Below are 72089 nucleotides of genomic sequence, written 5' to 3'. Positions count from 1 at the left end.
CTTTGTCCTTATGCTCCAAAGCAGTCCTGATTGTCATGAGTCAACCTCTTCATTTTTGGACTGTCTTCCTCCTCTTTGAGGCTCAAAACTAGTCCATTAGGCCAAACTGAGGATGGGAGTATGGATGGACAGAGGCTACGTCATGATGACAACCGATGGCAGTATTACCATATTCTCATATCCGTGGGTCCTTTGCTTAATTTTTTAATTCTTTGTGTGTGTATGTGTGTGTATATATATATATATATGGAAAATTGAGCAAGCCGATACATAAGAGGATGGTGCTATCTAACTCCACACTCTACATTCTAGACCTATTATCCAGTTTCAAACCTGGACCGGTTAGGATACCATGCTACATCTCTTACAGAAAGCTACATCAGGGGATGCTGTTTCAGTGACTAAACTGTTTTTGTGCTCAATCATGATTTGATTGAAATTCTATACTGTGAAAAAAGAGGACTATTTTAACTATTGAATATAATCTTTTAAAGAGTAAAATAAGTATTGATGGCCCATTTTCCCATCTTTTGCAAAGAGGTTATGTTAGTGATTAACAAACACAATCTTCAGGTACTGAAAAGAGAACAGTATATTAGCAAAAGAAGTGGCATTCTTTAGAGAAAGGTAATGAAGCTCTAGTTGCTATGACTAACTTCTCTCCAACATAAATTATGTAATTTGATATTTCCATAAAAGTTTTTCTTTAAAAAATTAAAAACCAAGTTTTGCTGCTATATTGAGATGAATCATTAATTATAAATTTTAGCATTTCACCTTTTCTTTTGCTAATATACAGCGAACATCTGATGATCATTGCTAAATCTCAGGAAAACAAATTGAGTTTAGGGAAGTGCAATTTATGAAATTATCATCAATTCATTAAAATTTAAGCTGGCTGGGAGGATTTTTTTTCTCTGAGATTAAATTATGGCAAATAAAACTGGTTATTTTGCACATCAGTAGGCCTTTATCTTGTTTCCTTTCTCTGTTTATTGAGTCTAGATTCTGAAATTCTATATAAATTCTTTTTAAAATCTGCTGCCATCTACTTGTTCAGTTACAAGTTCTTGAGTTTTATACAGCACCCTCCTTTTCTTCTAGTGATTATGAAATTACAATTAATTTGCATATAGATACTTTTCAAGACAAGGAGCAGAAATTAGCCTATGGTTACTGCATCCTCCTATCATGCAGAGAACACGAATTTTGAAATCTGACAGTGATGAGTTTGAATTTTGGATTTGCCACTTGTTTGCTGTATAACCCCCCCAGCACCTCATTTCCTTTAGGCGTAAAATGGCAAACAGTCTACCTACCTCAAAAGGAAAAAAAAAATTATTTTGGAAAAATTAAAAAGAAGTCTTGACTCAGCATCACCTCTAAAGTAGAAAAATAAAATATTTTGCTCTGTTTTCTTCTTGAAGACACACTCACTTTTCCAAGCCACCCAACTGCCATTTGGAAAATGATTTCTTCCCATTATCAGAAGAGCTATTGACCATTAAAATTTGAGGCGCTTGGGCTTATTACAGAAGCAGCAGCTCTAAGAGTTAGGAGATGGGGCGTAAATGCTCCATATTTGCATGGATTGAACAGTTGGCCAGTTTATGGATGTTCTTAAGGAGCTCATCCTGAACTTGGGATTTTGATGGTTAGGATCTGAACATTACCTTTTCTAAGCATTTGATGTGTTGCTGAGTTCATGCAGCTGGTTACTGGATATACTTGCTGTATGCGTTTTAAATTATCAGAAGTGCACTAACTGTATGTGTGTGTGTCTCCAAGGCATGCATGTGGTTGTTTTTGAATGCAATATTTACTGTTTTTTCTCTTTGTCCCAAAGAGAACACTGTCATATTTCATGTGGTCTTTGAAAGTAAATAAAAGTGCTTAAAAGCTTTATTCATAAGAGCGTACATTGCAAAACTATTTAAAATAGTATTTAAAAATTAATTAGTGAAGGATACTTAGCTAAATTACTCTCTACCTTTATGACAGGAAATGAAAATATGTTTAAAATTTTGTGTATGTTGTAAGAACAAATACAAATTAAAATGTTTGTACTTTGCTCCATGTTGCAAAAGTGCCTCCTGTCATAAAGATAGGAGAAGTTCGTTTCTCCTTTGGATAAAGCCCATTAGCTAACAGATGGTCACCTCAATTGCCAGGTAAAGTTGGGAGGAACTATTTGTGACAAATGGTGCTGTCGAGTAGTCTTATTTGAGGACTAGTTGTTATTTATTTTGAAAACATGTATGTGATGGGTTGTATCTGCTTGGCTGTATAAAAGGGTGAGATGTCTTTCTGTCCTTGCAATCCCTAGGCAGATTGCTTGTAATGAAGATTACATTTTGGTGTAATGCTTATTCAATAAAAAAAAGTGTCTTCTTTCTCTTCTGTCTTTCTGGAGAGGATTTTTGGGTTGGGAGAAGATTTCGTTCTTAATTATATTTCCCTAACAAATGTCAAGGCCTCAGTAATGTAGAAAATATGTATGAAACGGTAAGTAAAAAATCCATACAAAACTATATATACATGTATATTTCAATATATAGCACACACATTTTCTATATATATAAAAAGACTAGAAAGGTGTACACACATTTTTAAAAAGATCGTATCATGGGTGATTTTTATTTTTATCTCTTTGTAATTGTTTTCAATATTTTTCTGTAATTGCATGCAGTACCTCTAAGGCTAGGAAATAAATTATTTTAAAAAAAAAAATAGACTTGAGCTGTTTAAATGATATACTAGAACTTGAGGGTAATCACCAAATTAGTGAGAATAAATTGCAACTCTATTTTTTCTTCTAAACATTGGGCATGTTTCAGAAAGTTGTTATTCATATGTTGTGGAGGAGGACTTGTCTTCAGAACTGAGGAAAAGAAGTTGTCAGTGGGAAGCGCCAGTAAGCCATAGACAAATGGTCTCATCTGTTGGTTTACCATGTAAAAGAGACATCTTCCATACACCCTGGCAAAGGAGAATGGAAGACAAAAGGTGTAAGGAAGTAGGCAGAAAACGTCTCTCGGCTATTAGGTGTCATGTTACCTCAGCCTTCTCTAGTTCAGCTTCTCTCCTAGTGACCACATCTAAATTTAAAATGATGGATGATTAAAAATAGGGGACTCATATGACTGTGTCAATGACAGCAATGAGTTAAAAGCAGAAAAGAGAACACGGATTCTGGCACAAGAGAAAATCCAGTAGCAATTCTCCACAGGCAGCAAATAATTTGTTTGAGTGCATAATTAATAGATTTGTCAGAAAGTACTTAGATTGTGAAATATTGCGTGTAGCCCTCTTTCCAGATGGATTAAGATGAATGGGTCCTCCAGCAGCGTATGAAACCTCATTGCTCAGCGGCTGGAGAATTGCTGCATCGAGAGTTGTTTGAGTCTCTGCCTCTTTGCACTCTTCTTTCTCTTTCCCTGGCTGCAGGGGGAGAAATGAATAGAATGCTTGTAATTCCGATATTGAATGGTGTCCTTTACCTAAAGGGCATCCAGGCAGACAAAATTAAATCAGATGCTCAATGGGGAAACTTTCCACTAAGCAGGAATTTAAAATAGGGAAATGTATTAACATGTTGAAAAATGGTTAAATTGAGACGATTTATGGATCAGAGGTGTGACTTTTCAGCAACAAGCCACAGAGGTATTTCATGTGCAATTGCCTGCACATTGAGAGGTGACACATGCCTTCTTTACCTGTGGAAATATCCGTGTAATACATACCTGGGGGACTCATATAAATTGGCTGGCTTAAAACAGTAGGATGAGAATCCAGATTCTATTTCTTTTTAGACTACAGTTGATGTGATGGAATTACCTGTCAGTGTTTTCCATCTGAAAATTCTTCCTAAGGATGAGGATTAAGGGCCTTAGTGAGCGGAGGAAGAGCACAGTGAGACCCGGGCAATGCCCTCCATTATTTTGGGTGCCCAGGACAGTTAAACTAAGAGTAAATGAAATTGTTTCATTTTCCAAGTTTTCCTTTATGGTAAAAATTATGCTGTGTTTTAAGGAAAATGGATGATTTTTAAAAATTTTTTGGTTTCATTTTTCTCTTTTACTAAATGTAGAGATGAGATGGAAACAAGACTCAGCATCTCTCCAGGGACCCGATGCCACGCTCTCACATACTCTTTAGTCCTTCCTCATGAGCAGGTACTTAGCAGAGCCAAGGTCAAAGCTACTTCTGGCCTCAAGGGGAGGGGGTTTTTAAAAATGGTTGGTCATTAGTGGCTTGTACAGATTATTTGCCAGGGCAAGCAACTGTGAATGGTACTAGTAAGCACTTAATAAATAGTTGCTGTTATTTTATCTTCCAGTAGATAACATTCGCCTATCCCCATAAACCAAAGCAGTGGAACCTCGACAGGGCCAACCTTCATCAAGTTTTATTCATTCCATCGACATTTATCAAAGGTCCATTTTATTGTTTTTCACAATGAGATTCAAAGTCTGTCTGAATCTCCAGATCACTTTGAGGTATTTAAAAATATAGATTTTAATTTCCTATTCTAAACAACTGAATCAGAGTCTTTGGGTGGCCTGAGAATCAGCATTTACCAGGTTTGTCTGGGAGTACTTTTATATACTAAGAGCTTAGAATCTTTGGTTGGATGCTGGGTGGAATGCTTTATTCTGTCAGCCATTACTGAGCCACTCCTTAGAATTTGAACCAGGAGATCTCTGATAAAAGGAAAGGAGAGGGATTGAGATGGTTTTAGGATTTAGAGAGACTTTTCAGTTATGCGTAGTTTGCTACTTTAATTTTTATTTATTTACTCATTTACTTATTTTTTCCTGTTTCAACAAATATTTATTGAGAACCTGTTCTGTATCAGATAATTGGTAAATTCTGGGGACGTGAAGGAAATATAGCATGATGTTCCTTTCACCCTTTGCTCTGGAATCCGTCCAGTTACAAGTTCTCTGAGCCTCAGAAAGCATACTTGGATCTCAGATCTCATGGGGTTCCTGTCTCAGGACTCCTGCTTCCTGTCCTACTTGTTTTATAAACTTCTCCACATTGATCTTCTGAAGCTCCTGATCCTCAGCTTTGCTGTAGGTTTTTACTTCTTTTTTTCATTTTGATTGCTCCAGAATCTCAGAGGCTGGGGAGTTGGGAATTGACAGGAGGGAGGAGAAGAAATTATATAATATTATCAGAAAGCTCAATAAATGAAACCAAACCAAACGTTCATGTAAGAAAATTTGTTTTAGGTCAGAGATACCTCAATAACTTGGGATAAGTTTTAAGAGCAAGTTAGTATTAAAATTAAAAATGGACACCTGCGGTATTTTGAGCTCTCTTCAATGTAAGGAAAAATGCAGGAACTTACTTCATGGTAAATTAGAGTTGTTAAATATTACCATTTTCTGTTTTCTCATACTTTGCTGGTTAGAATCAGGTGGAACTCTGGATTTATTCAAATAAATATAACCATGATGCTGAAATCCTAAAAGTCTAGTCAAATAACTTACCTTGACACAAGTGTTTCTGATAGATGAAATAAAAATATTCTGGAAATAGAAGAATTGTGGGCATTAGATGACCTTTTTAAGTCACTTTGGGAGAAAAATTAAATGGCAAATGAATTCTAATTCTTATCTCTCTCAATATATCACAGAAAACTATATGGAAATATATTCCCATGGTAAGCTAGAGGGAATGGCTTAATGATTTAAAACATCAGGTTTGCAATGATTAGAAACCATGGAACAGTCGGTTTGAATATCAAAACACCTAGCTTAATCTTCCTTCCTTCCAAAACATGTCAGTAGAATATCTAATTCAGGCTGTGTGTGTGTATGTTTTAAATGAAGTGATACCTTGAAAGATCAAAACCTAAGGATTTTTAGAAAAGCAAAAGTTTCATAGCATTATTTATTTTCTTTAGAAACAATTGGTCTCACCATATCCTTTTATGATTTCTGTAAAGCACTTGACAAAGCTGGGAAAATTTGTTGTTTATTTCTCCATTCCAGGAAGGGAAGCTTAGACTTCTTTGCATAATGTTACAGTGTCCATTTTTAATTAACCTCAAGGAATCTTGAGAATATGCCATCAGCCTAAAGGGTTTGCGTGCTGCCTAAGCCCACTGCACATGATAAAATCATATATTCTCAGTCTAGGGAAAGAGATGCTGAGTGTGACAGTTCCTCTTAAAAACATCAAGGTTTTGAAAGACCTTGAAAAAAATCAATAATCATCCAGTGGTATATTGAATGCCTGTGCAGCAAATGTAATTTTTGGATATAACTATTGCCAAAAAGTCTTAAAATATAACTAATTTAGGTGTAAATTGTGTCAAATAAGCATGACTGGGTGCTAGAGAAGATACGGATGCACAGCTATGCTTTCTCCTGATCAGAAATCCATTTTCTCCTTCGACCTGTTAAGTTTGGTGTTTTACTCAGTATAAAAATCCTACCATTTAAAAAAATCAGAATATGTCAATTTAAGAGCCTAGTATCATCAGGAACACTTATGAAAGTACTCCCTGTAACTCCAGGCAAACAAGTGTCAGTCAAAACCAGGCAGGAGACGTTGATCTTATTTTAGCAAAGCAAACTGCCTAAACTATATAGTCCAAGTAATCCTTAGAAATATAGAGAAAAGAATAGTGCACTCAGTTTTATCATTTGCATTTTGGGATGAAGTTTTACTCCTCAGGAACCTAAATTTCAGTGCCAAGAATAAGTCACTCTGCCCCACTGATTCTGATGATAATAAATCTTAGCATCCATGTCCGCAGTTAACAAAGGCAGCTTTTTTTTTTTTTTTTTCCCAAAGGCAGCTTTTTAAATGGGATTGAAAGGAATCCAAAATAAACTTCTGTTAACTCTTCAAACAAATGATACCTTCTCTAGCCATATCACCTTCAGTGTGACAGCAGCTTAGTTTCAGAAGAAATCTTCGGAGGAGAGCCCTAGATATGCTTTTTAAAAAAAAAGATGAATTTTATTCTAATAATAAAAGTGAAATATTCTTACTGAAGAAAAAATAGAAAAAGTTAGATGTAGAAAGAAGTATACAACAAAAGTCTGCAATTCCTTCACCTGGGAACAACCACTAATAACATTTTGGTGTACATCCTTTTACCCAAGGACATCTTTCTTAAAATTGTGGATTATTTCTAACTTGCAAAACACTATACATAATAACACCAAAAACACTATGTATTCACAACTCGGATTTACCAAACATGAACAGTTTGCCATAACCGTTTCAGATATTATTTTTAATTTCAAAATTTCAACTCTATTATTGAAACAAACTACACCCCTCTTATTGCCATCACTCTCCTCGGAGATGTAGCCACTGCCTTGAGGTTTGTGTGTATAATTTTACCACAGACACATGTATCTATGACCAAACAATATAGAGTTCTGATTTGCATGTATTTACATTTTACATAAATATATTGTACATGTTTCTGCATCTTTTTTTCACTCAACATTGTTTCCCATATTCATCTGTTCAATCAGGTAATACAGTTTATTCATTTAAACTGTTTTAAACTATTACACTGTATAAATACTACTCACTTAGCCATTCCCCTACTAATGAGTACTTAGGTTGTTTCTTTTACTTTTTTAATATATTTTAAAGAATGTTTTAATGCACATTGTTGTGCAAACATGCACACACTGCCTAAATTTAATAATACCAAATTGTTCTCAGTAGTGGTTATAAAAATACATAATTCTTCTGGCTGTGGAAGCTGTGGTTCATTCTCTACATCTTTGTCAGAGGTGGTATATTCAGATTTTATTTATTTCCTTATGGCTATCTGCAGTGATATGTTACCTTATTGTTATTGTAATTTTTGTGTCTCAGACTACTAGTGAGGTCAAGTGTCTCTTCATAAATATAATGACCGTTTTTATTTCCTCTTTTATTGCCTGTCCGTCCATATCCTTGCAGTTTTCTTCTACAGTAGTCTTTGATTTCTATATTGATTTCAATGTACATATAAATCAATTAATTTTGACAATTTTATGCCTTGAAAATATCTCCCAGTCTTCTATTGATTTTTAAGCTTGACATATAGTGTCTTTTTCGTGCATTAAAAATAATATCAAATTTATAAATAATTTATGATTTGCACTTTTTATGTCTTAAATCCAGCTCTGTCCCATTGTTGTAAAGATTTTCTCCAATATTTTCTTCCAAGAATTTAAAAGTTGTACTTTTTCTTTTCACACTGATTAATATATTTTGAACTTATTCCTTTATTTGTTGTGAGGTAGAGACTTACGTTTTACCATATATATTATATATTTATATATATATATAGACATTAGCCTAAAACCACTTGGTGATTAGACTATTACTGTATGTATGTTTCTAAGCCAGCAAATTTTGCTATAAATACATACTTAATTACCAGATACATGGAGTTTTCATTATTTTAAATAGGTCATGATTTCAATTGTGAATTCTGTAACACATTAACTACTTGAAAGTATTCTTTAATTTCTAAGTTTTTTGTTAACCCTCCAATTCTTTCTGTTAATTTCTAATTTATAACATGATCATCAAATAACCTGTTCTGTAAGACAGTTTTTTAGTATTGTTAAGACTCCCTTTGTTGCATAGTTCATACTCAGTTTTTTAGGAATGATTTTTGTATGCTTAAGAAGAATGAAACTGCTTTCAATGATGTGTAAGTTTCTGTACATGCGTATTAAATCAAGCTTAACATTTTATAAAAATTTCATCCTATCAACCAAATCATACTCTTACTGAGAACAGTTATCTCCTAGAAACTAATAGAAGTAGCAGATAACAAAATTAGTAATAGTATAGATTTTTTGAGTGTCAGTATAACAGACCTGATCCTATGGATGTATCTAAAATCCTCTAACTGACCTTTAGATTCATTCTCATCAAGACATAAGTGACATTCACAAAATGGGTTCATATACAAGGCCAAAACGAAGATATTGTGTATTCTGAGTAGCAGATTCCGTACAATTTTAGACGTGATGCAGAAGTTCAGTAGTTACAGGAGGGAGGAGAATAACATGGAATAAATATTGTGCCTTTGCAATGAGAAGGGAAGGCTGTTGCTTCCTCCCATAAGGCTTGGTCTAATCAAGTGGGAGATTGGGAGGAGATAAGCAGTTAGGGTCGCTTACAAAATTAAATCTCTCCAAATGACACCTGGGTTAGGGATAGAGCAGGCTATGGAACTGGAAAGGGAAGGCGGAAGATTTCAGTAGCCATGTTGCTCCCTGGATATTCTCAAACCAGTAGAGAGGAGAGAGAAGTCCACAGAGCAGAGGCAGGGAAGATCAACAAAAAGGAGACTTAGGTAGGCACATCTCCTGTTCAGGGACAGCTATTCACTAATCTGTGGCTGAGAGGGTACAGATATGCCAAAATTAGAACTACATCTTGTGTTGCCCTTAGTTTGATTCATAGTTAAGTTGCCATTATCACTGGTTCCTCCTGGAACCTCGTTTATGAATCATACATTAACTCCATTCTTTCTATGCTTAATAAAGCATGCCAAAGAAAATATTTTTCACCTTTACCTATAACAGTGCTCATTTTACAATTACATCTTCCTACTTAATACATAACACATTTCTTAATATCTATAGTTTTATATATGAAACTGAGAACCAAGTAGGAGAGCCTGAGCCTCTCAGAAGGGATTTCCTGTAATATTACTAGTTCTACAATGATGTTATATATATTTTTTGAAAACATAATCATATGAATTTTATTGCCTCAAGATCAACTGCTATGCTTTTAATGACATTAATATTTTTTCTGGGAATAAAAATTATTCTGATCTCATACATGTATGGTCCAATATTAATGATTGGACCAAAACTCCTACATAAACACATTTTTTTTCCCTTTAACTCTCCATTTCCCTATATTTCATGGTACTGGAGGATCATTTGTAACAAGCAGTTAATAGGAAGACAAATTCTATGAAAATGTGATACCAGATGATAATACTTAAAGATCAAGTAAGCAATGGATGGTAATTATGTTACAGATGAAAACAGATGATTTTAGCATGCTACAATGATGTTATATTGATTGCCATTGTTGATTTTTTCAGTCAAAAATATTTATTGAGTAATAACTGTCATCCAGCAATAAATAAGATAATTGAGAAGAGTTGTACTTATGTTCAAGGACTTTACAAAATAGTTGTGAAATTTTACTTTGTAAAATAATAAAACCAACAATTGAAAAAGCATAACTTAAAAAATTAAATGACGGTAACATAAATAAACATTAAATGATGATGCTGAGTATAGCTCAAATTCAGAGATTCAGTGTTGACTAGATGGTAGAAGGGAAGTGAGGAACTCTCCAAGTTTAATCATGCAATATCATTCCTGGTGGGGACTGAGATTCATTTAATACCTCCTTGGGCTGATAGCTGCAACTGATAGAAATGTTAAATGGAAGTACCAAATATTTATTCTTCACAATATAAAAATAAGATGACAATGTGTGATCGACCTACTTTGTGTATGCATGCATTTGTCTTTGTTTTCAAACATTTGTGGTCAAAATGATTAAAACATTAACAGCATTAAAAATTATATTTTCTCTTCATTTTAGTATAATACTCTTAAGGCTATAATGAAATATATACAAACTTATCTACACAGAACCTTTTTTTTGAAAATAGTATTATAATATTATTCTGCATATGAAACTCAGCTTTTTTTTTAAAACTCAACCTGCCCTTCTGTCATGGAACAAGACATCTCTGAATACTAGAAAGGCACAGTTAAATGACTGATGGCCACAAATTAGTAAAAATTCTTTTGGCTCATTTTTTTAGACGTGAATCAGAAAGCTAAATTCAGTTCTTGGAGTCTAGTGCTAAGGTCAGGAAAAATGAAACTTAAACAGGGGAGCATGTGCGGTGTAATCTTAATGTTGATTGCTGGGGTGGGAAAAAAAAAAACCCTGAACATTAAAAGACATTTAAAATTCACTCAACATTTGGAAGGTACAGAGTCCAAAAGGCAATCATTTAGGGAAAAAGAAGCAGCTGTTTTGTTGATTTTTGATGGTATGTTTTTTGTGTCCCTCTTAGTTTAGGATTATGACATCTTCATGGTGAATTGTTCCTTTAATGATTATGAAACATTTTATTTTTCCCCTAATATGACTTTTGCCTTAAATTCTTGTTCATCATTTTCCATCCGTTATATTCTATCTTTGTTATTATGCCTAAGGTGGGTATCTTGATATTTATATTCAAGGCAAGTATAGATTTATCCACAGATTTATCAGGTTCTGTGTACCTATTACTTCTTTCATCCCACATCTTCCTTAAAGGTTTAATTTCCTCTTTCTATTGTATATGTTATAGTGATTATCAGTGATTAATAGGTTTTTTCAGTCATTTTTTTCCTGAAAATGGTTTTATTTTGCCCTTACTCTTGAATGATAGTTTATCTAGTTATAGGCTTTTGGGTTTGTGTTTCTTTCCTCTTAGTTCTTTGGAGATATGAACCTCCTGTCTCATGGCTTCTGAGTTTGATTTGAGATATCTTTTGTCTCCAGTTGTCCTTCAATTGTAGGTAATTTGTCTTTTCTCATTGACAGTATTTGAGATGTTTGTCTTCTGTGATATTCTGAATGCAAAATATGATATATATGACCTGGAATGATTTTTTTTCTATCAGTTATTCTTGGGAATTCAATTCAAAGTTTTACATTTTTGTTAATTTCATTATTTCTTAATATATTAAATGTATTAACGTATTTTCTCATCCAAATTTTCCTGTTTTCTCTTTTTGGAGATGCCATTTAGATTATTTTGAACCTTCTAATTTAATACTCCATGCCCGTTAACAACTTCAGTATATATTTTCCATCTTGTCTTTCTCAGCTGCATTCTAGGTGATTTCCTTAAATCTGCCCCAAAGCCCACTAATTATATCCCTTGTTTAACCCTTTTATAAATCTTCTAAAATTTCTATTTATACCTTTCCAAATCTGCTCATTATTTTTTTTAAGAGTATTGTTTTGTTTCATTATGGCTTTTAGATTTCTTTTAATCCTTTTAGTAACTTTAAATATATTACTATTACTGTCTTGTTATTTCTTGTACTTTGAGTGTTAACTTCAGTTTCTTGTATTTGAGGACTCTCCTTTATGGATTTGTTTGTTTTGTGTTTTGTTTGTAACCTTTTATTGTAGAGTCAGCTTCAGCTGGGGTTATCTTCTCTCTACAAGTCCTGTGTACCATTAGCAGTAGATGAATACCTACATGGCTTTGTGTTGTTCCCTTCTGCTGGGGACAAAAGATAAACCAAAGTGTATCTTTGGTTTTAGACCACACTTTCCAGGTTATATACATTTGTATTCCACATATGAGCATGACAAAGGTTTGAGGGAAATACCCTTCACCTTCCTCTACCCACCCAGAGCCCAGAGCAGTCACCAAGTTTCTTTCCTGTTTCTATGGGACTGTATACAGCTCTTTAATCCTCGTCATATTGGGGATTTTTAGAGTCCTAGCTTTATGAAGCATCCAAGTTTCATCTCCATGGTCTGAATAGACCTGCAGCTGTGTACATGTGCCTACCATACTTTCATGAGCATTAAAGCCTTAGCTCCCTATTGCAGGAGCTACACAGGGGTACTCTTCTGGGTTTATTAGCATCAGCTAGAGCTGATTACACTGGCTTTGAGTTCCCTCTTTATTTTAGCATCTGGGAATTTTCCTTTTTTATTTTTCATTACATTTTAATCTTGATTAGATTACCTATCTTTGGCATATATTTTTATCCCTCCTTCCTAAGTGTAGCAGAGGAGGTGGTCTATATTAAAATATTCCTCCACTTTGTTGGCAATACTATACCATTGTTTTCTATTCAGTTTTCCCCATAGTTGAAATCATATTTTGTATGCAACTAAGGCCTTGGTTTTCCACTTAATATTATAATAGTAAGATTTTGTATGTCATTACAAACTATGAATACAGCTTAATTGGTTACCCAATATTTCCTTGCATGCATGTACTATAAGTTATTAACCATTTTAGTATGTTTTGACATTTAGATTGTTTATAAGTTATGTACTCCCATAAATAAATCTACAGTGAACATTTTTGTGCTCCCATTTTTTTCCAGATTATTTCCTGAGGATTTCGTAGAGAACTAAATCTTCTAAACATTTTATAGCAATTTTTAAAAGTAGTATTGATGGGGTGGTTCAGGCATGTGTTTATATAAATATGCTTAAATTGCAACTTTTAAAATCACTAAAATTTCAACTAACATGAAGAGGGTAGTCTGGATAAATATCCACAGAAGATAACCAGAAGACGTAATTAGCTCTAAACCATTATTTCCCAGCAGGTGGCTGTTTCTACCTTGAATACCTCTAGTGACAGTCATTATGCAACCTTTCTTGGCAGCTTGTTCCATTACTTAATTTTCTAATATTACTGTTATAAAGATTTTCATAATATTTAATCTAAATTACCCCAAGCTTTCATTTGAGCTATAAATGTGTATCTGTGCCCTCTCTCACCCACACGTTTAATAATTAACAGCTAATTGGTATCTATGTAAAAATGTGTAGCTCAGAGTCAAAAAAAAAAAAAAAAAAAAGATCATGTGTTCAAACTTCTTCACATAAAGAAATGAAAGCTTCAAGAACTAAAACAGAAAATGGAGCTCAAAAATAGTATCAGAGAATCTCAAAGAGAAATAAATTATCTCACTGCCCAGCTACAGGCCAAAGCTGGCCCAAAGATCAATAGTAGTTACAAAACATTAAGTCTTCTGCCTTCCGGGAAGCAACTGAAATCTCTACCAGCAATTAAATAGCCCAAAGCAAGAATGTGAACCAATTGATCAAAGTTATAGGAAGGCAGATTTTGGCTTAGTGTAAGACAAACATTCCAGAAGTTGAAGCTTTACAAGCACATAATGAGGTGGTGAATTCTTAGAGTTTAAGGTCCTCCTGCAGAAGTTGGATTGTTTCTTATCAGCATGTTATAGAGGAGACTTTCACATCAGTGGCCTTCAAACATTTTTTAGAATCATTTCTTCAGAGAAAAACTTATGGGGAAAACTCTTTATATAAAACAGAACTGCTCTCGCTGAAGCATGAGCTAATTTTATCCATATGGCTGCCTTCTTATATACCCCAGCTGGATGCTAAGGCAACATAGAACACAGTTTTTTTTAAATTGAAATATAGTTGATGTACACTATTATATAAGTTACTTGGGTAGAGAATTAAACCAGGTGACCTCCAGAGTTTCTCCATGAGCTGAGATGCTGTGAAATCTATTTCTGTCTCTTTCTCTTGTGTGTGTGTGCGCACGCTCTTTGGAGTGGAGTGAGGGATCTTTGTGGTGAAAACCTCATCATATTTTGGAAATCATAATCTGTATTATCTGGGATTTGTGGTTTCAGGGGTTGACTCAAAATGACAATAAGACCAATGGCATGAGCTTTATTCCTGCATGAACTAACCAACTTTACCATATTCCATGTTCAGTATTCTTGTCCCCTAGCTGTGATAAGAGGCATTTAAAGAAAAATATTTTAGAGACTATTTACCTTTAGTAGAAAATTCATCCACACAGTACAGCAGTCACCACATACAGATGTAAATGAACTAAAAGTTAATTCTATATCCAACCCCATTGTGAGCTATCTAGTTCTCCCCCATAGTCAACCACTCCTACCAGTTTCTTATACATACTGTTGACCCTTGAACAATGAGGGAGGTCAGGGGCACTGACCCTTCACACAGTTGCAAATGCCCCTATAATTCATAGTCAGCCCTACATACCCTGTGCGGTCAGTCAGTCCCTCCGTATCTGTGCTTCTGCATCCATGGATTCAATCAACCGTGGATCATGTAGTACTGTAGTATTTACTATGAAAAAACAAAACAAAACTGCACATAAATGGAGCCATCAATTCAAACCCATTGTCCAAGAGTCAACTGTATACTTACATAGGTGTTCTGTGCCTTAGCAAACATATATACATTTTCTTATTTTCATATAATCACTATACACATTGTTTTGTCATAGAATTGTGAAATTAGCATTCTTCAGTGAATTGTCACTGAGGACACCATGATCTCAACAACAGCTCTCTAGTCAGCACATTGCACAGAAACATGAAATCGTGAGATGTTCAAAATAGTGATTGTTTAATCATCCTTAGAGCAGAGCCCCCAGCTGATCCACGATGGACGTGTAGAATGAATGATAAATCATTGTTTTAGAAGCTACTGAGATTTGGGGATTATTATTATAGCATAATCTAGTATATCTTGACTGTACTGTGTCTCTAAAATCACCCTACCCGTGAAGGAAGTTACCAAAAATTAAAATCACCAGTTATACAACTTTTCTTAAAATTCCAGTGAATTTATTTCAGTAAAGCTTTCCAATGAGCAGAAAGGAAAGATAGATAAGACCCTCCTTATTCCATCAACTGAAAATACAATATACTGGCTTCTACAATTTTAATGTGATCTCTGATTAACAATAAATAATGGGCAAATTAAATATTCTTTTCTCTGAATGGATTGTATCAAAATTTGTACCAAGAATGATAATTTTTTTGGCTTGGCTTTTGGGTTTATCTCTTTCAACTCTCAAATTTTAAAGAAATAGGCTACTAACTCCTTAATAAGAGACAAGTATTTCTATATTTCTATTGCAATTTGAGAATTTTATAAAAGCTTTTGCTATGACTAAATTGAGGCTGTTGAAGAGGGTATTCAAGATAGCTCTTATCAAGAAGTTTCTCTCTGTGAGCTCTGCTCATTTCAGCTGAGGGTTCCCAGTTGTCTCCTTCTGCAAGCCTCAGGCCAGTTACACTTGGGGGTTTATGGGTCCTTCAGAGAAAATAGATAAGAACTTGGATATGATAATCCTTTGTTTCAGTTCCTAAAGTGCTGTCTCTTTACCATTGTCTCAGTTACGTTCTTCCAAACATTTCTGGGTTTTTTTTCCTTCATTATCTAATACCGTTTTGATGTTCCCATTTGTTTGTACCAAAGATTTCTGAAATCTGTACATTCAACTAGGTAAAGCCTTAATACAGTGATTTCTGCCCCGCCTCCCCCAACCAAACCTTGATTGAAAGTGACATGTCCTCCTGCAGAGCCCCAGAAGATACTCTGTACTCTGTCTCCCCTTGTGGGGTCATTTCATTGTAAGATAAATTCTGATTCTGAAATTGAAACATAGAAACATCTGAAATTGAAACGCAGAGCTTAATATGAAAAAACATGTTGGGCTAAAAAAAGCTAGCAAGAATTTTGGATAGAGAAGGAATTCTATGTAAGCCAGTATAGAAAGAAGAGAATGAAGCAGACTCAGAAAGAAAAACAGAGATGAGAGAGGTAGAGGGGGAGGAGGAGAGAGCAATGGGAGACCACGCAAACAAGGAAAATGAAAGGACAGATGTTTCAACTGAATGTAGGGAAAACAGGAAAGATGTAGAAGAAAGCCAAGAAAGCAACCTCTGTCTAACCAGACATTTGAAACTTTGGGTAAGGGATAAAGGGTTCTCTGAAAAGGACATAAATGATACCAGAAACTAATTTTGTGTGCTTTGTAGTTCTGTCTACTAAGAAGAGTGGTTGAGAGTTTAAATACTTGAAGTATTTTTATAACACGGTGATTCCTTCACTTCTTAGGTGTGTTGATATTTTTGGTACCCTCAATCACTTGGAGAAAAATACAAAAAGGAATGAAGTGTCAAATAAGAGATTTTGATGAAATAATAGGAAGCATGACTAGAGGAGACACCCACAGGGTAGCGAGTGGTCACAGCAGGCACTTTGGCACCATGCTAGCACTGCGGTGTCCGTGACTCCAAGGATGTTGTGAGGATGAAGCAGAATCACAACTGTGAACGCACAGGGCCTATTGTGTAGTAAGAGCTCAATATCTTTTCCCAAAGAGGCCAGTCATCATGTGAAGCCAGAAGAACGGTGCAGGGACAAACAGAAACTTCATCAGGCTTGGTCACGTAACAAGCTAATCAACTCTGTAAGCAGTTCCTGCATCTGAAACATTTGGGGGAAGAGCTGCATTATTGTACAGCAAAGGGAAACTTATATTTAGTGATGTCTGCCAATGCTACTTGGCATTTCAATCCTCAAACATTTCCACCAGTTAGATACTATCCCTATTGCATAGTATATATGTAAATATACTGTATATATAGAAATATACACTAGGCTTCAGAGAGTTTAGGTAACTTCCCCAAGATCTCTTCCAGTAAATTTCCAGATGGACCTGATTTAAAGCCAGGTCTGTGTCTGAAGTTCAAACCACTTTTTATCACACTGTTCTTCCATTTTATGTGGAATTACGGTAACAGTCACAGAATTATCAAAAGAAGCAATATTTTGTTCCATGTATTTACTAAGTCACTGGTGAGGAATTATATTTTCATCCCAAAGTTTGTATCCTGAAATACTTTCATAAGCTCTATAGAACTTTTGGAAAATTTGTATCAAGTGTAGAATGGTAATGGCCCCTGGGTTTGCATAAACCTACTTCTTTCAGATCAATATGTTTTTTATGGAGATAGTTTTTTTTCTTTTTAACTATCAAATTTTGCTTCTGATCTAACATTTGTAAGAATTGCTTTTTGATTAGAAGCTGTCTGCCTTGAACATTTCCACACAGGTTTTAGAAAAACATAGACAAAAACATTTATAAAGCAGACTTCTACAAGGGAAGTCTACACTGAGATACCCTGTTTCAGCAGCCTGAATCCAGCTCCTTCTCCATCCCCACCAAAGTGTTGAAGGCCTGGCTTCACCACATTTTAGACCTGTGCAGTTTATGATGTGATTTAACTCCATAGTCTCAGAGATAGCTAGATCTTAAAGGGACTTGAGAGGAGTTATTCTCATCTAAACACATGGAAAGTAGACTCAGAGATGAACGTTCTTGCCCAAGGCTAGGCAGCTAGTTAATCATAGAACAAAATGAACTATATTGTATTACTGTATACATTTGTAGAATTTCCTTTCCCTCACCAGAAAAAGTGAAAATACAAAGAGAGAGGGGGAGAGATGTTCTGAACTACAATTCTCATGAAGTAATTTAACTCTGGTATGGTCAATTACTGCTACTGTATTTCCATTTTGAGGGAGGGGGCTAAGGATTCAGTGACTCAGGGTGAGCAAAGGCATGCTTTCAAAATGCCACCACGTGTTCACAAGGTGCTGATGACTCAGGAAGGCCTTCTTCTGGGGGTCTCTGAACCACAGGCTGGTGCTGACAAGAGTCCACGAGAGTGAAACCAAATATTCAGGTCAAGACATGCAAAAATCTGAATTCACAAACAAAATGAAGGGATCCACTATGTATTTTCCTTTAGATTATGTGTTCTTCTAGTAAGTTCAAAATGGTACAAATGAACCTATTTACAAAACAGAAATAGAGTCACAGATGTAGAAAAAAAAACTTATGGTTACCAAGTGGGGAAGGGGTGGGGAGGGATAAATTGGGAGATTAGGATTGACATATACACACTACTATACATAAAATTTATAACTAATAAGAATCTATTGTATAGCACAGGGAACTCTACTCAATACTCTGTAATGACCTATGTGGGAAAAGAATCTAAAGAAAGAGTGAATATATGTACGTGTATAACTGATTCACTTTGCTGTACACCGGAAACTAAGAAAACATTGTAAATCAACTATACTCCAATAAGAATTAATTTTTTAAAATGTGATTTTTTTTTTTTAGGTATTTCCCTCAGTTTTTAGAAATAGCACTGTTTTTAAAGTGTCACTCATTCCGTGAGTATATACTGCCTTGAACATAGGGATGATTGTAGTGGAAGGGGCACAAGGCTGAGAGTCAGAAGCCCTGGGTTCCGATAGTAGGTGTATCCACTTACTACCCTGGGCCAATCTCTTTACTTCATGAGGACCTCTGCTCTCTCTGCGTTTAAAATTGACATGGGATATGAGGCATGATTCTTAGTTTGTTAAGAAGAGAAAACAAAACAAGAGAAAACAAAAACGGGTATTTGTTTATTTGTCATATACCTAAATCTCCAGGGGGCAGTGATGGCTTACACATGGCAGAACCCAGGAGCTCTTTCTCTTGGGTTGGACACGATTCTCCGGAAGGTGTTTTCCAGCAGCTCCAGGCTCAATTCCATCCTCTCAGCAATCCTAATGGATGAAGCTACCTCTAACTTCACAGCTCTCATAAAAGCCCTGAGCTGAGTCTTTTGGACTCTGATCTGCTTTGAGTCATACACTCTTTTTCTAAACAGTTACCGTGGCCAGATAGATTGAATAAAATAAACTAGCCAGGTAGCTTTGCTACTGTAGCCAGGGATAAGGTCAGTTCTTCCTGAATCACAGACAGTGGGGGAATTGTGGTGCCTTCAGGCAGCTCAGGGACCCAAAGAGGCGAAAATAAATCCTGGAAAAGCAAGCCAACAGATTTCCATCTTAAATGACTAATCATTTTCTTAAAAGGCCTTCGTGTTTTACTATCGGTGAACTTAACATAAGGTGAGATTTTAAAAAAAAATACAATATATGAGATAAATTAAAGTAGAGCTGCTCTGTTTAAAGCTGGAGAGGGTGCTGGAAACTTTTCTGCTGAACTAGTCTTCCTTCTTCTCCTGTGGTAGGACTTAAAGGAGGAGACTTTGAAGGCCACCAGACCAGATGATCTCTTAGGAGACTTTGAAGTAACATATTCTGTTATTACATCTCTTCTTGACTCAGTCACAAGCTCCTGAGCTCAAGTCTTTGCCCTTGAGCTCTCATTTGCTCTTGTCCTCTGGTCTGAGTATGCACTCATAAAAGTCTAAGCTGTTTTGATGGGGATATACCCGTTCTTCCACTATCTCAGCCTCTAAATACTTTCCCCAGTCTACTCTGCTGATTTTGGTTCTTCAGTACCCAGAGTGCTTATAAAGCTGTAAGATAGATGGAATTGCACCCTCATCCCCCAAAGACAGGCATTGCTCATTGCTGCGGAGGTAAATGCTACTTACCAGTTTGCTCTACAGAGGTGATTTTTTTTCCCCTCCAAATGGTAAAGACATTAAATCTGTTGGCCTAGATGCTCCATTCCATTTTAGCACAATGTGGAGAGAAGACTAGGGAGAGTTTTAGTCAGATCTGGCCCTTGAGATAGCAATAAAAGTCAGCTGCCTAAACATTAAACGGCCTTGTGAAACTCTGGCTGCAAACCTCCACCAAACTCGTGCAGTGATTTCCTTCTCCCATCTCAGAACTCGGATTCAGTACTGCCGTTGTGCTACTAATAATGCCTATTTTTAGTGGTGCTGGGGTCTTGATTTTTTCCAAACCTTTTGGGATATTTTAATATTTAACCAGCATAAACCACTTGTTCTCCTTCAGTATATTCTAGAAAGCGAAGCTCTGATTTAGTTCTGTATGAGCTATAGGCTATAAACATTTCACACTGCAGTGCATTGTGAAAAAGGAAAGAAAAGTGCATCCAGATAACTCCCATAGTACTATTAGCTTTTTGTTTGCCAGAATTCCATATAGGAGCACATGCTTTTATGTATTATTATGCATTCTAACACAGCATAAACAAATCACATCGTCATTCTTCTGAGTCTGAACTGTGAAAGGAAAAGAATTTTGTTTCTGTATATAATACAGACCCTTTCCTCAGACATGCTCTCAGAAAACAGAAGTATGGCATATCTGTGTGATACCTTGTGCTACATATGTGTGGTACCAGATATTGAGAAGAAAAATAAGCTGTTTTTTTTTAACCTTCAAGAGTTCATACTCTAGTAGAGGAGGGAAAAAAAATAGAGGTGGGTCTTTGGACAGGCTTTTTTGGCCTTACATGTTTCTGTGACTGAGACGAGTTTTGGAATTATGTTCTGATTCATTGAGAAAAGGTTGAAGAAACATATTAATAGAAATGTGGTTTTGTGTGAGGCTAACTGTAGAGATATTGTTGAAATCATGGTGTCCTTAGTGTCAGTTCTCTGAGGAATATTTTCAGAATTCTATGACATGAATAACTGTTTCTCCTTTGCAACGAAAATGTTCTCACTTTCTCTGAGAAGCATGCAACTGGTATTTCATTTTGCTGTTTAGTTGTCGGGAAGCTCAGAATCAAATTCAGCTTATTAACTATTTACCATTAATTTGACTATTCATAATTTGTTTCTTTTATTCTACTTAGATTTCCTCTGCTGGACTTTTATGTATATGTTTTAATTTTTTATAGAATGTTAACTATCTTGCTTGTGAACCACTTTAAATACTTCATGGAATAAGGAAGTTTATCTATAAAGAAATGCATAGTGTTAGATTGTGTCTTCAACATTTAACATTTACTCAAAACTTTGCGTCAGGAGTGTTCTTTGTGTGAATCCTTTCTATTTGAAAGGATATAATGAAGTCACGTCATAGGTCAAATTAAGGTTCTGAAGTCCATGCCTAAGGTGAGAAGGTTATCCTTGAAAATCCCTTAGGGAGATACCACGTTAAAAACAAAAATTCCGGTTCTCAATGATTATAACACAATTAGATTTTCTCTGAGAATTAAACAGCTTCTTCTTTGGTCAAACATCATGTAAAGTCGTTGGTTTGTGTTAGTGACCATGATGTTACCGTACATACAACCTTTAAACATTTGAAAAACAGTGAGCAGGTGAAGTGCTCAAGCATTAAAAGGCAGACTTAAATCATGCATTTTATTCTCATTCCAGAATGTTCACAGTTTCAAAAGTTTTTCTTCCCTTGTTCCCTTACTACCTTTTCCCCTGTTCCAGTTATTCACTGCTGTGTAATAAATGCTGTGGAACACTAGTCCAGATTCAAGTGTAGGGAAATTCAATTTCAGCTCTCTGTTGGAAGAGTGTCAAGGATTTGTCATCATCCTTCATCTATCACACTCCCCTTTCCTATTCTCCTACCTCCTTTCTTCCATTTCTCTATCCCTAAACCTAGTGGCTTGAAATATCATTTGTTTTGCTGATTTTTGCATTAGTCAGAAATTCAAGAAAGATTTTGCTGGGCTGGTTTTGGTAATTTACAGATTATGTCTAGAAATCTCTTTAGGCAAATCCAAGGGTTCATTAGGCAAACTTCATTTACCATGCTATGGCAGGCAACCGGGTTGCCAACTTTTTTGCCAGTATATAACAATGACTTCCTTTTCTTTGGAATCTGATGATTTTTTTCCTCATTGTCCTTCAAGCCTTCACCAGCAGGCTCCTCAAAGTCCTTCCAGTTTCTGCCTGCTGCCTGGTCCAGAGCCAAGGCTATATATTTTAGTTTTTTGTTTGTTTTTGTTTTTTAATGTAACCGACTTTCAGGTACTGAATTTGGTTCCATTTATTTATGACCATGTAACCATTTACCATGAAACTTAGTAGCTTGAAACAAAAATTTAATTTTGCTCACAATTTTGTGGATCAGGAATTCTAGAAAGGGTTGCTTAGGCAGATTATCTCAAATCCACAGGGTGTCAGCTTCCAAGATGACTTCTTCACCTGCAACCTGTTGCTTCAGCTGGGACATCCGGCAATTGATTCTGCCTATTGACTGGAAGCTCAGCTAGAGCTGTGGATGGATGTCCACATGTAGTCTCTCCATGTGGCTTGTGATTCTCAGAGTGTGCATAGAGTGTGGGTTCTCAGAGGGAGCATCCCAAGACCAAATGTTATTTGTTTCCTGGGGGTGACGTAACAAATTTCCACAAACGAAGTGGCTTAAAATGATCGAAATTTCTTCTCTCACAGCTTTGGAGGCTAGAAGTCCAAAATCAAACTGCTGTGGGGAGCAGGGGGCCATGCTCCCTCTGAAGCCTCTAGGGAAGAATCCTTTCTTGCCTCTTCCTAACTTCTGGTGGTTGCTGGCAATGCTTGGTATTCCTTGGCTTGTAGCTCCATCAATAGCCTTTGTCTTCACATGGCTATCTTCCCTCTGTGTCTTTGTGTCTCCTAATATCTCTCTCCATTTAAGGGTATCAGTCATTGCATTTAGGATCCACACTAATCCGGTGTAATCTCCGCTTGATTACAACCACAAAAACCCTATTTCCAAATAAGGTCACTTTCACAGTCACTGGGGGTTAAGACTTTAACAAATTTGGGGGGAAACCCAATTCAACCCACAATACTGAATGTTCCAAATGGCCTGGGCTGAAGCTGCAAGGCTTAAAAATATAGTCAGTCAACCCTCAGAAGTCCTAGAGTATCACTGCTCCTGCATTCTTTTGATCAAGCAAGTCACTGGTGCCAGTTCAAAGTCAAGGTTAGGAAAATTAGACTTCATGTCTCAGTGGGAGGACAGCCAAGGATTTGCCACGATCTTTAATCTCTCATGCTCCCCTTTACTCTTTTTCCTACCCTCCTTCCTTCCATTTCTCTGTCCCTCTCTTTTCCTCCCAAGGATACTTGAAGTTAAATGTATGTATTATATAGCTCCACTAAATGATCTTTAAAACATTTGAAAAAAAGAACATTTTGTTTTATAATGACTTTTGTGATTTTTATAATCTTAAGTTTTCCTTAGAGGATGTGGGGTATATTAGTGTGTGTGTGTGTGTGTGTGTGTGTGTGTGTGAGAGAGAGAGAGAGAGAGCGAGAGAGAAAGAGAGATGATAAAAAGAGGGTGAGGGTGAGAGAGAAGGGGGGTGAGAGTGAGAGTTGGAGGTAAGAGGCAGAGGTGGCAGAGGGGAAAGGGGAGAGAAGGTTTGTGTGCTGAAAGCATTACAATGAATAGCTTGTCATGTATCCTCTCAGACATCCAGGATTGATGCAATGTTTTCTCACCAAATACCAAACACAAGCCTTCTTTCTGTTCTCAGAAGTTTATCTGCTCCTTACTCAGAATAGCCTAGAAATCAGGTAGAAGTTGAATAGTTTTTAGAGGTGATTTACGAGCCGATGGAACAGGTTCAGAGAAAAGGAAAGAAATTTGTTGAGTCTTTCAAAGGAAGGCGTCAAAAAAGGATCAAAAGATGGCATTTGTCTCATGATATCTCTATCTTACTGTTTTGAGGTTCTAAAATGTGGATTGTGCCACAGTTCCATTTCTGGCATTTGGCTGCCACATCAGGATTACTTTCTCCAACAGAAGCCTCCAGGAAGCATACAGATATGGGCATTTTGAATACAAAGCAAGTTGTTTTTCTAGACGACACTATGTCTTATCACCTTTCAGTGTAGTTGTATGGAGTTTGTATTATTTTTCAAAAATGTTTATTGTCTTTCCTACTAAGATGCTTCTCACCTGGCCTCTCCCTAATGCTCTTCCCCCTCCCTCGAGGGAGAGATATACTTTCCTGCCCGCTGACTTTATACTTGGCCACCTGCCTTGCTTTAGCCATGTAAACTGTATGGAAGTGATCTGTGTCATTTCTGAGCAGAAACATTAAGTGCCTCCAGGTGGTTCTGTTATCACCTTGCCAGAGACTGGCCTGTCCTCCACAGGTCCTCATCCTTGACCTGCATCCTGGGGTGATGGAGCAAAAAAGTCCATGCCACATGACAATGGTAGTATAACAGGAGCCAGAAACAAACTTTTGGTGTTCTAAGCCACTAAAATGTTCATATTTCTTGTGGCTGCAGCATAACTCAAAATGACTCATACGTTATATATGAGAATAAAAATTTTGCAGGGAACTGATACGTTCCCCTTTCCTAAGGAGTCTCTCCATTTCAGTATGGCTGGGAAGATGTCTGTGGATACACAGAACTTGATTTTATGTTCATCTGGGTCCTTGAGTGAGGTTGTATCATCTAACGATTAAATTATGGGGCTCTGCCGTTGATTGGATTTCCACTTTCTGTCTGTGTGACCTTGGGCAAATTGCTAAACTCCTTAAGCTTCTGTCATCTCATCTAGAAAATGGAGACAATGATATATACCTCATGGGATTATTGAGAGAATTAAATTAACTAAAGCAGTGGTTCTCAACAGGGGTAATTTTGCCACCCAGGAGACATGTGGCAATGTCTGGAGGCATTTCTGTTTGCAGCTACTGGCATCTAGAAGGTCAAGGCTAGGGATGCTGCAAAACGTCCTATAATGCACAGGACAGCTCCCTATGACAAATAATTTTCCGCCCCCCAATGTCAAGAGTGCTGCAGTTGTGAGAAACCCTGAGCTAAATTTATTATTTAACGCAATTCTTGGCACATGGTGAGAAAAAAATGAATGTTTGTTATGTAAGATATTATTAAGTGGGCTTAAATAATCACCTGGGAATACTTGCAATGATTTGTTATAAATCAATCCTAATTTTGCAAATTAACTATAAAGATCTGTGTTCAACTGTAAATATATAGCTAGAGAAAAATCATCGTTCTTTCAGGTGGTTTGGCAATGACATTCTATAAATCCCACAGTGGTTATATCAGTAGGAAAAATAGAAGAGGCTAGAAATTCTCTGAAGTTTCTTACAGTTTTTCATGATATGCTTCAATTTCTGATAATTATTGTCAGCATACAATGTACATTAGACAGGGTTTATAAAACTATATGCATTTAAAATGTTATATAAATATGTAATGCATGAAAGTAAACTGCCTGAATAATAAATATATTTACCCAAAAAGTAAATAAAACAGCTCATAAGAAGCTGTTCCGATTATTCAGGTGAACACTACCCTCTATGCTTGACTTTCTTCCCTTGCTTTGAGTCATGAGAAAGAATATTTTCATTTGCAATGAAATTGGGAAATGACATCATCTAAAGCATCCCCAAAATCTAATATAAACTGTCCTCTTTTGTCAGTGTTCAAGGCCAATCCAGAATTGCTTTGGGAATCCACTCTTCTTAACAAGAAACTTTGCTGATAATATTAAGGCCAGGAATGACTTGCATGGAAAACTGTTGGTCTTAGTGGAAAGACTGGCAGATACTTGGGTTCTAGTGTTAGTGACTAGTGTTGGTAACCTTGGGAGACACATTTTCTAGGCATGAATTTATTCACCTTTAAGATGAGTATATAGTTAGATCTCTGCATTCCTCTCCAGCTTATAAATTATATAAATTTGTGTCTCCACATGCCCATTTTATATACATAAACTTTCAGGTCCATGGAAGCACTGCCCTTGTTTTGAGTGTCATTTAAATGGGAAGAAACCTGAATAAAGTGTCTTAAAATAATTGCTGATTCACTGTTTTCTTCTACATTTGACTACTGTTTTGCTTTTAGGCTGTGGCTGGGTTTTGTTTTTATTTTTTATTTTTTTAAATATAAAAATCTAGCAGGAGGCTAACATCTAGCATTGAATAAGAAAGCATGGTAAAATGTCCTCCTAGATACTTTAATAGTAAATAATAATAGTAATGATAGCTATCTCATTCCGGTACAGTGCTATGTGCTGTGCTCTATGCTGTATTTTACATACATTATCTCAGTTAATTGTGACAACAACCCTGAGATGGAGACATTACTAGCTGTTTTTCCATGTGTGTAAATGGAGACTTAATGAATGTTCAAAGCCACGTAGCATGTGTGAGTCTAACCAAGGCTGTCAATACATGTCTTAACCACCATGCCTTATAGCTAAATGCCACTACTTGATTCCTTTCACAGCAAGTGATAACAATATGGACTTCTTAGAAAGTGAGGACACATTTCTCTTTTCAGAATATGTGGTTTACTTTTGCTTCTCTGGGGGCGTTAATTGTTCTTTCCATGTGTCTTCTCACATTTATCTCTATACTCTCATTGCTAACTTTGCAGTCGTAATTGCCCTTTCTCTCAGGCCAGCTAAGTGGCAGTGAAGGAGAGACCATAGACTAGCCTGAAGATTGTGGCAGGACAGAAAGTTGATGAAACACTAGCTATTTACTAGTCACGTAACTCATGTCTTTGGGAATCCTATTCCTCTACATGGAAGAAGAGAAGCATTTTTTGAGAATTTTTTGTGAAAGATAAGACTGTGGTCTCCAGATGACATCACTGTGCGCCTCAAGTGCTAACACCTTTGATTCCCATTCAGAAAGATGGCCCAAAATATGAGAATGCATATTTATTCTTTTCAGATATATTAACTGTCTCTACCACTATCAACTTCTTCTTGGGGAAAAAAATGTAAATAGTATTTTATTTCTATTAGTTATTTGATATTAAAAAATCTCAAGTTCTCTGGACCATTGAAAATATATTCTAAGATTTTCTACTTCTACCTTTATAGACTTCTTACTATGTGCCACTTTCTCATGTATTATGTTGTTTAATCAACATAACTCTCTGGGTTAAGTGCTGTTACTGTCACCATTTTACAGATGAGAAGACCGAGGCTTAGAGAGTTAACTTTCTTAGTGATCCACAGCTAAGAGATGGTACTTCCAGGACTCAAACCCCGGCCTCATAACTATAGTGTCTATGCCCTTAACCATTATATCACTCTACTGGGCAGAAAGAAATCAGATTCAACTAACACCCAAATTCTTCTATCCTAAATTTTTAAAAGTCTTGCTGAGGAGATATTTGGTATTCAAAAAGTAAAATATTTTTTTCAGAGTTCAAATCTGAGCAACTTACAGAAAATTACCTGAGGAATTGACATTTGTAAGTCCATATCTGCTTGTTATAAATGGATTCATGAAAATGTTTGTATTATTTCCTGTAGGATCTCTTTGACTTCCATGAACTCTTTTTTACTGCAGGATTAAATGTATTCTAGTTAACTGCATTGGTGGCACTGTTACTTTGAATCTGAAAATCAAGCTGTGATCTTTCATTGTTATGTTACAACAATTCTGCAGTTAGAACAGGTAGACTGTGCCCATTAGACTAACAAAAGATGTCACGTGTTTATAGTCTGGCAAGGAGCTAGAACAGGCTGTAATCCTGGCACAGCTCAACTTAGATATCAGAAGTTCTATTTGTGTGTACATTGCTCTTACCTACTATCTTTTTTTTTTTTTAATAAATTTATTTCTTTATATATTGCTGGCTGCATTGGGTCTTCATTGCGGTGCGCAGGCTTCTCATTGCGGTGGCTTCTCATTGCAGAGCACAGGCTCTAGGTGTGTGGGCTTCAGTAGTTGTGGCTCGGGGGCTCAGTAGTTGTGGCATGTGGGCTCTAGAGCTCAGGCTCAGCAGTTGCGGCGCACGGGCTTAGTTGCTCCGCGGCATGTGGGATCTTCCCGGACCAGGGATCGAACCCATGTCCCCTGCATTGGCAGGCAGATTCTTAACCACTGCACCACCAGGGAAGCCATTATCTACTATCTTAAATTGCATCAAGAAAGAATTAGTTACACAATTCTTTAAAAAAAAAAAAAGTTAAATAAACAAACCAACAATTGTGCTAAAAATCTCATGGGGCAAAATGAAATCTGTTTACTCCACAGTAGTTTGGCAGATTAAATTTCGTAATCTGTATGTCTATCTGTTATTGAATTTATAGCTGAGTTCTTGGATTTTTTTCATCTTAACGATGTCGGCATTTGTTTCTTTGTATAATGAATATAAAATGTTTTCTTTTGGCTTCTGTTATTTAATTTAGCAAAGTTCTTTGAGATATGGTTTTATCCTTCAAAAGTGGGAAAATTTCTGTTTAATCTTAGTAAATTCTGACTTACTTCCATTCCTATGAAAAAAAGGAGCATTTACCAAAGTAGCAATTCAATTTGTAAACTTGGAGAACATTTCTTTCTGCCATGCTCCATTCCTTTGAACTCTTACTCAGTTTTGCTATTTCCTTTTCATCAGGTCATTCCTGGAATTAGCATGTTCCTGGAATTTTCATAAGAGAAGATTTGTTTTTAAAAAGTGGGGAGGGGTTGCTCCTCAGGATTTTCCTAAAATCGAATTTAGGAACATTCCCTGAACACAGCTAGAAGGGAGAGCATTAAAATGTAAAGCCTGTCTTATTTTGAAGTACTCTGTTTATGATTAAGACCTATCCTGAGAAAAATTTAGAAGTAATGAAAACATTGTCTTTGGGATTCCCAGACTTTTCTGTCTGTGCTTTACCCACTTCTATTTCCCATCCTTTTTCAGTCCGTCACCCACCACATACCCTGACAGGTTCTCAGAATCCACCCAAAGTCTTATTCATGCTTAATAGGGAACTCACTTTTAGGAAATGATACCACTCCATATATTTATTCTTTTAAACAACTAGTGAATAAACAGATTCTGGATCCAGGTATTGGGATGTGAATTATGGAAGAGACTACGGATGAAATATAGTCCCAGAGTTCAGGATATTAACAAGACAGTTGAGTGGGAGAGACAAATCAGTCTGCTACTTTACCTGTGTGTGATATGCTCAAGCAAGAAGTAAACATTTCTACATTTCTGCAATATACGTTATATATAAAAATTTTTCTCCTTCCCAGCAATATGTAAAATATATTCTATAATCAAGGCATCAGTGCTTTTTAAGTTAGTCTTTAACAATTTGATCAGTCCCTGAGAGCTTAACAAAAGTCTGCTATGACTAAACAGAGTAAACTAAGACTACCCTTCAAGTTTTATGGTGTAACTCCCAGTAGTGAGACAGATTTTCAAAGAACTAGGAGAAAAGTGTTGATCAAATAGTGGTTTGAACAGGTTCACAAACAGATTTTTTTGTTGCAAGTAGGGACACATGAGGTTAGTTATCTTATCCTGAAGGCATTACATATGTAAATCATCCAGGCAACTCTCTTGTCTTTGACTTCCTATTCTCCAAGACAACTAAATGGTTATGGTTTAGCATCCAATGCAGATCTGTTCAAGAGATACAGAATATTCTGGTTGTACATTCTGCATGATTGTTACACTTTTCCTTTTGATTAATGAAGTGATAGTTTGTTTTACATGTCATTCTCTGTAAGTTTGGTTAATGTGGAAATCATCTCTCCAGATCTGATAAATTAGGTTTCTGAGCCTATATAAACTGAAGGGCAGACCTTGGATTAGGGTGAATTCAGTAAAAGAAATGTCCTCTTACAGCTTCTTGGAAGTCAGCCTGCTTGCTTCTCTGGAGACATTGTCACTTTACTGTGTTCCTTTATTTTGAAATTCTACTTTTATAATTAGAAGAGGGAGCTCAACACATAAAATGTGTTTTGTTGCAGGGCATTTGTCTCCTTCCAGCTAAATGTGTAGAGAGAGGTTTTTTCCTTCCTTTCTCCTCCTTTCATTGTTCTAAATTTTATGTGGATCTTGCCTGTAGAATTAACTGAGGTTAAGAAATGTTTATACCAATACCTTGGAAACCCTAAGAAGAATCTGCAGGGCTCAGTTGATGGTGGGAAGAGTAGGAGGAGAAAGAAGTCGCAGCATCATATTTTCATATTTTATGAAATAACTCTTTTCTGTGTAGTTGAAAGATGTGTAATGTGTATTGTAGCTGTTCATGCTGATGTCAAAGAGGGCAAAGACAACTTAAATACTTTGTTAGTGTGTAAGTATGTTTGATGCAAAGGACAAATAAACATAACTTCATGAATATGTAATGTTGCTGATGGCAGCTGATATGATTTCTGGCCATCATTATGGCTTTTCTCCAAGGTCAGTGCTGCCTGTTTGCTGGTAAAATTGTTGAATGGTTTTGTTATTCTACTTGAACTGTGTCAAAGCAGCCACTTGATTTCTGAATCACTTATTTGGGATTCCATGCTTTGAGTTACTTCATTTCCTGGTGTCTCAAAGGATTCCAGGACTTGGAAGGACTGACTGGGAAACAGTGTGTCTTGTCCTTCTCATGTCTTTAGACTAGATCCTCTGTCAAATTTCAAGCTAGAGGTGGCTTGATTTCCATATTAAAAAGGAGCTTTCGTTGTGGTACCTTGGAGACATTTCTCAGGGCACTGATCAGTTTTATGAAAAAAATATAGGAAGGTGGGTTAATTCATAGAGACAATAGAATATAGTAGACACTAATGTCATGGTCACAGTAATCTAAATAGCATGCTCTTTTTTTTTCTTTTTAAATCAATGTTTTTTTGCCCTCACTATAAATGCAAACCCATACACCCTAGAGAAAATTTGAAAATATTTTTGTCCAGTATTTTTTTCTAGACATGAAAATATTTTTCTCACAGAGTTCATAGTATATATTTTGAATTAGTCCTTAAAGGAAACCTAAATGCATACTTCCAAGGTAAACATTCCCAATTTCAAGATTACTATTGACAAAACCCCCTGGCTTTTTGTAACGTTTTATGGTTTATCAAACATTTTCACATATTAATAGTAGGGAAAGGTAACATTTTTCTTTCTAGGTTCAAATGAAGAAACTAAGATTGATTAAATGTCTAATGGCCAAGACCAAAATCACATATCTTGTGAATACTAGTAGTCAATGTAGTCTTTGGTTATATAGAATAACACAGGGAAAAAAAGGCCCCAGAAGTCTTCTCATTTGGCTCATAATATTTTCATTATACTGTACTCCTTTATAATAATGTAAGAACACAAAAATATAGACTAAATTGAGAAAAGCATAAAGTCATTATACTCTTATGAAATGTCAACTTGAATTAGCCTGTAACAGTAGCCAATAGAACATGGGGGAGGTATGAAAACAGACAACAATATCCAACAGTTATATTACATTCATTCATTCATTCATTCATCCAACCATTCAACAAGTACACAAGTTGTATTTGCCAGTTGTTATTATGCTAGGTCCCAAGATATCATCATAAACAAATTAGACATGATCCTAGCTCTCATTCAGTGTTTAGCCTGAGAGAGATAGACATTAATTACATGAGTACGCGGTTACTAACTATCACAAAAGCAAAGGAAGGAAATCAGTGGGGGGCTATGAAAGTGAAGAGCAGAGGTACCTGATTTGGTCAGAGCTATCAAGGTAGTCTTCCCAGAGGAAGTGGCATTGAATATGACATGTAAAATAGGAATTGGAAGTTGTAAGCTGAGGGGATTTAGGAGGCATTCATGTGTTACTGGCAGAGGGACATGCATACAAAAATGTCCAGACTTAGTGGCATGCTGCTTTAAAGAATTGAAAGAAAGTTAGTGCATGGAATGTAGAGATCAGGAAACAGGTCATTATTTGCTAAGGAAGAGAGAGCAGGAGACACAGAGGATGTTGTTGATCATACTGTATCATTTGGATTTTGGCCTAAGAACAATAGAAAGCTACTGAATGAGTCAAATCTGAGGCATAAATTGATCAAGTACGTGTTCTTCAAAAGATCACTCTCAAGGTCTAGTTCTAGTAAAGCAGAGTGCATATATCAAACTAACCCTACTGCATATAGCAATAATAAATCAGAATAGCCCTTATATCTCTTAAAGAAATTTAGTAAGTAATTTAAACCCTCCCCTTAAGAAAACGCTAGGCCCAGATGGTCTTATTGGTAAATTCTATCAAAAATTTAAACTTGTAGTAAGGTGGATGGACCTAGAGTCTGTCATACAGAGTGAAGTAAGTCAGAAAGAGAAAAACAAATACTGTATGCTAACACATATATATGGAATCTAAAAAAAAAAAAAAAATGGTTCTGAAGAACCTAGGGGCAGGACAGGAATAAAGATGCAGACGTAGAGAATGGACTTGAGGACACGGGGAGGGGGAAGGGTAAGCTGGGATGAAGTGAGAGTGGCATGTACATATACACACTACCAAATGTAAAACCGATAGCTAGTGGGAAGCAGCTGCATAGCACAGGGAGATCAACTCAGTGCCTTGTGACCACCTAGAGGGGTGGGATAGGGAGGGAGATGCAAGAGGGAAGAGATATGGGGATATATGTACATGTATAGCTGATTCACTTTGTTATAAAGCAGAGACTAACAGACCATTGTAAAGCAATTATACTCCAATAAAGATGTTAAAAAAAAAATTTAAACAAAGAAAAATTACTACTCTTTGACAAATGGTTTCAGACAAAAGAGGAAGAGGAAACATTTTACACTTTGTTTTTTGAAGCCGGCATAATTTCTGTATCAATACTTTCATTACAAGAAAACTACAGACCAACATCCCTCAAAAATATAGATATAAAATTCTTTAACAAAAAGTAAGCAAGTAAAATAGAGGCATATATAAAAAGAGTAGTGCATCATGCCAAGTAAGGATTATCCCAGGAATGCAAGGTAGTTTTAATATTTTAAACACAAGCTAATAAATCATACAAGGTAAAGGAGAAAATGTCATGATTATCTTAATCAATTCAGAAGAAGTATTAGACAAAATTCAACACCGATTCATGAATAAGACCTATCAAAATCTAGAAATAAAGGAGGGAAATTCCTTAACCTGATAAAGGGTATTTCAAAAATCCACAAGTTGCATTATATGTACTCTTAAATTTAACACTACCATCACTGCAAAGAGCCAGAAGATCCGAATGCTCTTTCTAAGTCTGCCACTCACTAGTGTGACACTTTTATCAGTCACTCGTCAAACCTCTGGGAAACTCTTTAGTTCATATATAAAATGGGGACACTAAAAATACTACTAATAGTTTTTGGGAGGCTCCAATATTTAAGTATTTGGAATTGCTTTAAATGTTATAAAGTGCTAAATAAGCTTGATTTGTTGGTGATAATGATTATGAACCTAGAGAATTAAAATTCTTAAACTTTCTCTAACCAGTACCCTGAAAGCCCTAGAATAGGATTTACCTACTGTATATATTACCTCAAAGTAGTTCCATTCTTTAGGGACTAGAAAGCAGTTTAGATATTTAAAATTCCTTCCTTGTTCAGTGTCTCCTTTTGAGTTATCTGACTTCTCATGAGCTCTTTCATCATAGTCAGATGGACAGTTTCTGAATATGAAGGTCAATCAGATAATGGGCCTACTTCCTTGAACCCCTTGTGGAGGAGCTATAAAAGGAAATAACATTTATTATTTGTTAATTTGTTGGTAGATTTTAATTTTTTAGACTTTCCCTAGCCTCCACCAACAAGGACAATTTGTAGTCACTCCATCTCTTTTTCTTGCAAAATAAGTCATGTTCTTCTTCTTCTGAATTTGGCGGGGGTGGGGGAAGAGAGAGAGAGAGATCTAAAGAGGTCTGCAAGATATAGAAAATGATCCTAATGCTTTCTAATATTCCTCACTTCTTGCGCTATACTAACTGCAAAAGCATGCCCTTGGTACTTGATAAAAGTTTATAGCAGAGGAAACTGGAAAGTACATGATATTTATGCAGAAATTAACAAGGTCATTATTTTTTAAACCTATTTCTATTATTGATAACATAACTCTTAATGAGATTTCACCCCTTAGGGCTCAGGTACTTCTAATTCAGATGTCAAAATGTAAGAAATTATAATTCCATAACAGTAATGAAACAATAATTCTTTTTTCACATGGCTCAAAGAAATTCACAAATCTTAAGTTAATGCATTGATTGTCACAAGTCCTGCATTGTAATTCAGACACATATCTCTGTTCCTATTATCATCTGGTCTGAGTCAGCCAAAGAGGGGTCTAGATCTGAGACTGTAATAATGAAACAGATGTTCCATAGACCCAAATTTGCAAGAAAAGTCAGTGGTTGTCTGGATAAGGCATTGGTATCTGGCAAAGTAATAGGCTTTGGGATTTGCAAGGGCTTTAAGAGTCACTTCAATCTCAGACTGTAGACATGAGAAAAGGGTATTCATCTGGAAGTAGGGCCTCAGAGGTCACTGGCTTGACTTTTGGACCCCGGAAGAATTTAGGGGTTAGGTTGGGAGGGGCCTAAGGTTCAGAGACAATGTCATACGGGGTAAGAGTGATTAACCTTGGGCTCAACTGGCCTAAACTATAACCTAGGAACTGGAGGTAGGTTTTAAAGCAAGATGTGAGCCTCATCTAACCAGGCTAGAACACAAGTGCTGGGATTAGGTATTTAATCTCAAAGAACTCACAGCAAGATTGGCCTCAGGTGAGTTAGAATGTGATGGACTGACAGTTCCTTTTCCTTCTCCTTTCTCGTGAAGAAATGCTCCCAGATTCTGACCGCACACTGGAACTTTAGTCTTCTGAAGGGAAGATTTGAAGCCTGGGGGTCAGTTTCTAAGGAGGGGGCTTCTGAGTGTAGCTGGTTGGCTAAGAATGAAGAAGGCTCTGGCTGTTCTTTCCCTGCCTATACCCCACCTCAACCCCCTGTGCTTCTACTTAGTCCTTGTTCCACTAATCCCATTAATACCTCAAGGGCCGTTCCTCTGGAATAACATCACCTTGGTTATAGTATGATCCACTGAGATAACTCACAGTATGGACTGATTCGTTATACCAGAAGAACTGAACAAATCTCTAATATCACATGATTGTCACAATGGTGACTTCTCTATTCTGGGTAATCACAAGGACTGAATATTAGCTAGGGCCCCGGGCAGATCTAATTTCTTGTATTGTCACATTCAAAGTGTAGTCCGATAACTAATAGCAAAGTGTTTCCAAACTTTAATTGTATCTCTTAAAGCATAGAAAAGATCTGAGTTATAACCCATAGCACCAATTCTTAAAGTCTATGGTTTCTCCTTCCCCATTCTGTTATACTCTAAAGCCTCCCCAGAGGTGCTCATCCTCTGAATACTGAATATCTCACTCTCGACACTGTAGAAACTCCTCTCCAGCTCACTTATCCTTTCTCCATGCTACACCACAGCCCTGGCTTCTCACCTGGGAGAGGCTGCCAGGATTTCTTAATACGTAACTACCGACAATATTGAATGGCTCTAGAATGACAAAAGGACACAGGAAGTTCATTTGCTCCCCTAACCATAGTACACAGAACTCCTAGGTACAGTTTTTTTCAGTCTGACTCTTTTTCTCACAAAATGTTTGGAAAGTACTTCCAGATAATTAAGATTCTCCACTTTATTAATAACAAAATGAAAGTCAAGGACTGTGAGAAAAGTTCTAAATTTGAAATTGAGTGTGTGGACACAGAATGGAAAATTATATGTAAGTTTAAATTTGAAATATCAAGGAATAATCCCATAGGTCCTGCTTTAACTCATCAAAACTAGCAGATACCATCACTGGGTGATTCTAAGAATGTTCTAGACTTAATTCTTGCTAAACTAAGTAAATCCATGGCCTCCAGCAAGTTACTCTGGTCCGCATTTTTATCATAAGTAAATGTAGGGAATTAGCCTACTACGTTAATTTCTGACTTTCCTATGAGCTATAAAAATGTATGAAAAATAACCAGGGATGGGATAAATTCCTAGGATAGCTGCTTTTTATACTTAGCATTTTCTGTTTGACTTTCCTATAACTTCATTCACCATTCATCACTGTTTACTTGCCGTCATTCATATTTCATTGAAGTAAGTTCTCAAATTTTCTTTTAAATGCTTTTAAAACACAAAATGCTTTTAAAATATCTTTTTTGGTGATGGTTATCAGATTTGGGAATTATCGTTAAATTGCTTTTAGGTAATTAGTTAAAATGAATGAATTATGTACACCTTTCCCCTTAAAATTGCAAGGAAGTATGTATCCCCCTTTTTTGAGTCTTGATGGTATTCCTTTTAGTTGTAATGCATTATTTTTAGACACGTAGTCTTACTTTCCTATTTATTTTCCATGGAAATCAGCCTCATCTGACATGTTGGCTTTTAATAAATTAATGCAACTTAAGTGTTTTGCATAAAATAAGGTTCTTTTTGATTTATTTTTTTCAATTTAAGGCCTAAAGTACTAATACAAAAGTAACGTCTTCCAAGTAATACTTGTTATTAGGGCCAGAAGAAAAAGGAAAGGAACTAGCTAAGTTTTGAACGAGAATTTGCTGTTACCTCCAGGAGGATTTATTTCCTAAGGACTAGAAAAGTAGACCTTTGGAATCTCCTGTTTACAACAAAGAAAGATCATACATAGGAAACTGTTTCAAGTGTCAAGTTCAGTTACTAGGTATATGATCTTAGGAAAATTACTTAAGCTCTCTAATTTCTTCAAATAGTAAAATATGAAATATATTGGCTATCTCAAAGGATAATTTAAGGGGAAAGATAATACATATAAAGTGTTAGAACCTGGTGAATGCTTAATAACTAATAATGCTGTTTCTTTAAAGGATTTTCTTATGGGTTATTAAGAATAAGTAAAGATAGAATGATTCTCAGAAATAGGGATGACAAATGGGGCTTGTGTAAGGTAATATGGGAATCATTTCTATTGTATTATCAGTATTTGAATTACACTTGTTTTTTTTTCACACACTACAGATAAAGAAAACTGAGTTAATGTAGGCATAATTCATTGTTCTATAAACTAAGTGGTTTAAAAGGCGTTCAGTTGGTGTGAATTGTCTTACTCTGTAAAAATTGATGCATGAACTAGGTCCAATTATCCAGACTGATGTACACTTACTATTTTATGGCCTATATTTTAAGAGGCTAATTTGCTATCTCTGTAGAGGAAAAGACATTGGAGTTTACTGAGGTATTGGGTAGCGGGGGGAGCATTTGCCTAGAAGTTAGCAAGCCTGACTTCTGCTCCCATCTTCAGCCAAACTCTTTATTCATTCTTTCATTTATTCAAGGGCTTGCCATGTTCAAGGCACATAATGAAGTGCTTTCAGATAGTTTATCATCTAACATGAAGCCTAGCACAGAATGCATGTTCATTCAATGTTAGGTAAATAATGTCATAAGGAAGATAATATGGACAATTATAAATGAAAGGAAAACATGATTCTTAAAAAGTACTAAGGTGGTTCAGAGGAATGAGAGAGCGAATCTTGCTGTTGTACTTGTGAAGACTCATTAAAGAGATGATATTGAGGGACACAGTCAGGTATGAGTAGGAATCAAAAGGGGGAAATGGAAGCAAAGAGACACTGGATTCTAGAAGAGAGGATCTGAAATGGTTTGCCTAAAGGGTCACTGTGTCACTGTGTGGTCACTGTGTCACTGTGTAGTCACTGGGCAGAGTTATATGGACCCACACTAGTTACAAGCAGATGGGCCTGACTGTTCCTCTGTCACTGCATCTGGAGTCATGTTGCCGCAGAGGAAGGATCAGTGTCACTGGCAATTTCCACTGGACTTTTCACTCCAGATCTTCAGACAGTGACTTTACCTTATTCTCTGCCACAGAGTTCTTTTCTTTCCAGATTTCAAACACTAAACACTTTGTCTGAGTCACCATCCCCTTCTATCTAGAACACTGCAATAGCCTCATTAATGAGCTGGTATCCCTACATCTAGTCTTGGCCACTTTCCCCTGCTTAGTATCAACCTAGCAACCACAGTAATTCTGTTCAAATTTAAGTTGTAATATCTCTCTCCATTGTTCAACCCTCCAATAGATAAGGTACATTTCAGGATCTTACAAAGCCCTATGGATCTGGCTTTCTATTACCTCTTAGAGTATTAAAACAATTTCACCTGAAGGACCTCATATCATCAAGACTGGTCGTATCCATCAAGACTGGTGACTATTTGTAAATTTACTTGATCTCTCTCTTTAAATTTTTATTAAATTAGTATCAGTGTACCTGTTACTAGAACTTCTCAAGGAAGGTGGAGTTTGCCATTGGCATTGAGTTGTGTATTGTTAATCTCTAGTAGGGATTAGCTGAGTGGAAGAGTCACTTAAGAGTGGGTGATGAGGTGGGGGGGAACACTTTAGAGTGGGTGTGGGTAATGGGAAGAGGAAGCATAAGTGTGTAGTTGGCCTCCAAAGATTCCCTCATTTTGATGTCAAATTTGGTTATGCAATTAACTACTATGAATGTGTTCAACTGTATTTGACAAGGTGAGAAAAAGAAGCATTATTCAAGAAGTGATGAAAATTCAAATATTGGGGCAAAGAATAATGGTCTTTAGATGAGAACTCTTCTTTCTGTAAAAGAAAAACAGAGAATTGCTTTTATTGACCCAAGGCATATGCAAGAGTCATTCTCAGCCACTGAAAGCATGATATAATTTAAGTCTGGAGAAATATCAGAAATCAGATACCTCAGAATCAAATATATTAGGAATTCATGCCTCATTCGTTGTTTCTGACTCACATACCTTAACTAAACATAACATCTGAATTTTACGTCTCTGACTTCCAAAGCGGTCTGTTTGCTTTTTCCTCTGACTCCTGGAGATCTTTGCCGGCTCACTGGGCTTCACATGCAGCTCTTTAGGTTCATGTGGAGATCACTCTTGGCTGTCAGTCCTAAACGACTTGTTTCCCCCTCATGCTCGCCATGTATCCACTGCTGAAGTGAATTCCAATATCCAAAATAAGATCAGAAACAAATATAGTAGATTTTGTCTCCTTCCCTAAAATCTACCTCTATCACCATCAACCTTAACCAAAATATTTATCACAAATGTGCTTATCTATTTTACTTCATTTCCTCATTTCCTCTGTAGAGTAAGTAATGTTGTGTAATAGGTGGAAAAAGAAAGATGGATTCAGACACACCTTGACTGGAGTTTTGCCTCTGGGTATCTTGGAGCAATTTGCTTAGCTACCATTTCTTCATTGATAATACAGAAATAATTATGTCTGTTTTCAGGGTGCGTTATGAGCATTCAACAAAAATATGTTGCAAAAAGTCTAAGAAACTGTATGTTCCTAAAAGATGTTGGTCTGTTTTCTTTCCCCATTCACACCTTTCTTTCCTCAATGAATGATGACAAAGTGATTGTTAGGATCTCACAATTTAGTTCAATGTATGATTGCTGGGGGGGGGTGGTAATCTTATTTTCCCATTATAAAGAATATGGGCTTATTTACTGAAGCTTTTTACTGGCTGACTTATATACTGTTCCATCCCTCTTCTAAGCAAGATACTTCTTTTTCTCTGCGTTAGACTGTTTCTAGGAAGAGCATTGTCCCCGCCCTGAAGGCAGGGGTGCAGTGTTGGGGAACAGCAGGCTTCTTCACTCTCCCCACTGAAACCGTGAACACGAAATAGAAAACTGATAAATCCTTTTTATGAATTTTAGCTGATTCTTTTTCTAGGAAACTTCACATTTAGGTATGTTGTTTCACTTGGGTCCATTCTCCAAATCGATAATTCTTTTTTTTTTTTTTTTCCAGAAAACTCTCCTTAAAGCTTTATATAGAGTTTTTTTCTTTTACCACTTCTGAACTATTGTCTTCCAAATTAGAAAGTCTTCAGTCTGGTTCAGTGATTTCTTGCTGAAAAAATGTGCAAATTTCAGCAATATCCCCTGACATTTTGCCCAGAATGTGTAAAATTATTTTTTATAGAGAATTTAGAGCTAGAAAGAGTATGTTAGAAACAGTGCTTTATAAAGAACATACAGGATTAAAAGCCTAACCCCAAAGAACTTACGTCACAAAACACAATTCTAAACCATAGTGTGAAATGGTATTATTGAAAGGCATCGTAAATTACTAATTATTCCACTGGCACTGATGTGTGCAGTACTGTGTTATGCACGTGGTTAACTTCTTGAATAGGAGAACAGTAGGTGCTCTCAAGTTTCAAAATGGTTAAGGACCTGCAGATTTGTGCTAGGTAACAGTCGTTTCTTATTATTGAATAATCTGACTTTTTATAATATAAAACTTAGAATTCGCTCAGAAGAATTTTCCTAGAAAATGGATCTGAAATATGAATCTGGCAGAAACGCTTGATTGTGAAAATGGAGGATGTTGATAAGTACGTTAAAGCTGTTATTTTTTAGCATATTTATTACTTAGTAAATAGTTATTAATTGCCTACTCTATATAAAGTACTAGACAATGTGGACTAAAAAAATGACCAAGATGTTGTCCCTATTTTCAGGAGGCTTATAGATTATTGGAGATATATATGCAAATAGAGTACAGTAATTTATGGGAGAGGCTAAGATAGATGTCTTTTTAGGCTAGAAACAAATACACAAAGGAAGAGGGGAATCCACGTTGACTGACCCTCAGTAATCCAGGCTGAAATGAAAAACAATTAAGATAAATTAATGCCAGTTATTAAATGCTGTTAAAATTCAGGAACATTGATGAAGATATTCTGTAGCTTGAGATAATCTTTAATCCATATGATGGTATTTTAAAAATTCAGAAAAATTTGAGGATAGCTCCATGCAGGTGGAATTTCAACCCCCAAATCTCTCTGTTTCCAGTCGGTAGGAGGCAGAAGTTGTCAATTAGAGTGTCTATAAATTCCTTGGAAAGACAGACCACAGTGTGCGTATGAGCTCAAGTGCATTTTTGCAGGTAAAGGATCTGTAGCTTGCATCAGAGTCCCGAAGGGGTTTATAGCTCAAAAATGATTAAGAAATTTTTGAATTTTTTTTAACATCTTTATTGGAGTATAATTGCTTTACAATGGTGTGTTAGTTTCTGCTTTATAACAAAGTGAATCAGCTAAACGTATACATATATCCCCATATCCCCTCCTCTTGCATCTCCCTCCCAACCTCCCTATCCCGCCCCTCTAGGTGGTCAGAAAGCACCGAGTTGATCTCCCTTTGCTCTGCAGCTGCTTCCCACTAGCTATCTATTTTACATTTGGTAGTGTATATATGCCCATGCCACTCTCTCACTTCATCCCAGTTTACCCTTCCCCCTCCCCGTGTCCTCAAGTCCATTCTCTACGTCTGCATCTTTATTCCTGTCCTGCCCCTAGGTTCTTCAGAACCATTTTTTTTTCTTTAGATTCCATATATATGTGTTAGCATACGGTATTTGTTTTTCTCTTTCTGACTTACTTCACTCTGTATGACAGACTCTAGGTCCATCCACCTTACTACAAATAACTCAATTTTGTTTCTTTTTATGGCTGAGTAATATTCCATTGTATATATGTGCCACATCTTCTTTATCCATTCATCTCTCAGTGGATACTTAGGTTGCTTCCATATCCTGGCTACTGTAAATAGAGCTGCAATGAACATTGTGATACATGACTCTTTGAATTATGGTTTTCTCAGGGTATATGCCCAGTAGTGGGATTGCTGGGTCGTATGGTAGTTCTATTTTTAGTTTTTTAAGGAACCTCCATACTGTTCTCCATAGTGGCTGTATCAATAAGAGAATTTGGTAACTCAAGTTTCACCAATGGAAGTTAAGTATTAATCTCAAAAATTAATTTTAAGTTTAAAGAGCAAAGGCTCTAGAGTGCAGAGTACATGGAGTTATAGTAATTGATACATTTTCTAATAGGTAAATGTCTCTGCTATTCCTAAACTGTTTTCTTTAAATCCCTAAAGAGAGCAGAATAAGGCCTTTTTATTTTTATATTTTTGACTTCTATACCTTTAGTTAAAAATAAGACAGAGGGCTTCCCTGGTGGCGCAGTGGTTGAGAATCTGCCTGCCAATGCAGGGGACATGGGTTCGAGCCCTGGTCTGGGAAGATCCCACATGCCGCGGAGCAACTAGGCCCGTGAGCCGCAACTACTGAGCCTGCGTGTCTGGAGCCTGTGCTCCACAACAAGAGAGGCCGCGATAGTGAGAGGCCCGCGCACCGTGATGAAGAGTGGCCCCCACTTGCCACAACTAGAGAAAGCCCTCGCAAAAAAAAAAAAAAAAAAAAAAAAGAAAAAAATAAGACAGAAATCTATGGCCTGATTTACTGTCTAGCAGATGTGGGACTAAAAACCATTTTCCTTCTATTGATGGTTCAAGACTTAAGAAAATAGTCTTTCTATGTCTACCTTGAGAATACCATTACTGTATTATAGTAATAAATTAATTCCAATATTGCGTTGACTTATGGTTGGACGTTATAAGTACTGTTTTCTTCTCTGCTTTATATGATTACAGGTTATTTAAATTTGTTTTTTTTTTTAAATTAATTAATTATTTATTTATTTATTTGGCTGTGTTGGGTCTTCACTTCTGCGCGAGGGCTTCCCCCAGTTGCGGCAAGCGGGGGCCACTCCTCACTGCGGTGCGCGGGCCTCTCACCATTGGGGCCTCTCTCGTTGCGGAGCACAGCCCCAGATGCACAGGCTCAGCGGTTGTGGCTCACGGGCCCAGTCGCTCCGTGGCATGTGGGATCCTCCCAGACCAGGGCTCGAACCCGTGTCCCCTGCATTAGCAGGCAGACTCTCAACCACTGCACCACCAGGGAAGCCCTAAATTTGTTTTTTACTAACCTTTGTATAAAGTTACGATAGAAGAATTTTTACAGTTGTGTTAATGTACATCTTTATAATGAAATTAATTAAACCCCAGCCACAGGACATTAGGAAATCAGAGGATAAATTTATTAATGTTTTGAGAAACATTTGTAAACTATAGCACACCTGGAGTTTTTAAAACAAAACAAAACAAACTTCTGGTTTGAATAGGGTCCTATTAATTCGGTTCACCATTTAAAAATAACAATAATATTAGTCATGGAAACAGTACAGCAGTATGTTGAAGCAAATGATAATTTCACTCACTTCTGTGACTAAACCTGAGTTCATGTTATGAAAAACTTGACAGGTATAGGGTTTTTTTTCCTGTTCTAAATTATGTCTGGGTCAGATGATATGGCCAATCTCAGTGGGCCTCAGAATAGCACAGCACAACTGTACAGGCTTTGGCAGTCTTGTCCTGCCATTTATTGGCTATGTGGCTTTGGGGAGTTTACTTATCTCTCTGAGAATCAGACTCTTCATGTATAAAAATAACACTGGGACCGTTATTATAATTAATAATGCACATGTTCTACACATGTAGGTGATTAGTAATATTATCATTATTAATTGTCAAGCAGAAAGAAACAAAGTCAGATGATTAAAAAGAATAGAATGGCATGTACTGTAAAATGCACGTTATGCATTCTTCTCTAAACTTCAGTTTTATCATCTACAAGATGAAATTGTTGGAGTATTCTAACATCCCATCCAATGCAAATTTCCCTACATTTATGAAAAAGGACTGAATGTGTGTCTGTATCAGAAATAAATCTATTCACTGATTTTAGCTCAGTGATTTGGGCCAATGGAGTAGATCTGATCAGAGAGTAAGAAGGTGCATTGTTCACATAGATTAAAATAGATGGTATGACCCCAGAAATCATTGTTATCTGACAGAATGTGCTTTTAAAAATAAATTGTTTAGAGATGTCTTAATCCAATTTTCTGGTAGAGCCCATAGAAAAATAGTATTATTTCTTCATTGTGCCACTTTCTAAAAATGTTTTCAGCGTTTAGGCTGTTCCATGTGTTACAATGTAACTTGGGAGCATTATCTTGACAAAATATGATAGGTATTATATGTCAGAAGCCACAAGAGAGAAATAAGTCTTATTTTAAGCAACTATGCAATAGTAGATATGTTAGATTTTTGCCATTATTCTTTATTCTGTCCTCCACAACATATTATTCTTGGTTGCTTTATTCAGCACGACTCCCTCAAGGAAATGGGCTGAGCCTCATTTAATGTTTGGATGTATAGGTGGGTGAGTAGCAACTTTATCAAACCAACTTGACAGGGTGGTGTTTCTCATCTCAAGGGACTTCCAGGTGAAGAGAAATCTATAAATAAATGGGGAGCAAAGTAGTGCACTCATTTCAATCAGTGTGACTGACAGAAACAAAAGTTTATTAGTGATTATTTTGTAACTAATTTGATTACTGAATTTATTAATACAACGTGAAATAGCATTACATTTCCTGAGCAGAAAGAGAACTGTTGCAGAAAAAGTTTCTTTTTCTTTCCTGTCATAATTCTGATTTATTTCTTTATGTATTTATAAGTCCATTTCATTTCAAAATAGACGCTCAATTTTCTTTATTAAATGAATGGTTTAAATGGGAATAACTATGGAAAAGTTAAAAACTAATAAATGTAAAGTGAATCTGTGTTTGCTGAGGGAAATTTGGGGGGCAGAGAAACTAATTAATCAGTAAATGAGTATTTATCATTGTAGTCTATACTGATTTATTTCTTGATTTAAAGACATTTTTAAAATATATCAATAAGAGAGAATTTTCATTTGAGGAAAGGGTGGTTAGGTGTTTGCTACATTATCAGTAAAATTAAACTGAACTGACTTATTTCACATTATCAGTGTGATACATGTCTAGGGTTTTGAGTTAAACAGACCTATAAGGCAGATAAGGAAAACTATTAGAAACCTGATCAAATCCATAGGGTAACTGTCTCTCTTTGCCCTTTTCATTCTTTTTTTAATTGCAGACATCTCTCTCGGAGTTCTCTGCCCCCTTCCTCCAATCTTGTTTTACTGATTTTTAGGCCCTCTGCCCAGCTGTCTTCCAGGAACACCCATTTACTGATCCTGGGAATTCCTTTCATCTCTCACTGCTGTGTTAATCCATCTTCTTCTTTTTTTCTGAGTCTGATACCTTTTCTTTTTTGGTTTGCTCTCTTGATCTGGTGATTCACGTACCCAGTAGTTTCCTAAGATAGTGCTTTGATGTTAAATGTTAAGTTTACCCTACTACATGATTGCTATTTTGGCTGGGCATAGAATTCTGGTTTAAAAATCATTTTCATGTAATTTTAATGGCATGCTACACTGATTTCTAACCTCCAGAGCTGCAGTTGAAAGACTGATAGTGGGGGTTTTTTTGTGGTTTTTTTTTTTTGAAATTTAGAATTTTTTTTTTATACAGCATGTTCTTATTAGTTATACATTTTATAAATATTAGTGTATGTATGTCAATCCCAATCTCCCAATTCATCACACCACCACCACCACCCCCTGCCACTTTCCCCCCTTAGTGTCCATAAGTTTGTTCTCTACATCTGTGTCTCAATTTCTGCCCTGCAAACCGGTTCATCTGTACCATTTTTCTAGGTTCCACATATATATGCGTTAATATACGATATTTGTTTTTCTCTTTCTGACTTACTTCACTATGTATGACAGTCTCTAGATCCATCCACGTCTCTAGAAATGACCCAATTTCGTTCCTTTTTATGGCTGAGTAATATTCCAATGTATATATGTACCACATCTTCTTTATCCATTCGTCTGTCGATGGGGATTTAGGTTACTTCCATGACCTGGCTATTGTAAATAGTGCTGCAATGAACATTGAGGTGCATGTGTCTTTTTGAATTATGGTTTTCTCTGGGTATATGCCCAGTAGTGGGAATGCTGGATCATATGGTAATTCTATTTTTAGTTTTTTAAGGAACCTCCATACTGTTCTCCAGAGTGGATGTATCAATTTACATTCCCACCAACAGTGCAAGAGGGTTCCCTTTTCTCCACACCCTCTCCAGCATTTGTTGTTTGTAGATTTTCTGATGATGCCCATTCTAACTGGTATGAGGTGATACCACTGTAGTTTTGATTTGCATTTCTCTAATAATTAGTGATGTTGAGCATCTTTTCATGTGCTTCTTGGCCATCTGTATGTCTTCTTTGGAGAAATGTCTATTTAGGTGTTCTGCCCATTTTTGGATTGGGTTGTTTGTTTCTTTAATATTGAGTTGCATGAGCTGTTTCTATATTTTGGAGATTAAACCTTTGCCTGTTGATTCGGTTGCAAATATTTTCTCCCATTCTGAAGGTTGTCTTTTCGTCTTGTTTATGGTTTCCTTTGCTGTGCAAAAGCTTTTAAGTTTCATTAGGTCCCATTTGTTTATATTTGTTTTTATTTCCATTACTCTAGGAGGTGAATCAAAAATGATCTTGCTGTGATTTATGTCAAAGAGTGTTCTTCCTATGTTTTCCTCTAAGAGTTTTATAGTGTCCGGTCTTACATTTAGATCTCGAATCCATTTTGAGTTTATTTTCCTGTATGGTGTTAGGGAGTGTTCTAATTTCATTCTTTTACATGTAGCTGTCCAGTTTTCCCAGCACCACTTATTGAAGAGACTGTCTTTTCTCCATTGTATATCCTTGCCTCCTTTGTCATAGATTAGTTGACCATTGGTGTGTGGGTTTATCTCTGGGTTTTGTATCCTGTTCCATTGATCTATATTTCTGTTTTTGTACCAGTACCATATTGTCTTGATTACTGTAGCTTTGTGGTATAATCTGAAGTCAGGGAGCCTGATTCCTCCAGGTTTTTCTTTCTCAATATTGCTTTGGCTATTCGGGGTCTTCTGTATTTCTATACAAATTGTGAATTTTTTTGTTCTAATTCTGTGAAAAATGCCATTGGTATTTTGATAGGGATTGCACTGAATCTGTAGATTGCTTTGGGTAGGATAGTCATTTTCACAATACTGATTCTTCCAATCCAAGAACATGGTATATCTCTCCATCTGTTTGTAGCATCTTTAATTACTTTCATCAGTGTCTTATAGTTTTCTGCATACAGGTCTTTTGTCTCCCTAGGTAGGTTTATTCCTAGGTATTTTATTCTTTTTGTTGCAGTGGTAAATGGGAGTGTTTCCTTAATTTCTCTTTCATATTTTTCATCATTAGTGTATAGGAATGCAAGAGATTTCTGTGCATTAATTTTGTAGCCTGCAACTTTACCAAATTCATTGATTAGCTCTAGTAGTTTTCTGGTGGCATTTTTAGAATTCTCTATGTATAGTATCATGTCATCTGCAAACAGTGACAGTTTTACTTCTTCTTTCCCAATTTGGATTCCTTTTATTTCTTTTTCTTCTCTGATTGCTGTGGTTGGACTTCCAAAACTATGTTGAATAAAAGTGGTGAGAGTGGACATCCTTGTCTTGTTCCTGATCTTAGAGGAAATGCTTTCAGTTATTCACCATTGAGAATGATGTTTGCTGTGGGTTTGTCATATATGGCCTTTATTATGTTGAGATAGGTTCCCTCTATGCCCATTTTCTGGAGAGTTTTTGTCATAAATGGGTGTTGAATTTTGTCAAAAGCTTTTTGTGCATATATTGAGATGATCATATGGTTTTTCTTCTTCAATTTGATAATATGGTGCATCACATTGATTGATTTGAGTATATTGAAGAATCCTTGCATCCCTGGGATAAATCCCAGTTGATCATGGTGTATGATCCTTTTAAAGTGTTGTTGGATTCTGTTTGCTAGTATTTTGTTGAGGATTTTTGCATCTATATTCATCAGTGGTATTGGTCTGTAATTTTCTTTTTTTGTAGTATCTTTGTCTGGTTTTGGTATCAGGGTGATGGTGGCCTCATAGAATGAGTTTGGGAGTGTTCCTTCCTCTGCAACTTTTTGGAAGAGTTTGAGAAGGATAGATGTTACCTATTCTCTAAATGTTTGATAGAATTCACCTGTGAAGCCATCTGGTGCTGGACTTTTGTTTGTTGGAAGATTTTTAATCACAGTTTCAATTTCATTACTTGTGATTGGTCTGTTCATATTTTCTGCTTCTTCCTGGTTCAGTCTTGGAAGGTTATACCGTTCTCAGAATTTGTCCATTTCTTCTAGGTTGTCCATTTTATTGGCATAGAGTTGCTTGTAGTAGTCTCTTAGGATGATTTGTATTTCCACGGTGTCTGTTGTAACTTCGCCTTTTTCATTTCTAATTTTGTTGATTTGAGTTCTCTCCCTCTTTTCTTGATGAGTCTGGCTAAAGGTTTATCAATTTTGTTTATCTTCTCAAAGAACCAGCTTTTAGTTTTATTGATCTTTGCTATTGTTTTCTTTGTTTCTATTTCATTTATTTCTGCTCTGATCTTTATGATTTCTTTCCTTCTGCTAACTTTGGGTTTTGTTTGGTCTTCTTTTTCTAGTTCTTTTATGTGTAAGGTTAGATTGTTTACCTGAGATTTTTCTTGTTTCTTGAGGTAGGCTTGTATAACTATAAACTTCCCTCTTAGAACTGCTTTTGCTGCATCCCATAGGTTTTGGATCATGGTGTTTTTATTGTCATTTGTCTCTAGGTATTTTTTGATTTCCTCTTTGATTTCTTCAGTGATCTCTTGGTTATTTAGTAACGTATTGTTTATCCTCCATGTGTTTGTGTTTTTTACATTTTTTCCCCTGCAATTCATTTCTAATCTCATAGCGTTGTGGTCAGAAAAGATGCTTGATATGATTTCAATTTTCTTAAATTTACTGAGGCTTGATTTGTGACCCAAGATGTGATCTATCCTGGAGAATGTTCCATGCGCACTTGAGAAGGAAGTGTAATCTGCTGTTTTTGGATGGAATGTCCTATAAATATCAGTTAAATCTATCTGGTCTCTTGTGTCATTTAAAGCTTCTGTTTCCTTATTTATTTTCATTTTGGATGATCTGTCCATTGGTGTAAGTGAGGTGTTAAAGTCCCCCACTACTACTGTGTTACTGTCGATTTCCTCTTTTATAGCTGTTAGCAGTTGCCTTATGTATTGAGGTGCTCCTATGTTGGGTGCATATATATTTATAATTGTTATATCTTTTTCTTGGATTGATCCCTTGATCATTATGTAGTGTCCTTCCTTGTCTCTTGTAACATTCTTTATTTTAAAGTCTATTTTATCTGATATGAGTATAGCTACTCCAGCTTTCTTTTGATTTCCATTTGCATGGAATATCTTTTTCCATCCCCTCAGTTTCAGTCTGTATGTGTCCCTAGGTCTGAAGTGGGTCTCTTGTAGACAGCATATATATGGGTCTTGTTTTTGTATCCATTCAGCAAGCCTGTGTCTTTTGGTTGGAGCATTTAATCCATTCATGTTTAAGGTAATTATTGATGTGTATGTTCCTGTGACCATTTTCTTAATTGTTTTGGGTTTGTTTTTGTACATCCTTTTCTTCTCTTGTGTTTCCCTCTTAGAGAAGTTCCTTTAGCATTTGTTGTAGAGCTGGTTTGGTGGTGCTGAATTCTCTTAGCTTTTGCTTGTCTGTAAAGCTTTTGATTTCTCCATCGAACCTGAATGAGATCCTTGCTGGGTAGAGTAATCTTGGTTGTAGTTTCTTCCCTTTCATCACTTTAAGTATATCATGCCACTCCTTTCTGGCTTGTAGAGTTTCTGCTGAGAAATCAGCTGTTAACCTTATGGGAGTTCCCTTGTATGTTATTTTTCGTTTTTCCCTTGCTGCTTTTAATAATTTTTCTTTGTCTTTAATTTTTGCCAATTTGATTACAATGTGTCTCGGCGTGTTTCTCCTTGGGTTTATCCTGTATGGGACTCTCTGTGCTTCCTGGACTTGGCTGGCTATTTCCTTTCCCATGTTAGGGAAGTTTTCGACTATAATCTCTTCAAATATTTTCTCTGGTCCTTTCTGTCTCTCTTCTCCTTCTGGGACCCCTATAATGTGAATGTTGTTGTGTTTAATGTTGTCCCAGAGGTCTCTTAGACTGTCTTCATTTCTTTTCATTCTTTTTTCTTTATTCTGTTCCGCAGCAGTGAATTCCACCATTCTGTCTTCCAGGTCACTTATCCGTTCTTCTGCCTCAGTTATTCTGCTATTGATTCCTTCTAGTGTATTTTTCATTTCAGTTATTGTATTGTTCATCTCTGTTTGTTTGTTCTTTAATTCTTCTAGGTTTTTGTTAAACATTAAACATTTCTTTCATCTTCTTGATCTTTGCCTCCATTGTTTTTCCGGGGTCCTGGATCATCTTCACTATCATTATTCTGAATTCTTTTTGTGGAAGGTTGCCTTTCTCCACTTCATTTAGTTGTTTTTCTGGGGTTTTATCTTGTTCCTTCATCTGGTACATAGCCTTCTGCCTTTTCGTCTTGTCTATCTTTCTGTGAATGTGGGTTTTGTTCCACAGGCTGCAGGATTGTAGTTCTTGCTTCTGCTGTCTGCCCTCTGGTGGATGAGGCTATCTAAGAGGCTTGATGGGAGGGACTGGTGGTGGGTAGAGCTGACTGTTGCTCTGGTGGGCAGAGCTCAGTAAAACTTTAATCCTTGACTGTTGATGGGTGGGGCTGGGTTCTTTCCCTGTTGGTTGTTTGGCCTGAGGCAACCCAACAGTGGAGCCTACCTGGGCTCTTTGGTGGGGCTAATGACCGACTCTGGGAGAGCTCATGCCAAAGAGTACTTCTCAGAACTTCTGCTGTCAGTGTCCTTGTCCCCGCGGTGAGCCACAGCCCCCACCCCTGCCTCTGCAGGAGACCCTCCAACACTAGCAGGTAGGTCTGGTTCAGTCTCCCCTGGGGTCACTGCTCCTTCCCCTGGGTCCCGATGCGCACACTACTTTGTGTGTGTCCTCCAAGAGTGGAGTCTCCGTTTCCCCCAGTCCAGTTGAAGTCCTGCAGTCAGTTCCCACTAAGCTTCAAAGTCTGATTCTCCAGGAATTCCTCCTCCCATTGCTGAACCCCCAGGTTGGGAAGCCTGACATGGGGCTCAGAACCTTCACTCCAGTGGGTGGACTTCTGTGGTGTAATTGTTCTCCAGCCTGTGAGTCACCCGCCCAGCAGTTATGGGATTTGATTTTACTGTGATTGCGCCCCTCCTACTGTCTCATTGTGTCTTCTCCTTTGTCTGTGGATGTGGGGTATCTTTTTTGGTGAGTTCCAGTGTCTTCCTGTCGATGATTGTCCAGCAGCTAGTTGTGATTCTGGTGTTCTCACAAGAGGGAGTGAGAGCATGTCCTTCTACTCCGCCATCTTGGTTCCTCTCATCTAACTTTGCTTTTTTAACTTTTAGGTATCTTGGTGTTGTTTAAACAGTTGTAGGATTGAGGTCCCCATTCCATTGCTGTTTGTCAACTTAAGGCCATCTTGGTTTCTAAAGGCCACTCTCTTGTGCGTGACTGTGGTCCCTATATCTCAGAACCCACATTGTACACTGAACTGTCCTCACACTTGGAATCTCTCTGATTTACCTTTCTGCTACTGCTCTCCTGTTTTCCTCTTCTCCCTCCACTCTGATTGATTCTTATGCTTTTAAAGGCTCATGTAATTACACTGGGTTTACTTAAATAATCCAGGATAATCTCCTTGTTTTTAGGTCAGCAGATTAGTAATCTTAATTCTATCTACAAAGTCCCTTCATAATAGTACCCAGATAAGTGTTTTATTGAATGACCAGACAATGAGAATTTTGGAGAGGGGGATATATCTTTGGAATTTTGCTCCCCACAGGGCCTATAGACACATCTCATCTATATTCATTATCTGGAAAATGGAAACTTCCAGACCTCCTAAAATAGGATTTTTCTAGACCAGCTACTCTCAAGTTTTAGTGTGTTTATCAGAAGCACCCAAAGAACTAATCTGGAGTTCAGAAGCCCTGAATCCTAAAGTAGCATAGGTCCTTGGCCTTCATATTTTTACCAATTTCCTTGGTGATTCCAGTACCCACCAAAGTTGACTTAATTTTGGTTACATAATAAAATCACTTCGGGAGCTTTTTAAAATCCCAAAGCACAGGCTGTACCCCAGACCAGTTAAGACAGAATCTCTGATGGTGGTGATCCATGTATCAGTATCTTTTTTCTTCTCATTTTTATAAATTTAGGTATAATTGACACGCAATGTTATTAGTTTCAGGTGTGCAAATAATGTTTCGGTATTGTGAAATTATCATCACAATAAGTCTAGTTAACATTCATCACCATACATAGTAACAGAATTTTTTCTTGTGGAAAGAACATTTAAGATTCACTCTTTTAGTAACTTTCAAATATGCAATAAAGTATTTTTAACTATAGTCACCATGCTGTACATTACATCTTCATGACTTATTTTAGAACTGGAAATGTGTACCTTTTCACTCCCTTCATCCGTTTTGCCCACCTCCACTCTGCCACCTCTATCAACCACCATCTGTTCTTTGTATCGATGAGTTTTAGTTTTGTGTTCTTTTTTTTTTTTTTTTTAATGATTCCACATATGAGTGAGATCACATAGTATTTGTTTTACTCTGTCTGACTTATTTCACTTAGCATAATGCCCTAAAGGTCCATCCATGTTGTTGCAAATGGCAAGATTTCACTCTTTTTAAGGCTGAATAATCCATTGCATATATATAAACGACATCTTCTGTATCAGTTCATCTATCAGTGGACATTTAGGTTGTTTCCCTATCTTAGCTACTATAAATAATGCTTCAGTGAGCAAGGGGATGCATGTACCTTTTTGAGCTAGTTCTTTGAATAAAAACCCAGAATTGGAATTGCTAGATCATATGGTAATTCTATTTTAAAATTTTTAAGGAACCCCATACTTTTTCATAGTGACTATACCAATTCACATTGCCACTAACAGTGCACAAGTGTCCCCTTTTCTCCACATCCTTGCCGACACTTGTTATTTCTTCTCTTTTTGATAATAACCATACCAGCAGATGTAAGGCAATATCTCGTTGTGGTTTTGATTTGCATTTCCCAAATGATTAGTGATGTTCAGCATCTTTCTTGTATCTGTTGCCCATTTGTATGTCTTCTGTGGGAAAATGTCTATTCAGGTCCTCTGCCCATTTTTAATTAGATTATTTATCTATTTATTCATTTTTTCTAAGGTTTTCTAGAGCAGTGCTTCTCAAATGTTAATCCATATATGAATGACATGGGGATCTTGTTAAAGTACAGATTCTGATTCGGTAGGACTATGGTGGGGACTGAGATACTACATTTCTAACAAGTTCCTTGGCTGTGGCATGCTGCTGGTCCATGAACCACACATTGATTAGCAAGACTCTAGAACATTTTCAGTCATCTCATCCAGGAAGTATATCAGAAGCAGTGCCAAGGTTTCCACATATATTTCCCTTTTGGCTAGATTGGAATTTTCATGTGCCAAATTATAGCCCAAGCATTAAGATAGCTAAGAAGAATTGGTTTAAAATTCAGATAAGGCTTAGTGGTGGCAGTAAATTTAAGAGAGAGAGAGAGAGAGAGTGTGTGTGTGTGTGTGTGTGTGTATGCACCGCGTGTGTGTGTGCATGTGCACATTTTTTATTTTGTTTTGCTTTTGTTTTTTCCATTCAAATGCTTTCTAACATCTGGACAGCACACTGTGGTATTTGGTGTCAAAACAGCCATATACTCTAACACCTACTCTAAGTAAAAACACAGAGATTGATCTATTGCTCTGTGCTCTTTTGACCATAGCGTTACTCAGTGTAATACCTCAAGCTTAACTTTCAGCTGTTACAAAATATGCCATTTATACGAAGGCAAAAAGGACAATATAAAGAAATTGTGCTATGCTGCTAAAGTTATAAATACATGTGGATTAAAATGATCTTATAGATTCTTCATTAGAATCCATTAATAAACAAAGACTTACTGAATCCCTACTATGTTGAGGGACCCTAAGTCAGGGGATATGAAGATGAGAAAGACATGTTCCTCAGAGTTCTGAATAATGGTTGCAGAATGAGACGTGTGCTGGGAAAGAATTTTTAAAAGGCCATGGGAAGGCTGAAGAGAGACTTGTCAGTAGTGCCTGAAAATAGCCAGGAAAGGCAAATAGAGGAAATAGCATTTGAGCTAGACTTTGATACAGGTGTATGATTTAGACCAATGACTATGTATGAACAAAGGAAATGCAACAATGTATAAGAAAGAGTAGTGCAGTTAAATATAAGAGGGTGGAATGGAATAGAAGCAGTAAGGAATGTTTGGAGCCAGATCATTGGGAAACTTCAAATGGCAACATTCAAAGAGCTTGGACTTTATTTGCCAGGCAGTTGAGAACAGAAATGTTAGAGCAGAGAGGTGATATGATATGAGTTGTACTTTAAAAAAATCACTCTCACATTGCACCTTGATTTAAAAAAAAAAATCACTGTGACAGTGATGGAGAAGATAGATCAGAGCAATGCCACAGGGCTGACTTCATGAATTTGATATAGAACTCCTTCCTACTGGGCCCAGATGTGTTCTTTGAATTTTTCTCAAGGCGGCACTCTGGGCTTCCATTGCCAACCGACTGAAGTTGGCACAGGGGACAAAAACAATTTGCCATTCTGGGGTAGGAGACAGGGGAGACACATTGGGAGATTATGATGAGAGGAAGGATGTGAGTAGGGCACGAAATAGCTATTAATAGTGAGAGGATATTATATAAGAAGAAACGGATTCTAGGGGCCTTTAAGTAACAGGTTTGTCAGAACTTGTTGACTACTTTTAAGTGGTGCTGTGGGAGAAGAAGGCTGGACTATTTCTTTCAGGAGAGAGTAAAGCTAGAGTTACATTATTGGTTACCAGTAAATAGAGATGATATTTGAAGAAACAAGACAAGCTTACAATGTTAGGTACAGAGAGAAAAGAGAACAGTAGAGATAAAATCCCTGGAGAAATCTAGACCATGGAGGTAGAAGCAGATATAGAAGTTAAAGTAACAGAGATACAGAGAATTAGTAAGTGAACTAGTATGTGATAGATACGCACTGAGAAGACAGTTTGAGAATGAATAAATGGTCACACGCTGTCAAATGACCAGATGGCTGAGGAGGATGCTGGCTGAATAAATGCCATTGATAAAAGTAGAAGACCACTGTAGTACCAAAATCAAAAACAAGAGTGGTTTTATAAGAATGTTCTTAGACATGAAGACCTATAATTTGAACAATACTGCCTTGATGAAAGATTTTTTTTAATCAGGATTCTGTTGTGTTTGCTATTTGAACTAAACTAAAAACAATGATCAAAGAAATGGTCTGACCAATCACAAATACTGAAATTGAAAAAGTGATTTAAAAACTTCCAACAAACAAAAGTCCAGGACCAGATGGCTTCACAGGGGAATTCTATCAAACATTTAGAGAAGAGCCAACACCTGTCCTTCTCAAACTCTTCCAAAAAATTGCGGAGGGAGGAACACTCCCAATCTCATTCTATGAAGCCACAGTCACCCCGATACCAAAACCAGATAAGGATACCACAAAAAAAAGAAATTTACATGCTAATATCACTGATGAATGTAGGCGAAAAATCCTCAACAAAATACTTGCAAACCAAATCCAACATCGCATTAAAAGGATCACACACCATGATTAAGTGGGATTTATCCCAGGGATGCAAGGATTCTTCAATATATGCAAATCAATCAATGTGATATACCACATTGACAAACTGAAGAATAAAAGCCATATAATCATCCCAATAGACGCAGAGAAAGCTTTTGTCAAAATTCAACACCCATTTATGATTAAAAACTCTCCAGAAAGTGGGCATAGAGGGAACCTACCTCAACATAATAAAGGCCATATACTACAAACCTACAGCTAACATCATTCTCAATGGTGAAAAACTGAAAGCATTTTCTCTAAGATCAGGAAAAAGACAAGGATGTCCACTCTTGCCACTTTTATTCAACATAGTTTTGGAAGTTCTAGCCACGATAATCAGAGAAGAAAAAGAAATAAAAAGAATCCAACTTGGAAAAGAAGTAAAACTGTCACTGTTTGCAGATGACATGATACTATACATAGAAAATCCTAAAGACATTACCAGAAAATTACTAGAGCTCACCAATGAATTTGGTAAAGTTGCAGGATACAAAATTAGTACACAGAAATCTCTTGCATTCCTATACACTAACAATGAAAGATCAGAAAGAGAAATTAAGGAAACAATCCCATTTACCATTGCATCAAAAAGAATAAAATACCTAGGACTAAACCTCCCTAAAGAGACAGAAGACCTGTACTCAGAAAACTATACGGTGCTGATGAAAGAAATCAAAGATGACACAAACAGATGGAGAGATATACCATGTTCTTGGATTGGAAAAATCAATATTGTGAAAATGACTATACTACCCAAAGCAATCTACAGATTCAATGCAATTCCTGTCAAACTACCAATGGCATTCTTCACAGAATTAGAACAAAAAATTTTACAGTCTGTATGGAAACACAAAAGACTCCAAGTAGCCAAAGAAATCTTGAGAAAGAAAAACAAAGCTGGAAGAATCATGCTCCCTGAATTCAAACTGTATTATAAAGCTACAGTCATCAAGACAGTATGGTACTGGAACAAAAACAGAAATATAGATCAGTGGAACAGGATGGAAAGTCCAGAGATAAACCTATACACCTGTGGTCACCTAATCTATGATAAAGGAGGCAAGAATATACAATGGAGAAAAGACAGTCTCTTCAATAAGTGGTGCTGGGAAAACTGGACAGCTACATGTAAAAGAATGAAATTAGAACACTCTCTAACAACATACACAAAAATAAACTCAAAATGGATTAAAAACCTAAATGTAAGACCAGATACTATAAAACTCTTAGAGGAAAACACAGAACACTCTCTGACATAAATCACGCAAGGCTTTTTGATCCATCTCCTAGAGTAATGAAAACAAAAACAAAAATAAACAGGTGGGACCTAACTTAAAAGATTTGCACAGCAAAGGAAACCATAAACAAAACAAAAAGACAACCCACACAATGGGAGAATATATTTGCAAATGAAGTGACTAACAAGGGATTAATCTCCAAAATATACAAACAGCTCGTGCAGCTCAGTATCAAAAGAACAACCAAATCAAAAATGGGTAGAAGATCTAAATAGACATTTTTCCAAAGAAGACATACTGATGGACGAAAAGCACATGAAAGGATGCTCAACATCACTAATTATTAGAAAAATGCAAATCAAAACTACAATGAGGTATCACCTCACACCAGTCAGAATGGCCATCATCAAAAAATCTACAAACAATAAATGCTGGAGAGGGTGTGGAAAAAAGAGAACTGTCTTGCACTGTTGGTGGGAATGTAAATTGATAAAGCCACTGTGGAGAACAGTATGGAGGTTCCTTAAAAAGCTAAAAATAGAACTACCATATGACCCAGCAATCCCACTACTGGGCATATACCCAGAGAAAACCATAATTCAAAAAGATACATGCACCCCAATGTTCATTGCAGCACTATTTACAATAGCCAGGACATGGAAGCAACCTAAATGTCCATCGACAGATGAATGAATAAAGAAGATGTGGTACATATATACAATGGAATATTACTCAGCCATAGAAAGGAACAAAATTGGGTCATTTTTAGTGATGTCGATGAACCTAGAGTCTGTCATACAGAGTAAAGTTAAGTCAGAAAGAGAAAAACAAATATCATATGGTATCGCTTGCATGTGGAATCTAAAAAAAAATGGTACAGAAGAACTTAGTTACAAAACAGAAGTAGAGTCACAGATGTAGAAAACAAACTTACAGTTACTGGGGGGAACGGCAGGGGTAGGGATAAATTGGGAGACTGGGATTGACATATACACACTACCTTATATAACATAGGTAATTAATAAGGACCTAGTGTATAGCACAGGGAGCTCTACTCAATACTCTATAACAACCTATATGGGAAAAGAATCTAAAAAAGAGTGAATATATGTATATGTATAACTGATTCGCTTTGCTATACACCTGAAACTAAGACAACATTGTAAATCAACTATATGCCAATAAAAATTAAATAAAAAAGAATGAACACTAAGAAAGAGCAACTCTCCTTAAATATTCTATGCAAAATTAGGTCAGTAATAAAGGAAATATTCCTACCTAGACAGGAATCTTTAAAATAAGTGAAATCATAGAAGCTTCTTCTTGGGGAGGCCTTTAATTTTAATCTGTTTGAGATTATTTGAATAAAGTCTGTCCAAGTGTGGGGAAAAAAAAAAAAGAAAAAAGGTCTGAAAGTGTATTAAGAAATGTAAAGAACTAAGGGAACTGTATGAGGTTTTCACATTCATTTCTATGTTGTTTGAGTTTTTGCAGGAGTATGTAGTTCTCTAGTTAATAAAACCATATGAGAACTGTAGTTGAGGAATAAGAAAAAGGTATTAATAATATTTGACAAACTCTGGAAAAGATTATGGTGCAGATTTTATGTTCCAGGAGATAGTAAAGAATTGACTGAAGAGCCATCTTTTATGTGGTATAGCTTATATATTGGCCAAAAGCCATAGGGTACTTACAACTCCATAACTCTTGTTTTATGCAGTACATAGCAAATGCTTGATTCATAAATGAGGCACTTTTAGGAACCAGGTCTTCTCTGAACTGCACCCCTGACTGGTAAAGCATCTTAGGTCAATTCAGTTGTACTTGTTTGAATTGAATATAATTTAGACTTCAAAATTTAAATTTATCAACAGAGCTGTAATTGAAAGTCTTTAGAGACTGTAGGAGGGAGTAGACTATTGTTAAGACTCATGGGATTTTATAGCTTCGTATAAATTATTAACAGAGGTCAAGCAAATTGAGGTAAAGATATTGAAATAACTATAATTTAGGTTTTGCTATAATATTTATCCCAAAATGTTTTTTTTTGTTAAATATGATAATGATATCAAAAACTTGAGTTGAATATATTAACCATATCTAAAATACATGTGTGAAATGGCTAACCACTCTTAGATTTTCCTTCAGCAGACTCTATACCATTTTATCCTATTATTGATTAAAGATTAAGCTAATGATTTTTACTGAAAACTCATCTTTGAAAGTGACTCAGTAAAAAAATTTCAGCGTAGTCACTACTTCTGACAAATTTTGATTTGAGTATGTTGCTTCTCTTTGCACTTTTCCAATTTTTATCAGATTTTTAAAAATCTGTGGACAGCTTTACCAAGCATATATAACTTACTAAATGAGGCTTCTCTAAAAAAATAGTGTTTACCCCAGAAATAATTTTGTCAGCTTTCAGGAAGCACTCAGGAGAGATTACTTGCTGTGTGTTGGTACTGTATAAATTCAACTCAGACATATAATTGAAACAAAAGATGTTACCACTTCTAGGTTGTAAATGACAGACAGAAAGAGATTGTGTTGTTTCATAACATAATTTAAATTGATCTTTGAATTTCATGGTGAGTTTGATTCCTCTAGTCTGATGTCGCACTGCCGTAGATGAAATATCTTTTACTCACTATTGGAAACAAACTATTTTGCTCTGTGATTTTAGTTGAATTTTTTTTAAACTAAAGTTTAGTTTTACTCAGGCACACTCAGCTCAACTAGGAACTCCTGTAACACAGAGGGAAGTGATAATATCATCTGTTTTCTATTTAACTGAAGCCACTGTAGAAAAATGAAAACATTTAATGGAATATGCTTTGAAAACTCATATTTTACCTTAAAACTTTTCTTTCAACCACAAAAAAGTAAAAAAATATTTTATGCACTAAAAATAATGACCTAGACTTGACCTAAGCTTTCATTTAGTTATTTGTTAATTATGAATGAAGAAAACAGAAATTTATTGAAATTAAGGTGCAGGACTTCCCTGGTGGCGCAGTGGTTAAGAATCTGCCTGCCAATGCAGGGGACGTGGGTTTGAGCCCTGGTCTGGGAAGATCCCATAGGCTGCGGAGCAACTAAGTCTGTGTGCCACAACTACTGAGCCTACGTTCTAGAGCCCGCAAGCCACAACTACTGAGCCCGTGTGCCACAACTACTGAAGCCCGTGCGCCTAGAGCCCGTGCTCTGCAACAAGAGAAGCCACTGCAGTGAGAAGCCTGTGCACTGCAAGAAAGAGTAGCCCCCACTCGCCGCTACTAGAGAAAGCCCACGCACAATAATGAAGACCCAACACAGCCAAAAATAAATTTTAAAAATTAAAAAGCTTATTAAAAGAAAAAAGAAATTAAGGTGCAGCTGTTAGAAGTCTCCTCAAAGTGCTGCTCTTGATATGGAAATAATGTCCGTAGCAAAACACTTGCAGTTTTAATATCTAAACTTCAAATAATAAGAATAAAGATAATAATAATTACTACTACTAAACCAACTACAATAATAGCACACTTCTTTAAGCCAGAGTCCCAGTATGTAATCTCAAAAATAACTCAAAAATGAAGAAACCTTTGCTAATCAAAAATTTAACTTAATGTAGTTAGTAAGATTCACGTTGTTCAATGCACCACTGATCCAGAAATTATTCATGGTTTAGAATTAACTAAGACCAGCATATCTTTAAGCATCTTAACCCTTATTCTTCATTTCCCATTCCATATGAATGTTTGACACTGCCCATGATAACTGCATGGGGCAAAAGGCATTGCACAAACAAATGTGAAAAGGATATATTTCTGTTTTTTATTATTACAGTCTGAATGGATACATGGACATTTTCTGTTTTCTGTATACATATTGGTAATAGCCAATTATATTACCGTAACACCTTGAAGAGATAAAGGTTTCCCTAGTCATAGAAATCAAATATACTTGTAAGAAAATGATATTTATATATTTGGGGCACAAACTCTTCTAGATATAAAAACTGAATATGTAACATTATATATCAATATAAATTGTATTTCATATCTCCAGAGTGTCAAAAATGCTATCAGTAAATATTTCTGAATCTTTTGGGGATCTTGCGAAAACTATTTACATCATTTTTATTTTATATTATACAGTTACTCTCTTTCGTACTGATAAGTTGGTTCAACAGTCGTGTCATTCCACCAGAAGGACAAAAGAGAGGATGATGGGAAGGGTTTTATTTAGTAAAAATTAAAAAGAAATTATTGAGCTCACTCTTCACTCTTTTTATGCTTAAATTATTTCTTTGAAATAGAGAAAAGTTGGATGATTTAATGAGAATAAAATAAGTTTGATTATTTCTGTTTAGTCTTGAAATTTCAGTCCCTGTGTTGTTAGAAGAAAAGTTTATCTTGATTTCAATATAAAATGGTAAAAGAGAAATAGAAAAACACTTAAAGTGAGTAGTCTTCTTAAGTGTTCAAGCATATAGTTGAATTTTCTTGTAATATCAACTAAGAAAGATAGGCAGGAAATTTCAACACTGTTTTAAAGTCTGAAAAATGTGGTTAATAACAGAAGTGCTAACCTACTCTTAAACTATGCAATAAAAGCTTACATGGAAACATAGCTGAAGTAGGGATAGAGGGCTTCTTTTTGTTGTTGGTATATTTTCTAGAATGCCAAATGTTTGTAATGAGTTGCTCATATAAAAAATAGACTTTCTTCAGAGCAGTGCCATTTATTTTTAGCTACTTAGTTTTATTTTAGGCATGAGATCTTCATTGCTGGTTTGCTTATCCCTCTTCTTGACCTCCTTCCTTCCGAGTCTGCTCTGGAGGGAGAATGACCCGTCTGATTAGTAAGAAGATAGGCATTAATTGGCCCCATTTAATGTTGGGTGAGATTACTGTGTCTTACATGACAGACCCAAGTTCAAACCCGTAAGGGAATGTTTCTTTTCTTTTTGGAGTGAGTACACAGGGATACTTGCGCCTAATCCACATTCTCCAGTACAGCTTTTTTTTTTTTTTTTAATTTTTATTTATTTATTTATTTATTTTTGGCTGTGTTGGGTCTTCGTTTCTGTGCGAGGGCTTTCTCTAGTTGCGGCAAGTGGGGGCCACTCTTCATCGCGGTGCGCGGGCCTCTCACTATCGCGGCCTCTCTTGTTGCGGAGCACAGGCTCCAGACGCGCAGGCTCAGTAGTTGTGGCTCACGGGCCTAGTTGCTCCGCGGCATGTGGGATCCTCCCAGACCAGGGCTCGAACCTGTATCTCCTGCATTGGCAGGCAGATTCTCAACCACTGCGCCACCAGGGAAGCCCTCCAGTACAGCTTTTATTTAAGCCATTTGTATTGGCCGCTGCGGTGGGGGGCTTGGTGTTAGGGATGTCTTCACATATATTATTGATGAACTACTTCCGAGTAGACACTTTTTTCTCACATTTTCAGTGAGATGGTGAATGATGAGATTCAGGCACCAAAAGCCCACCGGAAACATTTTAAATGACTCACAAATGTAAGTGCTCCTGTTCCCCAAGCTCTTAGAGTTAAGGCGCATTTTTGAGGTGTCATGTACAGTGTCAGAAATGGAGAAAGAACCCTTTGTATTCTCTATCCTTCAAATACATTATAGATGACAATAGACATACAAATTAAGAATAGTGAGCCCCCCTTTTTTTTAAATAAGACTTAATACTGCTAACAATATATAGCCATTTAAAACATCCTTAATATCAAAAAATAGCAGGGCAAACATTTGAGAAAATTAGCAAGACACAGCTAGGAATAAGGTCAGTACATTCAAAGATTATTGTATTCCATTAAGACTTAAAAGGTAAATTGAAATTCTTTGAATGGAAATAATACTGTGAAATTAAGTTATTATGAGCTGACTATTACCATGTAATATATTACATAGTTAATAATACATAATAATATATAGTGATTACCACTATATATAAATATGTATGCATATACATGAAATCTTGCTCGTTTATAAAGACATATATTTATTAATAAAAATAATTTTTTCTTGACACTGTATTCTGGGAGAAATTAATTCATAGCTTGGGTGCAAAAATTAATATGATAAGTGGTTTTTCCAACTTTGCATAAACTTTTAGAAGAAGCCTAAGTCAAGCTTGTTTATTTATAATGGAATGAAGGATATTGAGACTTCTGTCTATAGTTTAAGAATTTCACTCAATAACTCTTCACTGAGTAAGAGACCTTGTGCTGGAGATAGAATAGAGAAGAAAATTGATCCAGTTTGTGTCTTCATGATATGTTAGTGAATGAAAACAAAGGCTAGAAAAGTGCCACAAGACAAGTATTAAAGTCATTTTTTTCCTAATGTAAAATTACAGCAGGAATTAATGAGGGGAATAATTCAGTGATGAAATCTGAGATTGAAAAAAATCCTAGTGGGGTGATGTCATCAAGATGGTGATATAGGTCATTCCTGACTTCAACCTCCCTCACAAGAAAACCAGCTATCAACTGTAGACAAGATACCATTGTGAAAATCCCAGAACCCAGGGGTGAGGCTGAAGCACCCCCTGTACCACAGAGACTGAGAAGGACCACATAGAAGGGTAGGAGGAGTAGCTACACTCTGACTCATTGCCCCTTCCCCAGGCTGGCACAGTCCTCCCCAGGAGGACCTTTCTGGACCTACACTTTCTCCAGTGGGAAAGAGAGAGCCCAAGGTGGACCTCCAACTCCATCAGTGTTGTAGGACACTTTCCAGGAAGCATACTAGGTTCTTACCCCACAGGGACCACTGGGGGAATGTGTGGGGCTCGAACAGTGGGAATCAGGTAGAGACAGAGAAGGGGGCAGGGCTTACAGAAAGCAGCACTCAGATGTCAGCAGACCGAATTCCTGCTCGTAGTGGCACTGAGCACAGATCCTAACCAGTGGCTCTGCCCATCTTCAAAGCCGAGCTAGTGGCCCCATCTGGCCAGGGAACTCAGTTGGCAGTTCTGTCTGATTTGGGTCACAGCCAGTGAACTGTGCTGGCCATGGAGCCCATTCTGTACCCCTGCCTGGGCAGGGAAGCAAATTTGCAGCCCTGCCCAACTATTGAGTGTGGCCTCCAGTCCAGCTTCACCAGGAAGCCTGGCCAGAAAACCTGGGTAGCTGTGCAGCCCATCCTATAGCCTTCCTTGGCAAGCAAGCAAAACCAGCAGCCTAGGCCAAGTGTTAGGTATAACCTCTGACTCTGCAAAGCCAGGGAGCCTGAACGGTGACATTGGGCAGCCTGGGAGCCTAGCCTATGATACCACCCAGCTGCTGGGTCCAGCCTTCAGCCCCAACCTGCAGCAGAGCCCAAACTATCTATGGCCCTGCCCAATTACTAAACACAGCCTGCAGCTTCATATATATATATATATATATGTGAGTGTGTGTGTGTGTGTGTGTGTGTGTGTATAGTAATAACAGGAACATTATTGTCATAATAAAGAAGGAAATCCTGCCATTTGCAACAACGTGGATGAATCTTGAGAGTATTTTGTTAAGTGAAATAAGTCAGAGAAAGACAAATATTGTGACTTGTTTATGTGTGGAACCTAAAAACAAACTCATAGAAATGGAAGAGATTGGTGGTGGTCATGGGCAGGGGGTGGGCAAGGTGGTATGGGGAAAATGGGTGAACGTGGTCATAGGATACAAACTCCAGTTTATAAAATAGGTAAATTCTAGAGATGTAATTTATAACGTGGTGACTGTAGTTAACAATACTGTATTGTATATTTGAAAGTTGCTGAGAGAGTAGAGCTTAAAAGTTCTCACCACACACACAAAAATTGTAACTATGTGAGGTGATGGATGTGTTAACCTTACTGTGTAATCAGTTTGCAATATATTAAATCATTACATTATACACCTTAAACTTACACAATGTTATATGCCAATTATAGCTCAATAAAACTGGAAAAAATAAAGCTTGTGTTTTACTGCAAAAAAATTAAGTCCTACAAGTTAGTGAAAAGAACTAAGCAGGGAGTTGTTTGAGATACTTTGTAAAAGTGAAATAGTTAATCCCATTTTACTTAAAATTGTAAGTCATGCCCTGTGAGATTTAAAGAGAGGTACATTTTAAACATATGTGAGCTTCTTTAAGAAGAGTGATTTCTTAAACAGGATCCCTAAGAGGTACTTGCATTTGCTTATCTCTTGGAAACAGACACTAATCTATGAATTTAAAGCAATTATTTCTCCAAGAATGTTGTCGAAATCAGCAGCATTCTAACTTGTCATTTTCTGCTGGGGAAGTAGGTGGTTAATGCAACAGAACTCTAAAGTGGTTAGGTGTCATGTTCTATGATGTTCTTCCTACAGAAATCATAGACACCTGCAAGTTTAAAACGTTCACTTCCTAAATGGTAGTCTCTTGTACTGCCCACAGGTCTATGGTACCGGAAAAACATGGGAGCATAAATTTATATTATTGTCTAGTTATGCAAATAGCTTTCAGAAAAATGAAGTCTAGGTATTCCAGTACAATATTGATGCTACTGCGTAAACTTAAGCAATGGGTTTTATCTCTTTGAATCAATTTTCCCTTCAGACTACATTGAGAAACTTGACTATATCACCTCCTAGGTCACTTTATATTTAGACTATTGTTATTGTTCTGTGACTCTGCAAAGAGTAATAAAATTATTCTTACTTCTTCCTCTCAAAGCTATATTGATCCAAAGCATATTGTTTAGTGATACGCTATCCTCCTTTGAGCTTGACAGGGAGTTAAATGTAAGAATGTTTCTCGATTAAAAAAATGGGTTTGTGTATGCCTGACAGCAGGAAAGAAAGAAACAATTGAAGAAATTTGGATAAAAGGAAATAAAAATAGGAAAATAACAAAGCCAGTAGTAAAGTTAGTAGAAATTAATGTCATACAGTCATATATTATTGTCACAGGTGGGAGCAAATTTGGCTCTAATCTTTCTAGCAGCCAAAGAGATAGAGAAAAACAATAATTTAAAAGATTTATTGAATAAAAAAAGTATGACTTTTCCTGAGAAAATATTTTTTTTTCCTTTTCTCAAAGGGAACAATGTTTAGTGTGGTAGATAACATCTTCAATATCTCAAAATTCTATAACAGCTGAGTCTTATAATATTTTCAGTAGCTTGAGGGTGAACGTCAAAGCACACATTCAGAGTAACTTTAAAGCCACTGCTAGGCAGGATTTCTAAACATTGGCTGTGATGACATTTTGGGCTGGATGACTTTTTGTTCGGAGGGGTTTTCCTATGCATTGTAGGATGTTTGGCAGCATCCCTGACCCCTCTTCACTAAATGCCGATAGCAACCCTCCCTCTACTCTAGTTGTGACCACCAAATGCCCCCTGGGGGAGCAAAATCACCCACAGCTGAGAACCACTGAGCAGCAGTAACTAATTACCAGTTATTCAACTACAGTGGTGGAAAGTGCTGTAATAGACAGGTTTGGGGCTTAAGAAATGCTTTCTGGAGGAAGTAGGACCTAATAGGAAACCTAAAGGTTAAGGCATGTTGAGCCTTAACCTATTTGAAACACAAAATGTGACGTGAGGAGTATTTCAAATAGCGGGAGAGTGTGTGTGCTGGCCACTAAGTGGTGAGGCAGGCATAGCATGTCATTGAATCCATACCAGTGACCAAGATGACAAAGTCAATTTCTTGTCATTGTCCAACCGAGAAATGTTGACTGAGTAGTGCTCTTCTGGCACTCTGGGAAAGTGAGCTCTAGATTTTCAACTCGTAGCTTGCAATCTGGTAAAGAAAGCTGAAATAACAGACAAAACAAAACTGGGTAATAATTAAAACTGGTTTGGGAAGTTCTTACTCTAAGTGAAACAGGATAACAGAAAAAAAAGAAGCTAGTATGAGCTGGGAAAATTCCAAAGAGCTGTGATGGGAATTGCCACTTGAAGGGAGGGGTCTGATTGTGAGAGCTAGATAGTGGAATAAGGTACTTATTAGGAAGGGAATAGCGTAAAAATGGCTGGAGATGGAAATGAATTGCATACTAGTCAAGGACATAATGAGTTTCACGGTCCTTGGTTAGGGATTCAGGAAATTTTGGACTCCCGAAGCCAGCCCTACGTTTTCCAGGGCTAGGAGAATCGGGCCTGGTTTGCTTCATTATTTTAGGAGCAGGTTAAAACTGACATGAAGGTTAACAGTGAATGGGAAAAAGGAACCTGAAAATAGCTGCTAAGATAGAGGTAGAATCCCTACAGAGCTGTCTTGGTGATTTTGATAGGTTACTGTGCTGAATTAACGTATAAAAGATTTGTACTTTTGGGGGGCATGATCCTAACACTGAAATAGTCTCAAAAGTTTGGGGTCCAGAGCAATTGCCACAATTATTTTTCTTCTCTCCTTGAGATTAAACTAAAGAGGATTGACCCTTATCGGAGAAGAGATTAGAAGTTGACATCACACAGATAAACTTTCACAAGCCGTCAAACCTCCCATCTCTTCTTCTAAGTGCCCATTCATCTTTCCTAAAAACCATTTATTCTCTCCTAAGAGGCCTACTTCCCACTCTCCTTTTCCTATTGAGATGGTTTTTATTTCTGAATTCTAAGCTATCTTGAGTTACTCATTTTTCCTGGGTATCTCTCATGTATACATGAGGTATACATGCTAATAAACTTCTGTTTTTCTCTTGCAAATCTGCCTTTTATTACAGGGATCTCAGCTATGAACTCAAAAGGGTAGAAAAGTTATTATTCCTCCCCTACAAAGAAATAGATGATGGAAGTACCAGCGGGGAGGTGAGTTTTGGAAGTGATTTGATGGGCAAGAAGAAGAAATTTATGTTTTCTGGCTGAACTGATGAATATAATGTTATGATGAGGTAAGCTTGCAGTGATGCTCAGGAAGAGAGGGAGAATGGGGACAGGACAACCTGCAAGTAGGTGCTTGAAATAAGTTGTGTATTTGTGGATGTCAGGATCACTGGAAGAGCCGGGAATGAGTTGGAACAGTTTGAATTGCTGCATCAATACAAATACCTTCCTACTCTACATTTCCTGGTCTGATTCTTAAATTCCATTTTTGTTTAATCAGTGGTTTGCTAGATACAGTTTCTTTATGTTGTACCTTTCCTTCCAACTCACCGTATCTTAATCAAAGCTAATTGGATTCTTTCGGTTTGTAAGTAATAGAAACCAATTCTGGCTGGCTTGCTCAAAAAAAGGATATCCAAAGACTTTATTGAATAGTCAAGCCTCAAGAAGTAGGAAACCAGGGCAGCTCTGGGATGCTAGTCAATTTTGTAGCATACTTCTATTCCAAACACTTAGCTGTCAAGAATCTCCTTTTTCTGTATAACAGATCCCCACATTCAGGGGGAGAGAATCTTACCAACCCAGTGCAGTCCATGCAACTACATTACAGTATTGACATGTGACTGCTGAATGTCGGTACCCTGTTGGGAAGGGAAAGAAATTCTCAGAGAAGGAATGATTTTGAGCTGTGAAGATGAGGGTCACATCCTAGAGATGATGGGGTGGTAAGCGGGAAGGAAACACCACAGCAGCCTGCTCCAGATACATATTCCATCTGGGCTTAAGATAGCAGCATGGAAGAAAGAATACAGAAGTGCCAAAGAGCACATACCAGCTACATTTAAAGATTTCCCAAAAGCTATCATATATTTCTGCTTACATACCACACTGTGATATCTACAAGGGGGGCTGGTAAATGAAGGCTTTATTCCAGGTTGCAGTCTGCCCAGCTAAAAACTAGAATTCATTACCAAGGAAGAAGTGTAGAATGGATATTGAGATAAACAGCTAAAGGCTTTTTGCCACACTTGGGGAAGTGTATTATACACGTACACGCATAGATACATAAATACTCACATGGATGTGCATATGTATTTATGTAGATGTGTATATATGTATGTGCATATACATATATATATATACACACATATATATGTAATCTTTAACATTTTACCTGGTGTTTCCAGGAAACATAAACACTGAAAAAAGTTATTCGTGATTTGTAATTAAGTCAGTATTTACCGATGGTCCTGTAAATTGTAGTCTGGAGTGATGCTTCATAAAAATAGGTGACTTATGATTAACTATTCTTAGGAAATGCTTTATGCCAGCAGTCCCCAACCTTTTTGGCACCAGGGACCGGTTTCGTGGGAGACAGTTTTTCCACGGGGGGTGGAGTTTTGGGGATGGTTCGGGCGATAATGTGAGCGATGGGGGGCAGCAGATGAAGCTTCGCTTGCTCACCCGTCGCTCACCTCCTGCTGTTAGCCAGGTTCCTAACAGGCCGCGGACCACTACCGGTCCACAACCCAGGGGTTGGGGACCCCTGCTTTATGCAGTACTGGTGGATGCAGATTCATGATGCACGTCAGCATGTTAAAAGTCATAGAAAGGTCCTGCAGTAAACAATCTTATTAATGTTAATCCAGAGTACTCTGAACTTAAAGGAAACACAGTTTTCTTATTGTAAATTTCTATCAATAGGACATGTTTACATTTTGAGAAAACTTGAGCTAGAAATTAAAGAACAGAAGATTAAATTAATAAATTAAGAAAACCCATAGATAGTAGCCATGTTTTTGTGTTTAATTTTATAAGTAATATTGATCTAGTATTTTATTGTTGAAAGTACAGAGAATTATAAAACAGTAAATAACTGCTTTAGTTTTTTATCAAGTTTTAAATTTTATTTTAAAAAATTAATAATTTTGGAATGAATACTTAAAAATAATTTATTTTCCAATTATTTCAAAATTAAGTTTTAAAACATCAAATCTGCACTTTTATTTACAATGAGTTGGAATATTCAGACATAGTTTTGTATGACCTATACAAATTATCTGAAAAATAGTTGTAATGGTGTTTATAGAGACAGCTGTACGAATTCAAAGAGTGTCACTTTTATGCACCATCCTTTGTGCAAATCATTTGTCTTTAGTGGTCCTTCATCATTTTAAATGTAAAAGTCTCATTGAGGAAGTTGTCCTTTAATTTTCTTTAACAAGATGGAAGGGTCACTAAGTTTAGTAGGTCTTAAATGTCCCTGTACCTCACACCTTTGCAACTGACAAGGGAAACTAGTTTAACTGTCTGAAAATTCCAAAGGCGGTATCACGTTAAATGTATGCTCTGTAATTGCTTGTGGCAAATTATCCTATTGATAAACATGTACTCAAGTTCCATGTGGATATTATTTCTTTGAACATCAGAAATGATTTTAAGTGAACGTCTTCAAAGTGATCTTTTGAAATGAGTTAGCTGTCTTTAGTTTGTAAATTATACAATATGTACTATTTTCAAACAGTGACCACTAGAAATCAAAGAATTTGTATATTAGAAGGATGACTTTCAAAGCTCACTGCTTGAAAACTCACCTAGAAATTAGTTTTATTTTATCTTCCCAGATGCAGAGGTTTTAAGATACATGATGCTATTGAAATTGTTTCAGTTTTTCAAATCAGCTTTTCATTTTCTTTAACTCCTGTAGCAGACTTGAGAACAGACTTTACTAAAGCTTGAAATTTCCCCCAAAATGCTTTGTTAATAAAGTCGTAGATTAAAATTTTGAGGAAACATTATATTTTTGGTTAAATAAACATTTAAAAAACTTTTTTTGTTATAACTCCTGTTTCCAAAAATGTCCATTGGCATGACTAATAAAGCTCAGAGTAAGATATGTGTAAATTTTGTGTCTTTTATCTGAGAAGATTTTCTTGCTTCAGTACATGTAATCTTATAAGCATAGTCAAATCTTTTCCTTGATAACATTGAATTTTATAGTGTTTCAGAGACATCATTCAGGAATTCATTGATAGTGTATGAGAAGTGTTGCTAAGTTGAAGTTGAGTCTAATATTTGAGTTTGGGATAGGTCAGTTGATCTCTTTGATCCTCCACTTGTTTATTTGTAAAATTAGATTATTCATCTCTGAAGCCCTTTCTAGATCTCAAATTTCTTTAGGTCTAAAAACTATGACTCTTCATACTGTGAATTTGGCCAAAGATTAGAAAGATGATCATTTAGTGTTGGATATCCTATAGAAAACTCTTTTCTAAATAAATACTCAGTATTAACTGATTTTCATCTATAAGCATAATGCCACAATGTATAGCACATTTTTGAGTAATTGAGGCTTCTGTATTTGTTGTTTTAAGTGCTGGTTTTATTGTAGCTTTTTTATTATACATTATATTAGAAATGAGTTCCTAATAGTACAAATTCAAATTAAAAGGGAGCAGACCTACACATGGTTGTAAAATAAGCAAAATACATCTTTTGTCAATGAAAAAATTAATCAGTCAATCTAAGAAAGAAATGGAAAATTTTCTTTCAGCCAAATTGAGGATTATAACCCGGTAACAGTCTCTCAGAAAGCTCTGAGAACTGTTCCACACACTAGAGGTCAAAGCACAGTTATATAAGTTTCTGGACAGAGGGCTGTACATTAAATGACATAGATAGTTTACACAATCCAGATCTACTTGTACAAAGTGAGTAGTGAGTCATGGGTCATCGTGACCCCTTCCAAGATTAAGAATGAAGTTTACCTCCTAAGGAGTTATCTTGGTGGTGCTAGGAGAATGTTGTTCTTTATGGCTGAGCAGGTATTTCTGCCAGTGGGGAGGTCTGGTCGATGCATAATGCAGATACACATTGAACAGTAGAGGGGAGAGAGGAGGCCAAAGGGCAGAGAAAAATTTTTATGTTTAAATTTTCCTTAACTTGGCTTAGAATACGAATTTTTATTTCATCACCTTGGTATTTCTTCTACTGACCTTTAGTGTATTCCCACTTTCCGTTCAACTTAAGGACTCTAATTTCCCTTATCAAAGTCAGCTCTCAGAAAAATACCAACTGTACCTGACTGACAAGAGTTTGAAGTATTTCCTTTTTTGGAAATTAAGAAGATGAATTTGACGTAGATTTTCAGATAGTAGGTAATGGATGGGAATGACATGTTTTGGGCTGTATAGTTTCTTTCCTTTTACGGAATAAACAAATTGCATATTACTACTTACAATGTGCATACCATTGTGAAAATGCAGGAGATAATCACTAAATGAGACACATCTACTCCTTGCCCCCAAAGAGCCTCACAAACCTTGTACTCTAATAAAGGAGGCAGTTAACTAAGTCATGATCACAAAGCATGAATGACTTCTATGATAAGTCTATGACTTCTATGATGACCTGAT

The sequence above is a fragment of the Eubalaena glacialis genome, chromosome 9 (genome assembly GCF_028564815.1).
Source record: "Eubalaena glacialis isolate mEubGla1 chromosome 9, mEubGla1.1.hap2.+ XY, whole genome shotgun sequence".
NCBI classification, from domain to species: domain Eukaryota; kingdom Metazoa; phylum Chordata; class Mammalia; order Artiodactyla; family Balaenidae; genus Eubalaena; species Eubalaena glacialis.
The sequence above is the reverse complement of the archived record's forward strand: the minus strand, read 5'-3'. Positions refer to the sequence as shown.